At 42.8% G+C, this 71,529-nt stretch overlaps 3 protein-coding genes across 4 annotated transcripts in view; all 3 read right to left on the reverse strand.

The window, feature by feature from the left end:
* Window positions 1-24,063: 24,063 nt before the first annotated feature.
* On the reverse strand, window positions 24,064-28,696 carry LOC121546812 (aerolysin-like protein). Of its 2 annotated transcripts, none has more exons than XM_041858061.2 (4): window positions 28,538-28,696; window positions 26,948-26,978; window positions 25,535-26,046; window positions 24,064-25,161 (listed from the first exon to the last, which is right to left on the reverse strand). In XM_041858061.2, exons 3-4 carry the CDS (start codon window positions 26,015-26,017, stop codon window positions 24,712-24,714), a joined length of 933 nt encoding a protein of 310 aa, XP_041713995.2. In that variant the 5' UTR covers window positions 26,018-26,046; window positions 26,948-26,978; window positions 28,538-28,696; the 3' UTR covers window positions 24,064-24,711. The 2 variants fall into 2 exon arrangements, with proteins under 2 accessions (XP_041713995.2, XP_041713996.2); XM_041858062.2 differs by having other exon boundaries at window positions 28,534-28,696.
* Window positions 28,697-39,152: 10,456 nt separating this feature from the next.
* Window positions 39,153-40,945, reverse strand: LOC121546130 (aerolysin-like protein). Its single transcript, XM_041857168.2, has 2 exons — window positions 40,401-40,945; window positions 39,153-39,673 (listed from the first exon to the last, which is right to left on the reverse strand). Exons 1-2 carry the CDS (start codon window positions 40,881-40,883, stop codon window positions 39,224-39,226), a joined length of 933 nt encoding a protein of 310 aa, XP_041713102.2. The 5' UTR covers window positions 40,884-40,945; the 3' UTR covers window positions 39,153-39,223.
* Window positions 40,946-67,193: 26,248 nt separating this feature from the next.
* The window catches only part of LOC121546129 (aerolysin-like protein), a 6,050-nt gene continuing 1,714 nt past the window's right edge, over window positions 67,194-71,529 (reverse strand). The window contains 4 exon segments of the mRNA XM_045209329.1: window positions 67,194-67,983; window positions 68,341-68,480; window positions 68,483-68,851; window positions 71,308-71,338. Of these exon segments, the coding sequence (XP_045065264.1) occupies window positions 67,534-67,983; window positions 68,341-68,480; window positions 68,483-68,822 (930 nt within the window). The 5' untranslated portion in view covers window positions 68,823-68,851; window positions 71,308-71,338 and the 3' untranslated portion in view covers window positions 67,194-67,533.

A 71,529-nucleotide genomic window follows, 5' to 3' on the forward strand; every position in this document is an offset into this window, starting at 1 on the left:
TGTGCTATTTTGTTTTGCTGGACAGCGATATGGGTTAAATAAATAAGATTCTGTTTCGATTCAAAATATGTGTGGCTTTTCATACTTTTCAAAATATAATGTAAGCGCTGTCGCTTACTTGGTTGAAGTGCCTGTCTAGTAAACAGTCGCTCGTGAGTTTGAATCTCAGCAGTGCCTTTTAAAGCATTTCATTGTACTCATTGGTGGAGAAGGTCAGAAGGGCGGGACCTCTGGCTTTCTCGTCCAATGGGTTTTGAGAAGGAGGCGAGGAGGGCTCCTTTTTGAGTGAGCTAGCTAGCTAACAAGCGAACTTTGACATTTAGCCAGCGTGTTCCCGTATGGCTTGTCCACGTCGCTGTATGATTAGGTAGCCCAATATCTCCCCCCACTGCTGAAGCTCTGGTAGCTCGCCGTGATCGTATAGTGGTTAGTACTCTGCGTTGAGGCCGCAGCAACCCCGGTTCGAATCCTGGTCACAGCATTGCAATACACAATGTCACAGCAAAAGGGCTGTATTTCAACACAGTTGTGTCAAGTTGGCTGGATGTCCTTTGGGTGGTGGGCCATTCTTCATACACATGGGAAACTGTTGAGTGTGAAAAACCCAGCAGTGTTGCAGTTCTTGACACAAACCGGTGTGCCTACTACCAGTTCAAAGGTACTTACATCTTTTGTCTTGGCCATTCAACCTCTGAATGGCACACATACACAATCCATGTCTCGATTGTCTCAAGGCTTAAAAATCATTCTTTAACCTGTCTCCTCCCTTTCATCTACACTGATTTTAAGTGGATTTAACAAGTGACATCAATAAGGGATCATAGCTTTCACCCGGATTCACCTGGTCAGTCTATGTCATGGAAACAGCAGGGGTCATGGGTCATGGGTCTCCAACCTTTTCTAGGTACACATTTTTTTCTAGCATATTCTTCTCTTCTCCTCTCCCCTGCAACCCTTCCCCAGGTCCTTAGTGTACAAGAGGAAGTAGTGAAATATGTTTTCTGTCAATATACAGTCGTGGTCAAAAGTTTTGAGAATGACACAAGTATTGGTCTTCACAAAGTTCGCTGCTTCAGTGTTATGAGATATTTTTTGTCAGATGTTACTTTGGTATACTGAAGGATAATTACAAGCATCCCATAAGTGTCAAAGGCTTTTATTGACAATTACGTTTATGCAAAGAGTCAATATTTGCAGTGTTGACCCTTCTTTTTCAAGACCTCTGCAATCCGCCCTGGCATGCTGTCAATTAACTTTTGGGCCACATCCTGACTGATGGCAGCCCATTCTTGTATAATCAATGCTTGGAGTTTGTTAGAATTTGTGGGTTTTTGTTTGTCCACCCGCCTCTTGAGGATCGACCACAAGTTCTCAATGGGATTAAGGTCTGGGGAGTTTCCTGGCCATGGATCCAACATTTCAATGTTTTGTTCCCCGAGCCACTTAGTTATCACATTTGCCTTATGGCAAGGTGCTCCATCATGCTGGTAAAGGCATTGGTCGTCACCAAACTGTTCTTGGATGGTTGGGAGAAGTTGCTCTCGGAGGATGTGTTGGTACCATTCTTTATTCATGGCTGTGTTAGGCAAAATTGTGAGTGAGCCCACTCCCTTGGCTGAGAAGCAACCCCACACATGAATGATCTCAGGATGATTTACTGTTGGCATGACACAGGACTGATGGTAGCGCTCACCTTGTCTTCTCCGGACAAGGTGTTTTCCGGATGCCCCAAACAATCGGAAAGGAGATTCATCAGAGAAAATGACTTTACCTCAGTCCTCAGCAGTTCAATCCCTGTAACTTTTGCAGAATATCAGTCTGTCCCTGATGTTTTTCCTGGAGAGAAGTGGCTTCTTTGCTGCCCTTCTTGACACCAGGCCATCCTCCAAAAGTCTTTGCCTCACTGTGTGTGCAGATGCACTCACACCTGCCTGCTGCCATTCCTGAGCAAGTTCTGCACTGGTGGTGCCCCGATCCCACAGCTGAATCAACTTTAGGAGACGGTCCTGGCGCTTGCTGGACTTTCTTGGGCGCCCTGACGCCTTCTTCACAACAATTGAACCTCTCTCCTTGAAGCTCTTGATGATCCGATAAATGGTTGATTTAGGTGCAATCTTACTAGCAGCAATATCCTTGCCTGTGAAGCCCTTTTTGTGCAAAGCAATGATGACGGCACGTGTTTTCTTGCAGGTAACCATGGTTAACAGAGGAAGAACAATGATTTCAAGCACCACCCTCCTTTTAAAGCTTCCAGTCTGTTATTCTAACTCAATCAGCCTGACAGAGTGATCTCCAGCCTTGTCCTCGTCAACACTCCCACCTGTGTTAACGAGAGAATCACTGACATGATGGTAGCTGGTCCTTTTGTGGCAGGGCTGAAATGCAGTGGAAATGTTTTTGGGGGATTAAGTTCATTTTCATGACAAAGAGGGACTTTGCAATTAATTGCAATTCATCTGATCACTCTTCATGACATTCTGGAGTATATGCAAATTGCCATCATCAAAACTGAGGCAGCAGACTTTGTGAAAATTAGTATTTGTGTCATTCTAAAAACATTTGACCACGACTGTACCTGGTAAAATAAAGGTTAATAAAAAACTCTAAGGGGGGCCTTATAAAATCTCAGATTGCTTTTCTCCAACATTCTGTTTTATATGGCGGCAGATTGATGAGGGCGGCATTTTCTGAGCTAAACTAACCAAGACACACCTCCAACAACACAGAAAACCTCACATAATTCTGCCCAAAAACAATGACCATTTCTCTCAACCAGTGGCATAAGGGCTTTTTAGGTGAGCGTTGATGCCGCCCGGTGATAAGCAGTGCCCACTTTGTCAAAGGCAGGGGCGCAAAATATTTAGCTTGTCCGTTCCCAGCACACCTCTCCAGGGCGCTGTTGGAGAGACGCATCGCTGCGGCGCTCCACCAATGTTCTGTCAAAAAAAATATCTAACATAAATCATGTAGCAGATGTGTGTGGCCTTTTCTGTAGGCTACAGGCTGGAGATAAAATGTATGACAATGTATTGAGACGGACACTTTTTACATCATGCATGTTTCTCCAATCAAATACCCTAACCTAAAATGGCGCCCAATCAAATAAAAAATGCGCTGTCATGTTAACAAACAACATATTCTAAAAACAGGACCGGTCAAAGTAAAATGAATGATATGGAATGGACAATCACAACTGTTATCCAGGAGTTTCACCCCATTGTCATGATCAGTGGTTTTAGGTTTTGTATCCGTAAATTTTTTGACAAACCGAAAAATAAAATACTTCTGCATTTAACGCTGTGTAAAACACATTGCAAAATAGGCTCATGATAACTTCTAAAGTTGGGTAGCTGATATTCAGAGCTTAAATAGCCAAACTGATTAGTCACAGGACTCATGACTAATAAAGCCAATGCAACGGCCTGTTTTACAAACGGTGGGCCTACCACATGGATGGGCGTTCATAAAATTCCATTGCAGGCCAACATGGTAGGCTTCACCCCAGTGCGTGGACAGACGCCTTTTGGATGTCTTTTTTTTGGTGTAGTCTGGAACGGCCTTCATTTCCACATCCACGGACATTGGTTTTTGGCCCGGTCCGGACTAAATCAGATTTTGTCCTGTCTGGACCAGCCTTGATTTGGCCCAAACATAGATGTCTATAAATTATGTATTTTCAACTTTAATTCAGAACCAAAAATTAGCCTGATTTCAACATCGGGAAATACATATTTTCAACGTCTGGAAAATACACATTTTCAACATCCTGGAAAATATGTATTTTAAACGTACGGAAAATACGCCTTTTCACCTTTCATTCAGAACCTAAATTGAACCTAACTTCAACGTCTGGAAAATATGACTCATTCAAAACCTCCCGTGACCCAAATTTAGGTCGCGCACCCACCAGTTGAGAACCACTGCTTTTAAAGCGCTTCATTATACCGGGTCACAACATTGTGATACACAAGTAGAGAATCTCAATTGCTTACTCCTCAGGTCCTCTCGCCTCCTTCTCAAACCCCATTGGTGGAGAAGGTCAGAAGGGCGGGACCTCTGGCTTTCTCATCCAATGGGTTCTAGAAGGAGGCGAGGAGAGAGGACGCGAGGAGTATGCAATTGCGATTCTCCCAATGTCATGGCAAAATGGCTCCTTTTGAGTGAGCTAGCTAACAAGAAAACTTGTACATTTAGCCATTGTGTTCGCCTATGGCTTGTCCATGTCACTGTATGATTGAGGAACCCAATATCTCCCCACAATGCTGAAGCTCTGGTAACTCCCTGTGATTGTATAGTGGTTAGTACTCTGCGTTGTGGCAGCAGCAACCCAGGTTCGAATCCGGTTCATGGCATTGCAATACGCAACGTCCTGGCAAAAGGGTGCCTTTTGAAGGAGTTAAAACCTACTGTGTAATCTAAATTGTAAATCTAACTACAAAACTGTGGCATTAGCTGAACTGGTTAACAACTCAAGCGTTTAGCCGTCTTGTACACGTCACTGTCCCACCATGAGTAACCTCTACAATCAAGCTCTGGTAGCTCGCCGTGATAGTATAGTGGTTAGTACTCTGCGTAGGAGAACGCTACCTGCCCCAATGCATAGTGGCAACTCTAAAGTTTGGTGGAGGAGGAATAATGGTCTGGGGCTGTGGTTCGGGCTAGGCCCCTTAGTTCCAGTGAAAGGAAATATTTTAATGCTACAGCATACAATGAATGACATTCTAGACGATTCTATGCTTCCAACTTTGTGGCAACAGTTTGGGGAAGACCCTTTCCTGTTTCAGCATGACAATGCCCCCGTGCACAAAGCGAGATCCATACAGAAATAGTTTGTTGAGATCGGTGTGGAAAAACTTGACTGGCCTGCAAAGAGTCCTGACCTCAACCCCATCAAACACCTTTGGGATGAATTGGAACGCCGACTGAGAGCCTGGCCTAATCGCCCAACATCAGTAGTCGACATCACTAATGCTGTTGTGGCTGAATGGAAGTCTCCGCAAAAATGTTCCAACATCTAGTGGATAGCCTTCCCAGAAGAGTGGAGGCTGTTATAGCAGCAAAGAGGGAACCAACTCCATATTAATGCCCATGATTTTGGAATCAGATGTTCAATGAGCAGGTGTCCATATACTTCTGTCATGTAGTGTATATGCCTTTAAGCACTTCTCACAGTTTACTGTTGATTCAAATGTGTTACCTTTTCACAGTCACTGTTGATTTCAAAAGTATTATTACCATAGTATTGAAATATATGGAAAAATATATATTGAATAAAGTTTAAAATGTTGATGTTGACATTGAATTACTGTTCATGGCTCCTGTACAAATTTACTCAGTCAAATATTGTAGTTTCCAGTGCTGATGGAAAGTTTCATGCCCCCACCCCCGCTTCTCCTTCACACAAATTCAGACAGCTGATGTTCTGAATGAGCTGAAAAATCTGGACCCCTACAAATCAGCTGGGCTAGACAATCTGGACCCTTTCTTTCAAAAATTAGCTGCTGAAATTGTCGCAACCCCTATTACTAGCCTGTTCAACCTCTCTTTCGTAACGTCTGAGATCCTCTTCAAAGGGGGTGACACTCTAGATCCAAACTGTTATAGACCTATATCCATCCTGCCCTGCCTTTCGAAAGTATTTGAAAGCCAAGTTAACAAACAGATCACCGACCATTTTGAATCCCACCGTACCTTCTCCGCTATGCAATCCGGTTTCCGAGCTGGTCATGGGTGCACCTCAGCCACGCTCAAGGTCCTAAACGATATTATAAACGCGATCGATAAAAGACAGTACTGCGCAGCCGTCTTCATCGACCTGGCCAAGGCTTTCGACTCTGTCAACCGCCGCATTCTTATTGGCAGACTAAATAGCCTTGGTTTCTCTAATGACCGCCTCGCCTGGTTCACCAACTACTTCTCAGATAGAGTTCAATGTGTCAAATCGGAGGGCCTGTTGTCTGGACCTCTGATCGTCTCTTTGGGGGTGTCACAGGGTTCAACTCTATTCTCTGTGTATATCAATGATGTCGCTCTTGCTGCTGGTGACGCTCGGATCCACCTCTTTGCGGACGACACCATTTTGTATACATCTGGCCCTTCATTGGACACTGTGTTAACAAACCTCCAAACGAGCTTCAACGCCATACAACACTCCTTCCGTAGCCTCCAACTGCTCTTAAACACTAGTAAAACTAAATGCATGCTCTTCAACCGAACGCTGCTTGCACCCGCCCACCCGACTAGAATCACTCCTCTCGGCGGGTCTGACCTAGAGTATGTGGACAACTACAAATACCTAAGTGTCTGGTTAGACTGTAAACTCTCCTTCCAGACTCACATTAAGCATCTCCAATCAAAAGTTAGATCTAGAATCGGCTTCCTATTTCGCAAACAAAGCCTCCTTCACTCATGCTGCCAAACATGCCCTCTTAAAACTGACTATCCTACCGATCCTTGACTTCGGCGATGTAATTTACAAAATAGCCTCCAACACTCTACCCAGCAAATTGGATGTAGTCTATCACAGTGCCATCCGTTTTGTCACCAAAGCCCCATATACTACCCACCATTGATGGCTGGCCCTCACTACATATTCGTTGTCAAACCCACTGGCTCCAGGTCATCTATAAATCACTACTAGGCAAATCCCCGTCTTAACTTAGCTCACTGGTCACCATAGCAACACCAACCCGTAGTCTGCGCTCCAGCAGGTATATCTCACTGGTCATCCCCAAAGCCAACACCTCCTTTGGCTGCCATTCCTTCCAGTTCTCTGCTGCCAATGATTGGAACGAACTGCAAAAATCTCTGAAGCTGGAGACTCTTATCTCCCTCACTAACTTTAAGTGTCAGTTGTCAGAGCAGCTTACCGATCACTGCACCTGTACACAGCCTTTCTGAAATTAGCCCACCCAACTACCTCATCCCCATATTGTTATTCATTTTGCTAATTTGCACCCCAGTATCTCTATCACATCATCTCTTGCACATCTATCATTCCAGTATTATACGAAATTGTAATTATTTTGCACTATGGCCTATTTATTGCCTTACCACCATAACTTACTACATTTGCACACACTGTATATATATTTTCTATTGTATTTTTTGACTTTATGTTTTGTTTACCCCATATGTAACTCGGTGTTGTTGTTTTTATCGCACTGCTTTGCTTTATCTTGGCCAGGTCGCAGTTGTAAATGAGAACTTGTTCTCAACTGGCTTACCTGGTTAAATAAAGGTTAAATAATTTTTTTTTTTTAATTGCAACACTTGGCCAGAAGGAGTCAGTAGACTGCTGATAGATTGAATATGTTCTGGTGTTTATCCAATAGCTTGTAATTCCAACACTTGGCCAGAAGGAGTCAGTAGATTGCTGATAGATTGAATATGTTCTGGTGTTTACCCAATAGCTTGTAATTGCAACACTTGGCCAGAAGGAGTCAGTAGATTGCTGATAGATTGAATATGTTCTGGTGTTTACCCAGAAGCTTGTAATTCCAACACTTGGCCAGAAGGAGTCAGTAGATTGCTGATAGATTGAATATGTTCTGGTGTTTCCCCAGAAGCTTGTAATTCCAACACTTGGCCAGAAGGAGTCAGTAGATTGCTGATAGATTGAATATGTTCTGGTGTTTACCCAATAGCTTGTAATTCCAACACCTGGCCAAAAGTAGTCAGTAGATTGCTGATAGAGTGAATATGTTCTGGTGTTTACCCAATAGCTTGTAATTGCAACACTTGGCCAGAAGGAGTCAGTAGATTGCTGATAGATTGAATATGTTCTGGTGTTTCCCCAGAAGCTTGTAATTCCAGCACTTGGCCAGAAGGAGTCAGTAGATTGCTGATAGATTGAATATGTTCTGGTGTTTCCCCAGAAGCTTGTAATTCCAACACTTGGCCAGAAGGAGTCAGTAGACTGCTGATAGATTGAATATGTTCTGGTGATTCCCCAGAAGCTTGTAATTCCAACACTTGGCCAGAAGGAGTCAGTAGATTGCTGATAGAGTGAATATGTTCTGGTGTTTCCCCAATAGCTTGACATTCCAACACTTGGCCAGAAGGAGTCAGTAGACTGCTGATAGATTGAATATGTTCTGTTGTTTACCCAATAGCTTGTAATTCCAACACTTGTCCAGAAGGAGTCAGTAGATTGCTGATAGATTGAATATGTTCTGGTGTTTACCCAATAGCTTGTAATTGCAACACTTGGCCAGAAGGAGTCAGTAGATTGATGATAGATTGAATACGTTCTGGTGTTTCCCCAGAAGCTTGTAATTCCAACACTTGGCCAGAAGGAGTCAGTAGATTGCTGATAGATTGAATATGTTCTGGTGTTTCCCCAGAAGCTGGTAATTCCAACAATTGGCCAGAAGGAGTCAGTAGATTGCTGATAGATTGAATATGTTCTGGTGTTTCCCCAGAAGCTTGTAATTACAACACTTGGCCAGAAGGAGTCACTAGATTGCTGATAGATTGAATATGTTCTGGTGTTTCCCCAGAAGCTTGTAAATCCAACACTTGGCCAGAAGGAGTCAGTAGATTGCTGATAGAGTGAATATGTTCTGGTGTTTACCCAATAGCTTGTAATTCCAACACTTGGCCAGAAGGAGTCAGTAGATTGCTGATAGAGTGAATATGTTCTGGTGTTTCCCCAATAGCTTGAAATTCCAACACTTGGCCAGAAGGAGTCAGTAGACTGCTGATATATTGAATATGTTCTGGGTTTTACCCAATAGCTTGTAATTCCAACACTTGGCCAGAATTAGTCAGTACATTGCTGATTGAGTGAATATGTTCTGGTGTTTCCCCAATAGCTTGAAATTCCAACACTTGGCCAGAAGGAGTCAGTAAACTGCTGATAGATTGAATATGTTCTGTTGTTTACCCAATATCTTGTAATTCCAACCCTTGGCCAGAAGGAGTCAGTAGATTGCTGATAGAGTGAATATGTTCTGGTGTTTACCCAATAGCTTGTAATTCCAACACTTGGCCAGAAGGAGTCAGTAGATTGCTGATAGAGTGAATATGTTCTGGTGTTTCCCCAATAGCTTGAAATTCCAACACTTGGCCAGAAGGAGTCAGTAGACTGCTGATAGATTGAATATGTTCTGGTGTTTACCCAATAGCTTGTAATTCCAACACTTGGCCAGAAGGAGTCAGTAGATTGCTGATAGATTGAATATGTTCTGGTGTTTACCCAATAGCTTGTAATTGCAACACTTGGCCAGAAGGAGTCAGTAGTTTACTGATAGATTGAATATGTTCTGGTGTTTACCCAGAAGCTTGTAATTCCAACACTTGGCCAGAAGGAGTCAGTAGATTGCTGATAGAGTGAATATGTTCTGGTGTTTACCCAATAGCTTGTATTTCCAACACTTGGCCAGAAGGAGTCAGTAGATTGCTGATAGATTGAATATGTTCTGGTGTTTACCCAATAGCTTGTAATTGGAACACTTGGCCAGAAGGAGTCAGTAGATTGCTGATAGATTGAATATGTTCTGGTGTTTACCCAGAAGCTTGTAATTCCAACACTTGGCCAGAAGGAGTCAGTAGATTGCTGATAGATTGAATATGTTCTGGTGTTTCCCCAGAAGCTTGTAATTCCAACACTTGGCCAGAAGGAGTCAGTAGACTGCTATTAGATTGAATATGTTCTGGTGTTTCCCCAGAAGCTTGTAATTCCAACACTTGGCCAGAAGGAGTCAGTAGATTGGTGATAGAGTGAATATGTTCTGGTGTTTACCCAATAGCTTGTAATTCCAACACTTGGCCAGAAGGAGTCAGTAGATTGCTGATAGATTGAATATGTTCTGGTGTTTACCCAATAGCTTGTAATTGCAACACATGGCCAGAAGGAGTCAGTAGTTTGCTGATAGATTGAATATGTTCTGGTGTTTCCCCAGAAGCTTGTAATTCCAACACTTGGCCAGAAGGAGTCAGTAGATTGCTGATAGAGTGAATATGTTCTGGTGTTTACCCAATAGCTTGTATTTCCAACACTTGGCCAGAAGGAGTCAGTAGATTGCTGATAGATTGAATATGTTCTGGTGTTTACCCAATAGCTTGTAATTCCAACACTTGGCCAGAAGGAGTCAGTAGATTGCTGATAGATTGAATATGTTCTGGTGTTTACCCAATAGCTTGTAATTGCAACACTTGGCCAGAAGGAGTCAGTAGATTGCTGATAGATTGAATATGTTCTGGTGTTACCCCAGAAGCTTGTAATTCCAACCCTTGGCCAGAAGGAGTCAGTAGATTGCTGATAAAGTGAATATGTTCTGGTGTTTACCCAATAGCTTGTATTTCCAACACTTGGCCAGAAGGAGTCAGTAGACTGCTGATAGATTGAATATGTTCTGGTGTTTACCCAATAGCTTGTATTTCCAACACTTGGCCAGAAGGAGTCAGTAGATTGCTGATAGATTGAATATGTTCCGGTGTTTCCCCAGAAGCTTGTAATTCCAACACTTGGCCAGAAGGAGTCAGCAGATTGCTGATAGATTGAATATGTTCTGGTGTTTACCCAATAGCTTGTATTTGCAACACTTGGCCAGAAGGAGTCAGTAGATTGCTGATAGATTGAATACGTTCTGGTGTTTCCCCAGAAGCTTGTAATTCCAAAACTTGGCCAGAAGGAGTCAGTAGATTGCTGATAGATTGAATATGTTCTTGTGTTTCCCCAGAAGCTTGTATTTCCAACACTTGGCCAGAAGGAGTCAGTAGATTGCTGATAGATTGAATATGTTCTGGTGTTTTCCCAATAGCTTGTATTTGCAACACTTGGCCAGAAGGAGTCAGCAGATTGCTGATAGATTGAATATGTTCTGGTGTTTACCCAATAGCTTGTATTTGCAACACTTGGCCAGAAGGAGTCAGTAGATTGCTGATAGATTGTATACGTTCTGGTGTTTCCCCAGAAGCTTGTAATTCCAAAACTTGGCCAGAAGGAGTCAGTAGATTGCTGATAGATTGAATATGTTCTTGTGTTTCCCCAGAAGCTTGTAATTCCAACACTTGGCCAGAAGGAGTCAGTAGATTGCTGATAGAGTGAATATGTTCTGGTGTTTACCCAATAGCTTGAAATTCCAACACTTGGCCAGAAGGAGTCAGTAGACTGCTGATAGATTGAATATGTTCTGGTGTTTACCCAATAGCTTGTAATTCCAACACTTGGCCAGAAGGAGTCAGTAGATTGCTGATAGATTGAATATGTTCTGGTGTTTACCCAATAGCTTGTAATTGCAACACTTGGCCAGAAGGAGTCAGTAGATTGCTGATAGATTGAATATGTTCTGGTGTTACCCCAGAAGCTTGTAATTCCAACACTTGGCCAGAAGGAGTCAGTAGATTGCTGATAAAGTGAATATGTTCTGGTGTTTACCCAATAGCTTGTATTTCCAACACTTGGCCAGAAGGAGTCAGTAGATTGCTGATAGATTGAATATGTTCTGGTGTTTCCCCAGAAGCTTCTAATTACAACACTTGGCCAGAAGGAGTCACTAGATTGCTGATAGATTGAATATGTTCTGGTGTTTCCCCAGAAGCTCGTAATTCCAACACTTGGCCAGAAGGAGTCAGTAGATTGCTGATAGAGTGAATATGTTCTGGTGTTTACCCAATAGCTTGTAATTCCAACACTTGGCCAGAAGGAGTCAGTAGATTGCTGATAGAGTGAATATGTTCTGGTATTTCCCAATAGCTTGAAATTCCAACACTTGGCCAGAAGGAGTCAGTAGACTGCTGATATATTGAATATGTTCTGGATTTTACCCAATAGCTTGTAATTCCAACACTTGGCCAGAAGGAGTCAGTAGATTGCTGATAGATTGAATGTGTTCTGGTGTTTACCCAATAGCTTGTAATTGCAACACTTGGCCAGAAGGAGTCAGTAGATTGCTGATAGATTGAATATGTTCTGGTGTTTCCCCAGAAGCTTGTAATTCCAACACTTGGCCAGAAGGAGTCAGTAGATTGCTGATAGAGTGAATATGTTCTGGTGTTTACCCAATAGCTTGTAATTCCAACACTTGGCCAGAAGGAGTTGTAGATTGCTGATAGATTGAATATGTTCTGGTGTTTCCCCAGGAGCTTGTAATTCCAACACTTGGCCAGAATTAGTCAGTACATTGCTGATTGAGTGAATATGTTCTGGTGTTTCCCCAATAGCTTGAAATTCCAACACTTGGCCAGAAGGAGTCAGTAGACTGCTGATAGATTGAATATGTTCTGTTGTTTACCCAATATCTTGTAATTCCAACCCTTGGCCAGAAGGAGTCAGTAGATTGCTGATAAATTGAATATGTTCTGGTGTTTACCCAATAGCTTGTAATTCCAACACTTGGCCAGAAGGAGTCAGTAGATTGCTGATAGAGTGAATATGTTCTGTGTTTACCCAATAGCTTGTAATTCCAACACTTGGCCAGAAGGAGTCAGTAGATTGCTGATTGATTGAATATGTTCTGGTGTTTCCCCAGGAGCTTGTAATTCCAACACTTGGCCAGAAGGAGTCAGTAGATTGCTGATAGAGTGAATATGTTCTGGTGTTTCTCCAGAAGCTTGTAATTGCAACACTTGGCCAGAAGGAGTCAGTAGATTGCTGATAGAGTGAATATGTTCTGGTGTTTCCCCAGAAGCTTGTAAATGCAACACTTGGCCAGAAGGAGTCAGTAGATTATTGATAAATAGCTTGTAATTCCAACACTTGGCCAGAAGGAGTCAGTAGATTGCTGATAGATTGAATATGTTCTGGTGTTTACCCTATAGCTTGTAATTGCAACACTTGGCCAGAAGGAGTCAGTAGATTGCTGATAGATTGAATATGTTCTGGTGTTTACCCAATAGCTTGTATTTCCAACACTTGGCCAGAAGGAGTCAGTAGACTGCTGATAGTTTGAATATGTTCTGTTGTTTACCCAATAGCTTGTAATTCCAACACTTGGCCAGAAGGAGTCAGTAGATTGCTGATAGAGTGAATATGTTCTGGTGTTTACCCAATAGCTTGTAATTCCAACACTTGGCCAGAAGGAGTCAGTAGATTGCTGATAGATTGAATATGTTCTGGTGTTTACCCAATAGCTTGTAATTCCAACACTTGGCCAGAAGGAGTCAGTAGATTGCTGATAGAGTGAATATGTTCTGGTGTTTCCCCAATAGCTTGAAATTCCAACACTTGACCAGAAGGAGTCAGTAGACTAGTAGTAGTTTTAACTGTAGTGTATACTGTAGTGGGGCACATGGTGTTTAATGTAGTAGGGTGCGTAGTGTTTACTCTATTGGGGCATGTAGTGTTTACTGTGGTGTTTACTGTAGTGTTTACTGCAGTGGGGCACGTAGTATTTACTGTAGTGTTTACTGTAGTGTTTACTGTAGTGGGGCACATAGTGTTTACTGTAGTAGGGCGCGTAGTGTTTACTGTAGTAGGGCGCGTAGTGTTTACTGTAGTAGGGCGCGTAGTGTTTACTGTAGTGGGGCATGTAGTGTTTACTGTAGTGTTTACTGTGGTGTTTACTGTGGTGTTTACTGTGGTGTTTACTGTAGTGTTTACTGTAGTGTTTACTGTAGTGTTTTCTGTAGTGGTTACTGTAGTGGGGCATTTAGTGTTTACTGTAGTGTTTACTGTAGTGGGGCATGTAGTGTTTACTGTAGTGTTTACTGTAGTGGGGCATTTAGTGTTTACTGTGGTGTTTACTGTAGTGATTACTGTAGTGGGGCATGTTGTGTTTACTGTAGTGTTTCCTGTAATGGGGCATGTAGTGTTTACTGTAGTGTTTATTGTAGTGGGGCACATAGTGTTTACTGTATCAGGGCACGTAGTGTTTACTGTAGTGGGGCATGTAGTGTTTACTGTAGTGTTTACTGTAGTGGGGCACGTAGTGTTTACTGTAGTGGGGCAAGTAGGGTTTACTGTAGTGGGGCATGTAGTGTTCACTGTGGTGTTTACTGTGGTGTTTACTGTGGATTTTACTGTAGTGGAGCAAGTAGTGTTTACTGTGGTGTTTACTGTAGTAGGGCACATAGTGTTTACTGTAGTGGGGCACGTAGTGTTTACTGTAATGTTTACTGTAGTGGGGCACATAGTGTTTACTGTAGTAGGGCAAGTAGTGTTTAATGTAGTGGGGCATGTAGTGTTTACTGTGGTGTTTACTGTGGTGTTTACTGTAGTGTTTACTGTAGTGGGGCACATAGTATTTACTGTGGTGTTTACTGTAGTGTTTACTGTAGTGGGGCACGTAGTGTTTACTGTAGTGTTTACAGTAGTGTTTACTGTGGTGTTTACAGTGGTGTTTACTGTAGTGGGGCACATAGTGTTTACTGTAATAGGGCACATAGTGTTTACTGTAGTGGGGCACGTAGTGTTTACTGTAGTGGGGCACATAGTGTTTACTGTAGTAGGGCACGTAGTGCTTACTGTGGTGTTTACTGTAGTGGGGCACATAGTGTTTACTGTAGTGGGGCACGTAGTGTTTACTGTAGTGGGCCATGTAGTGTTTACTGTAGTGTTTACTGTAGTGGGGCACATAGTGTTTACTGTAGTAAGGCACATAGTGTATACTGTGGTGTTGACTGTAGTGGGGCACGTAGTGGTTATTGTAGCAGGGCACGTAGTGTTTACTGTAGTGGGGCACGTAGTGTTTACTGTAGTGTTTACTGTAGTGTTTACTGTGGTGTTTACTGTGGTGTTTACTGTAGTAGGGCATGTAGTCTTTACTGTAGTGGGGCATGTAGTGTTTACTGTGGTGTTTACTGTAGTGTCGCATGTAGTGTTTACTGTGGTGTTTACTGTAGTGTTTACTATATTGTTTACTGTAGTGGGGCACGTAGTGTTTACTGTAGTGTTTACTGTAGTGGGGCACATAGTGTTTACTGTAGTAGGGCACGTGGTGTTTACTGTGGTGTTTACTGTAGTGGGGCACATAGTGTTTACTGTAGTAGGGCACGTAGTGTTTACTGTGGTGTTTACTGTGCTGTTAACTGTAGTGTTAACTGTAGTGTTTACTGCAGTGGGGCACGTAGTTTTTACTGTATTGTTTAATGTAGTGTTTCCTGTAGTGTTTACTGTAGTGGTGCACATAGTGTTTACTGTAGTAGGGCGCGTAGTGTTTACTGTAGTGGGGCATGTAGTGTTGACTGTGGTGTTTACTGTAGTGTTTACTGCAGTGGGGCATGTAATGTTAACTGTGGTGTTTACTGTAGTGTTTACTGTATTGTTTACTGTAGCAGGGCACGTAGTGTTTACTGTAGTGGGGCATGTAGTGTTTACTGTAGTGTTTCCTGTAGTGTTTACTGTAGTGGTGCATGTAGTGTTTACTGTAGTGTTTATTGTAGTGGGGCACATAGTGTTTACTGTAGCAGGGCACGTAGTGTTTACTGTAGTGGGGCACGTAGTGTTTACTGTAGTGTTTACTGTAGTGGGGAACATAGTGTTTACTGTAGTAGAGCACGTAGTGTTTACTGTAGTGGGGCATGTAGTGTTTACTGTGGTGTTTACTTTGGTGTTTACTGTGGTGTTTACTGTAGTGGGTTATGTAGTGTTTACTGTGGTGTTTACAGTAGTGGGGCACTTAGTGTTTATTGCAGTAGGGCACGTAGTGTTTACTGTAGTAGGGCACGTAGTGTTTACTGTAGTGGGGCACGTAGTATTTACTGTAGTGTTTACTGTAGTGTTTACTGTGGTGTTTACTGTAGTGTTTACTGTAGTGGTGCACGTAGTGTTTACTGTAGTGTTTATTGTAGTGGGGCACATAGTGTTTACTGTAGCAGGGCACGTAGTGTTTACTGTAGTGGGGCATGTAGTGTTTACTGTAGTGTTTACTGTAGTGTTTACTGTAGTGTTTACTGTAGTGGTGCACGTAGTGTTTACTGTAGTGTTTACTGTAGTGGGGCACGTAGTGTTTACTGTAGTGGGGCACGTAGTGTTTACTGTATTGTTTACTGTAGTGTGGCATGTAGTGTTTACTGTGGTGTTTACAGTAGTGGGGCACATAGTGTTTACTGTAGTAGGGCACGTAGTGTTTACGGTAGTAGGTTATGTAGTGTTTACTGTAGTGGGGCACGTAGTATTTACTGTAGTGTTTACTGTAGTGTTTACTGTGGTGTTTACTGTAGTGGGGCATGTAGTGTTTACTGTATTGTTTACAGTAGTGGGGCACATAGTGTTTACTGTAGTGTTTACTGTAGTGGGGCATGTAGTGTTTACTGTGGTGTTTACAGTAATGGGGCACATAGCGTTTACTGTGGTAGGGCACGTAGTGTTTACTGTAGGAGGGCACGTAGTGTTTACTGTAGTGTTTACAGTGGGGAAAAAAAGTATTTAGTCAGCCACCAATTGTGCAAGTTCTCCCACTTAAAAAGATGAGAGAAGCCTGTAATTTTCATCAGAGGTACACGTCAACTATGACAGACAAAATGAGAAAAATCTAGAAAATCACATTGTAGGATTTTTAATGAATTTATTTGCAAATTATGGTGGAAAATAAGTATTTGGTCAATAACAAAAGTTACTCAATACTTTGTTATATACCCTTTGTTGGCAATGACACAGGTCAAACGTTTTCTGTAAGACTTCACAAGGTTTTCACACACTGTTGCTGGTATTTTGGCCCATTCCTCCATGCAGATCTCCTCTAGAGCAGTGATGTTTTGGGGCTGTCACTAGGCAACACGGACTTTCAACTCCCTCCAAAGATTTTCTATGGGGTTGAGATCTGGAGACTGGCTAGGCCACTCCAGGACCTTGAAATGCTTCTTACGAAGCCACTCCTTCGTTGCCCGGGCGGTGTGTTTGGGATCATTGTCATGCTGAAAGACCCAGCCACGTTTCATCTTCAATGCCCTTGCTGATGGAAGGAGGTTTTCACTCAAAATCTCACGACACATGGCCCCATTCATTCTTTCCTTTACACGGATCAGTCGTCCTGGTCCCTTTGCAGAAAAACATCCCCAAAGCATGATGTTTCCACCCCCATGCTTCACAGTAGGTGTGGTGTTCTTTGGATGCAACTCAGCATTCGTTGTCCTCCAAACACGACGAGTTGAGTCTTTACCAAAAAGTTATATTTTGGTTTCATCTGACCATATGACATTCTCCCAATCCTCTTCTGGATCATCCAAATGCACTCTAGCAATCTTCAGACGGGCCTGGACATGTACTGGCTTAAGCAGGGGGACACGTCTTGCACTGCAGGATTTGAGTCCCCTGGCGGCGTAGTGTGTTACTGATGGTAGGCTTTGTTACTTTGGTCCCAGCTCTCTGCAGGTCATTCACTAGGTCCCCCGTGTGGTTCTGGGATTTTTGCTCACCGTTCTTGTGATCATTTTGATCCCACGGGGTGAGATCTTGCGTGGAGCCCCAGATCGAGGGAGATTATCAGTGGTCTTGTATGTCTTCCATTTCCTAATAATTGCTCCCACAGTTGATTTCTTCAAACCAAGCTGCTTACCTATTGCAGATTCAGTCTTCCCAGCCTGGTGCAGGTCTACAATTTTGTTTCTGGTGTCCTTTGACAGCTCTTTGGTCTTGGCCATAGTGGAGTTTGGAGTGTGACTGTTTGAGGTTGTGGACAGGTGTCTTTTATACTGATAACAAGTTCAAACAGGTGCCATTAATACAGGTAACGAGTGGAGGACAGAGGAGCCTCTTAAAGAAGAAGTTACAGGTCTGTGAGAGCCAGAACTCTTGCTTGTTTGTAGGTGACCAAATACTTATTTTCCACCATAATTTGCAAACAAATTCATTAAAAATCCTACAATGTGATTTTCTGGAATTTTCTTTCTCAATTTGTCTGTCATAGTTGATGTGTACCTATGATGAAAATTACAGGCCTCTCTCATCTTTTTAAGTGGGAGAACTTGCACAATTGGTGGCTGACTAAATACTTTTTTTCCCCACTGTATTTTGGTGTTTACTGTAATGGGGCACATAGTGTTTACTGTAGTGTTTACTGTAGTGGGGCACATAGTGTTTACTGTGGTGTTTACTGTAGTGTTTACTGTAGTGTTTACTGTAGTGTTTACTGTAGTTGGGCACATAGTGTTTACTGTAGTAGGGCACGTAGTGTTTACTGTAGTGGGGCATGTAGTGTTTACTATGGTGTTTACTGTGGTGTTTACTGTAGTGTGTATTGTAGTGGGGCACGTAGTGTTTACTGTAGTGTTTACTGTAGTAGGGCACGTAGTGTTTACTGTGGTTTTTACTGTAGTGGGGCACATAGTGTTTACTTTAGTAGGGCACATAGTGTTTACTTTAGTAGGGCACGTAGTGTTTTCTGTAGTGGGGCACATAGTGTTTACTGTAGTGTTTACTGTAGTAGGGCACGTAGTGTTTACTGTAGTTTTTACTGTAGTGGGGCACATAGTGTTTACTTTAGTAGGGCACATAGTGTTTACTTTAGTAGGGCATGTAGTGTTTAATGTAGTGGGGCACATAGTGTTTACTGTAGTTGGGCACGTAGTGTTTACTGTGGTGTTTACTGTAGTGGGGCACGTAGTGTTTACTGTGGTGTTTACTGTAGTGTTTACTGTAGTGGGGCACATAGTGTTTACTGTAGTAGGGCACATAGTGTTTACTGTAGTGGGGCACATAGTGTTTACTGTAGTGGGGCACATAGTGTTTACTGTAGTAGGGCACATAGTGTTTACTGTAGTAGGGCACGTAGTGTTTACTGTGGTGTTTAATGTAGTGTTTAATGTGGTGTTTACTGTGGTGTTTACTGTAGTGTTTACTGTAGTGTTTACTGTAGTGGGGCACGTAGTGTTTACTGTAGTGTTTACTGTAGTGGGGCACGTAGTGTTTACTGTGGTGTTTACTGTAGTGTTTACTGTAGTGGGGCACATAGTGTTTACTGTAGTTGGGCACGTAGTGTTTACTGTAGTGGGGCACGTAGTGTTTACTGTAGTGTTTACTGTAGTGTTTACTGTAGTGTTTACTGTAGTAGGGCACGTAGTGTTTACTGTAGTGGGGCACGTAGTGTTTACTGTAGTGTTTACTGTAGTGGGGCACATAGTGTTTACTGTAGTATTTACTGTAGTGGGGCATGTAGTGTTTACTGTAGTGTTTACTGTATACTGAAACTTTACTAGTATTGTGTATACCACAATTTGACAAAATGTTCAACATGAGATTTTCGTAACCCTTTATCAGGTTCAGCAAGGTTGGAGCAGGTTTCAGTGACTGCACCCTGTGTTCTGTCTAAAACGTGCGTCCTTGAGTGGGTTTGTGTGCATTGTGGTGGATATTATCAAATAAGCATTTGCTGGAGTCCAAGTCAAACTAAGATTCTTTATTTCTGAGCTCAGAGGAAACAGAGTCACACAGCGCAGTGTAGACAGTCTGAATTCAGAAGCATTGGGTGACGAGCACATATCTTTATAGTTCCCTGTTCTTGGGTCGGGACTTTATTTATTCAAGGACGCATTTGCAAGCTGGTTTGCAACACAGAATGATACTCCCAAGAACAGGAGATCATTATAGGACAGTTTCACACAGTTTCACAAGGTTAGTCACATGCTCAATTATGTGGACACATACAATTAAAATGTTGGCAGGAACTGGAACACGCTGTTGTACACGTTGATCCAGAGCATCTCAAACATGCTCAATGGTGACATGTCTGATGAGTATGCAGGCCATGGATAAACTGGGACATTTTCAGCTTCCAGGAATTTTGTACAGATCCTTGCGACATGGGGCCGTGCATTATCAGGCTGAAACATGAGTTGATGGCGGCGGATGAATGGCACGACGATGGGCCTCAGCATCTCATCACGGTATCTCTGTGCATTAAAATTGCCATTGATAAAATGCAATTGTGTTTGTTGTCTGTAGCTTATGCCTGCCCATACCATAACCCCACCACCATGGGGCACTCTGTTTACAATGTTAACATCAGCAAACCACTCACCCATACGAAGCCATACATGCGGTCTGCGGTTGTGAGGCCGGTTGGAGGTACTGCCAAATTCTCTAAAACCACGTTGGAGGCGGCTTATAGTAAAGAAATTAACATTCAATTCTCTGGCAATTGCTCTGGTGGACATTCCTGCAGTCAGCATGCCAATTGCACTCTCCTTCAAAACTTGAGACATCTGTGGTGTTTTGTTGTGTGTCAAAACTGCACATTTTAGTGGCCTTTTATTGTCCCCAGCACAAGGTGCACCTGTGTAATGATCATGCTGTTTAATCAGCTTCTTGATATGCCACACCTGTCAGGTGGATGGATTATCTTGGAAAAGGAGAAATGCTCATTAACAGCGATGTAAACAAATTTGTGCACAACATTTTAGAGAAATAAGCTTTTTGTGCATATGGAACATTTCTGGGATCTTTTATTTCAGCTCATGAAACATGGGACCAACACTTTACATGTTGCGTTTATATTTTGGTTCAGTATATTCCCCCAGGTGCTCCACTGTCAAAAGGTAATTTCAGTCATCCCAACAGTTGCACATTTGGATGTGTTGAGTGATTATTGCATATTAATTTAACCAGTCTTTCACTTCATTTAGATAGTCCCAATGCAGATCTACAGAGGGTTACTAGTGTTAGTACTGTAAATGCACTGAACATGCTCATCAGTTGATACATAGTTGAATGTGAAGTAGATAGTCTGTAGATGTCAACTAAGCTCAACTTGTGTTTCCCTTTATTTGGATAGTCCCAAAGCATATCTACAGATAGTTACTAGAATTACAACAAATATGCTGTTAAATTGTAACTGATATGCAGTTGAGATGCTGCTGATAGACTCCACAATTTATAGTCCAATATTTACACGTCTTTTGGGGAAGTGGGGATTGTTTAAATTGTGCAGTATTTAGCAATCACAATAAGAGTATGTTAGCAGCAGTTGTGATGTTTGTGTCATGAATGTGTATTAATGTGTGTGTGTGCTTACAAACACATTTGTCACGATCGTCTAAAGGAGGAGACCAATGCGCAGCGTTGCGAGTGAACATGATGACTTTATTAAATAAAGCAACCACGAAAAAACAACAAATGACGATAGTGAAGTCCTCTGTAACACTGACAGAAACATGGAACAAAAACCCACAACCAAACAGTGAAACACAACAGTTTAAATATGGCTCCCAATCAGAGATAACGAGCCGACAGCTGACACTCGATACCTCCGATTGGGAGTCACACGACACCAATCAACGACCTAGAAATAGACACCCAGAACTCCCAACCTAGAAATAAACGTGACAGACATGCAAACATAAACAATCACCCAAAACCCAACAAAACAACATACACCCTGGCTCAAATACACAAGTCCTGGAGCCAGAGTGTGACAGTACCCCCCCCTAAAGGTGCGAACTCCGGGCGCACCAGCATACAGTCTAGGGGAGGGTCTGGGTGGGCGTCTGTCCACGGTGGCGGTTCTGCCCCTGGTCGTGGTCCCCATCCCACCTTAGTCACCACCCGCTTCCCTAGCCTCCTCCACATGACCACCCCCCAACTAAACCCCACTGGGTTAAGGGGCAGCACCGGACTAAGGGGCAGCACCGGACTAAGGGGCAGTACCAGGCTGAATGGCGGATACTGGCTGGACGGCTCTGGTGGCTCCTGGCTGGTCGGCTCTGGCGGATCCCGGCTGGACGGCTCTGGCGGATCCCGGCTGGACGGCTCTGGCGGATCCCGGCTGGACGGCTCTGGCGGATCCCGGCTGGACGGCTCTGGCGGATCCCGGCTGGACGGCTCTGGCGGATCCCGGCTGGACGGCACTGGCGGATCCCGGCTGGACGGCTCTGGCGGGTCCTGGCTGGACGACTCTGGCGGATCCTGGCTGGACGGCTCTGGCGGATCCTGGCTGGACGGCTCTGGCGGATCCTGGCTGGACGGCTCTGGCGGATCCTGGCTGGCTGGCGGATCCTGGCTGGACAGCTCTGGCGGATCCTGGCTGGACGGCTCTGGCGGATCCTGGCTGGACGGCTCTGGTGGCTCCTGGCTGGTCGGCTCTGGCGGATCCCGGCTGGACGGCTCTGGCGGATCCCGGCTGGACGGCTCTGGCGGATCCTGGCTGGCTGGCGGATCCTGGCTGGACAGCTCTGGCAGATCCTGGCTGGACGGCTCTAGCGGATCCTGGCTGGACGGCTCTGGCGGATCCTTGCTGGACGGCTCTGGCGGATCCTGGCTGGACGGCTCTGGCAGATCCTGGCTGGACGGCTCTGGCGGATCCTGGCTAGACGGCTCTGGCGGATCCTGGCTGGCTGACGGGTCTGGCTGCTCATGGCTGGCTGACGGATCTGGCTGCTCATGGCTGGCTGACGGATCTGGCTGCTCATGGCTAGCTGACGGATCTGGCTGCTCGGCTGGCTGACGGATCTGGCTGCTCATGGCTGGCTGACGGGTCTGGTTGCTCATGGCTGGCTGACGGGTCTGGCTGCTCATGGCTGGCTGACGGATCTGGCTGCTCATGGCTGGCTGACGGATCTGGCTGCTCATGGCTGGCTGACGGATCTGGCTGCTCATGGCTAGCTGACGGATCTGGCTGCTCATGGCTGGCTGACGGATCTGGCTGCTCATGGCTGGCTGACGGATCTGGCTGCTCGCGGCTGGCTGACGGGTCTGGCTGCTCGCATGGCTGGCTGACGGATCTGGCTGCTCATGGCTGGTTGACAGATCTGGCTGCTCATGGCTGGCTGACAGATCTGGCTGCTCATGGCTGGCTGACGGATCTGGCTGCTCATGGCTGGCTGACGGATCTGGCTGCTCATGGCTAGCTGACAGATCTGGCTGCTCATGGCTGGCTGACGGATCTGGCTGCTCATGGCTAGCGGTGGAGGCGGACCCCAGCCTCGGATTGCAGTCATCACCTCCAGCAGGACGGCTCCCATCCGCATGAGCCGCTCCTGCCGGTCACGAACCCGAGCCTCCAGTCCAGCATAGGCTGCGTCGGCTCCTGCTGATTCCATAGCAGGTGTATGATTCTGTCTGGCGGAAGGCTCTAGCGGCTCCGGTCTGGCGGACGGCTCTGAAGGAACAGGCCGGGCTGGGCTGGTGACGCACCCCGTAGGATACGTGCGTGGAGCAGGAACAGGCCGGTCCGTACCGGGAACACACACCACTGGCCTTAACTGGGGATCAGGAACGGGCCGGACCGGACTGGTAACACACTTCAGTCTCTCATGCCGTGCGACAACAACTTCCCTCCCTCTACTCGCCAATGGCTCCCGTAATCCGATAGCCTTCTCTCCACATCTCCCTGTGGCAGCCTCCTGCTGCCCAGGCGCCCAAGCCATGTGCCCCCAAAAAATTTTTTTGGGTAGTACTCCCGGCTTCCAGTCTTGCCTCCGTGCTGCCTCCTCATATCGCCTCCTCTCGGCTTTAGCTGCCTCCAGCTCTTCACGAGGGAGGCGATATTCTCCCCGGTTGTGCCCAAGGACCCTTACCATCCAGTATCTCCTCCCATGTCCATGAATCCTTTATGGGTGGATATAAATCCTGTGTAGGTGGATCCTGTTGCCGCTTGACACGCTGCTTGGTCCTTTTATGGTGGGTTTTTTCTGTCACGATCGTCTAAAGGAGGAGACCAATGCGCAGCGTTGCGAGTGAACATGATGACTTTATTAAATAAAGCAACCACGAAAAAACAACAAATGACGATAGTGAAGTCCTCTGTAACACTGACAGAAACATGGAACAAAAACCCACAACCAAACAGTGAAACACAACAGTTTAAATATGGCTCCCAATCAGAGATAACGAGCCGACAGCTGACACTCGTTACCTCCGATTGGGAGTCACACGACACCAATCAACGACCTAGAAATAGACACCCAGAACTCCCAACCTAGAAATAAACGTGACAGACATGCAAACATAAACAATCACCCAAAACCCAACAAAACAACATACACCCTGGCTCAAATACACAAGTCCTGGAGCCAGAGTGTGACAACATTGGTTGATTCATATATTAAATAATAAATTAATCATGATAAACAATTTGTTAGAAAGAGAACAACTCAATGTAATGATAATTAAAATATTTGAAGATTTGTGCATTTTATGAAAGTATATCCAATGGAAGTTCAATAAACTTAACTGGGGACATGGCGAAAGCTTACTGACACACAAGACAAATGGTTTATTATTCATGAAATGAAGTTATAGTTACATAACATTGTTTCTTATGGTAAATGGGGGACTAACCATATAATAAACATTTTTGTAATGAATTTGGTTCAATAATTCATACAAAATATGTGTTAACATGTCATGGGACACAAAAGGCACCGGATTGTAGGAATGACCCACCCGTTGTTATACCCTCTGCTGAGAAAGAAAGAAAGCGCTGAGTCAACTGGGTTCAATCAGAATCACTCAAAGATGATCATAATAACAGAAAGAGCTGAGTCAACTGGGTTCAATCAGAATCACTCAAAGATGATCATAATAACAGAAAGAGCTGAGTCAACTGGGTTCAATCAGAATCACTCAAAGATGATCATAATAACAGAAAGAGCTGAGTCAACTGGGTTCAATCAGAATCACTCAAAGATTATCATAATAACAGAAAGAGCTGAGTCAACTGGGTTCAATCAGAATCACTCAAAGATGATTATAATAACAGAAAGAGCTGAGTCAACTGGGTTCAATCAGAATCACTCAAAGATGATCATAATAACAGAAAGAGCACACAAAGAATCAGCAATGGTGTCAAATTCTATCACTGTGCTTATTATTCATGATGTCATACACTTGACTCATCTCTCCTTTATGGATACCTTCGCTGAAGTGTAAGTCACACCATTGTAGGTGCCGTTGGATGGGAAGACCAGCTGGCTGCCATTCATGCAGGTGACTTTCACTGTGGCCCTGTAGTCGAGGTCGATATTTGCTCTCCCCACTGTGACTTCAACATCCAAGGTCTTCCATGGCGGGACCTTCAGTTGGATGGTATCCGCTTCTGTTATGGTCTCTGTCTTCACCAGACTGGTGGAATGCTCCACTCCCACGGTCAAGCTGAACCCTGATGACACCTCGACCAGATCCGGGATCCCCGCTTTGACCGACACGTTCAAGGTGGACTCTATCTTGTTGCTGACCGACCAGGAGGAAGTCTTAGTCACGGTCTTGCTGTATGCAATGGACTCTTCTTGAACCAAGGACGTGTCGTTTTGGTGAGACACGGACCTCACATATTCTGGGGTCACCTAAAATCAACACACACACACACACACACACACACACAAAGATAGAAATTGTTCAAACAAGACAAAGACAATTTAAGAACTAATCATCAGTGAGGAACTGATCAATTGATTTTTAGAAGGCCAATAATAATAACTAACATGTGTGTGTGCCGTCTTGGCCTGATTTTAAAAATGCATATGTTATAAAAAACATTTGGGTGTTGAGGCTATTTTAAACAAAAGACATGACTGTCCTAGAACTGAGATGCCTGATGCACCAAAGAATGTCGACCCCCGTATTGGATTAAATTTTTTAAAGTGGACAGCCCCCTTAAAGTTTGAGCATTGGTAGAGTTTTCCTTAGCCATCTACACACGTCTATAGCAGAGCTCACCTGGGGTTTGAGGAGGGACAGGGTGGGATACTCCATGTCGGTCAGCACGGACGACTTGATGGGGTTGATGAAGAGGAAGCCTATGCAGTCGATATCCGAGCCAGAACTCCCCTCCAGCCCCAGGCAGATTCCGGACCCCACATCTATGGTGTACTCAGTCTTCAGGGGCCAGCTAGTCATTTTTTCAAAGAACTGCCGGTTCTTACTCGTCGTGAACTTGATGGCACCCAGACGTGTGCCGGCGCCGTTACCCCACAGTGACAGCTTGGTGATGTGCTCGCCGAGGTCGAACTCAAACTCATTGAAAGTGTGCGCATTTCCAAAGGTTGCCACGCGCCCGTCGGTCAGCTCCGCACGCACAGCTTTGACGTGCCAGCCTTTCACCGCCACACCGATCTTCTTGAGGGTGGCACCGTTGTTCCTGCCATGGAATTCAAATGGTGCGCCTCCTCCACCACCGATAATGTACAGTCTGGTTGCCATGTGGAGTGTGTGTGCGTGCGTCCCGTAACCAAAAATAGAAATTTGCACAGATAAATGTATGCAGCCTCCAACTCAAAGGAGAACTGATTCAGACATTCAAAGAACCAAAAGGAAATCAAGGAACAAGATTAAAGGAGAAAACAATAACCAAGGGATATATTTTATCATGGTAAGAACTAGAGGTCGAGCAACACATCAGTCAAGGGTAGGGCTCTCCAACCCTGTTCCTGGAGAGCTACCATCCTGTAGGTTTTCACACCCACCCCAGTTGTAAATAACCTGATTCAGCTTATTAAGCAGTTCATTATTAGAATTAGGTGGACTAGATTGGGATTGGAGCGAAAACCTACAGGACGGTAGCTTTGGTCTAGGGTGACGAAATCGCACCACAATCCTCAGGTCACTAAGAAATGACACATTCATAAATTGCTCCTTAAACTCCTCCTCATCCTCCACCCTCCTCTGATCTCTATTCATCTGGAATCTATCACACACACTCAGCTAGGAACCTCAGAGTCACCATGGAGTCCCTCTCCTACTCCCAGCACATCCCCACTGTAACTCCTGCTGCTTCTTCCTGATCAACATGGTGACCTATGTGTAATGATGTCTATAAACATATTGTTGTGTAAGTGAGCACGTCTCTATGCACTTCTAAAATGTATTCTGATGTTGCTACAATGACGAATAATCATGAATAATGATGAGTATGAAAGTTATAGATACCATGTCAGAATATGATAATCTGCCCTATAATGATGAGTATGAAAGTTATAGATACCATGTCAGAATATGATAATCTGCCCTATAATGATGAGTATGAAAGTTATAGATACCATGTCAGAATATGATAATCTGCCCTATAATGATGAGTATGAAAGTTATAGATACCATGTCAGAATATGAGGTGTTTATGGTGCTGAAACTCACTTCTCCAAACAAAGGTGTTGCTTTGAAATATCTGAAAGAATAAAGATTGAATTGAATTAATATATAACAATATTCTTTAAGACAGGCTGCAGTATACACAGGTATGCATTCATAAATTATAATATAGAACATTATTCTTTAAGACAAGCTGCAGTTTTCACAGTTATGTATTAATATATTATAATATAGGACAATATTCTTTAAGACTGTCACGTCTCCTCCCATTGCTCCCCTCCAGCGCTCTGATTCGCCGGTCTACTGAGCCACCGGTCTGAGCGCACAACCTCGGCAACACCGGAATGGAAACCCAACGCACCCTGATCACCTCCAGCGCACCTGCACCTCATCATCTCATCACCACCCCTATTTAGCCCTGGACTGTTCATCTCATCACCACCCCTATTTAGCCCTGGACTGTTCATCTCATCACCACCCCTATATAGCCCTGGACTGTTCAGTGTTGTGTTGTGTGTGATTGTTAGTGTCGTGTCCTCCCTCTTTGTTGTTCTCTTGCTCAGTGTTTAGTAAACATTTACATTGTTGATTCCTGCGTCTTCGTATCCTCAGTACTCGTCACAAAGACAGAGACTGCAGTATTCACAAGTATGTATTAATATATCATAATATAGAACAATATTATTTAAGACAGGCTGCAGTATTCACAGGTATGCATTAATATATTATGACGTGAGCGAGTTGAGTCCCTCGCCTCCTGCTCAGCTGGAGCAGAAGTTGGAGCCAGATACATGTTTTTTTTTGCCAAAATAGCACCAGTCACCTATGTTGACAATCGCCAACTTTCCAGCTAACTTTTTTGCACGATTGCTAGCAAAGTCTGCTTTCTACAGACTTACCTACTGCAGCTTTAACGGAACAAAATGGCTGGCATGAAGAACTTCCTGTCTCAGTTCACCTTTGCTGCAGTTCAAGAATTTGGAACCTGACATTTCAGTACCCAACACTAGATGTGTCAATCAGTGTAATCAAGATGAAGACACAGCTTGATGTAAAGCACTAGACTCAACAGTCTACTCACATTAAACATCATACTGACATAATACTTTTGCATTCAAACCGAACAATAGGAGGCCAAAGTCAACCATGTGAAAACAAGGCAACAGTAAACATGTCGTCCCCCATGAATGATGCAGCACCCCGCCTTGGGCCAATTGAGATGTCGCGTGTGACTAACCAATTGCAGTTAATTACCATAGCTCCCACCTTAGGCCAATCAGTGTAATTTTTATAAATGCCGGAACTCTACGGCAAGATGAATCATTCAGCAAGTTTTGTCAAAATCATCCTGTCTGAGACATTGTGTGTGACTAACATACAAACAAATGTATGAACGAATGGACTGACAGAGACAGATCTGTAGTCCCCTCCCCAATTTCATTGTGTGGGACAAAAAACCCATACCATGCTTGTTCAGCTAGACTATAACTGATTTTAAGCAACTGTTTCAGAATATAGGAAGCATTTGTTCCCTGAAATGTTTTGTTCATTAATTGGTCAAAATAAAAATGTAGCTCTCAAATATTTCCTCATATAGCAAGATTAGTTATTTAGGAACATCTTGTACTTACATACAATTCTGTGCAGGCCTCAGTGTTAAGGATGACTATAGAAGATCTTGATTGAAGTAAACTGATAGGTCTGATTTCGATATGCAATAAACTTGTTTACCAGAAAAGAGTCAAGACTCAGTTCATTTGTTTAACACCAAAGACGCAACAGCGGAATGCGTGTCTCTGGAGTGGAGCAGCACTCTCTTATAAAGCAGCAAAACTCCCCCCACGCCCATACAATGATATGTCATAAGTAGTTTGCTATTAAATTGAAACAGACCGTTACACCCTGATAAAGACATTGTATTGGGCTGATCATGACATGTTTCAACCCCTCTTAGTCTCCACTTCCTCTTCTTGCTGTTGAGCCAGAGAGCATATCTGGCGTTTCCAGTCACTTCACAAACATGCTCACTAATATGCAACAACACCTTTCACCACTCTTAGGGACAAAAAGGTGCTATCTAGAACCTAAAATGGTTATTTGGCTTTCCCCATAGGATAACCCTTTGAAGAACCATTTTTCGTTCCAGGTAGAACCCTTTTGGTTCCAGGTAGAACCCGTTTGAGTTCCATGAAGAAACGTCTACACAGAGGGTTCTATATGAAATCCAAAAGGGTTCTACTTGGAACCATAAAGGTTTCTCCTATGGGGACAGACGAAGAACACTTTTGGAATCCTTTTTTCTAAGAGTGTGGTTTTGTACATCAAAACATCCCATAAGATTAAAGCCTAACTCCACATATCCTATCACACTAAAGCAATTAATTTACAATCTTTCAAAACTTTTATGACAAGTTAAGAAAATGGCTGACATGGAGACCTTCCTTTCTCTTATTTCCTGTGAACACTCTGGCTGTGTTTGAATAGTTTCATGAACTGAAGGAACCTTCCTTCCTTGCTAGTTGACCCGGAAGATTCTGAGCAGCAGCGAGAAAAGGACCATTCAAATTGTGAAAGGCATTAAGGAACGGAGCTTCAGTCATCCTTTCCTTCCACCTTTTACCGAGGCTACATGGATGTAACCTTTTGCGGAAGCGTTTAGGGAAATGTTCCATCACAATGAATTACAGCCAATATCCGATAATTATCGAAGTTTGCCGAAACAGTCCAGAAGGAAAGTTAATTCAGAAGATGACCAGAGATGCTGAAGGAAGGAACCTTGTTGTATCATGGCTGATAATCACATGCATGTAAAGTGGATCACGGCTTTGCCTAATAGTCAGAATAAGCTGTGATAGTGTAATCATAAATCAATATAATTTACATATTTTGCTCCAATTTATTTCAAACACTTAGGCCTATGGCTGTAACTCATACTGTTCACGTCTGTGTATTACATGGATATGCAAGCTAAAAATCCATCATAAAATCTAATGTGTAGGCTAATGTTAAGAGGAGACCCACGCCCTAATCACGTTGAGATGGAGGGACATTTCACGGGGAAGAGAAATGCTGTCAAATTGGGCTGGGAGTGAGTAAAACGTTCCATACACAATACTAATAAATACTCATACACACTCATACTCCATACTGTCATAAATTACTATAGCCTACTCCACCTGTTGGATCAATGTGGGGGAGAGCCGGGCCAAAAGTAACACGAGGCGAAAGTAACACTCCATTTTCTCAGATAACACAGAATCTAGAATGACTTAAGAGAGTATACAGTAGATTGCAGGGGCAAAATAGGATGATTGATGCATTTGATGGATGATTGATGCATTTGATGGATGATTTGATGCGTTTGATGGATGATTGATGTGTTTGATGGATGATTGCTGAGCTCTTCCTTTTTGCTGACCTCTTAATGACCTTAAAATATGGTGGGTGATATTCAAGTAAAGGTCACAGAGATGAAGAGGAAGGGGGAGTTACTTACCTTCCAACTAAGACAAGTGGATGAACATGTTTTTCTTGTTGCAGGACAACAGTATCTTGTTACATTCAATAGTAATGGTAAAAAAAACATATATATATATATATATATATATATATATATATATTGACCATTTGTGTGTGGAGGAGGCAAACACATTTTCAGGGGCACGTAGTGTTTACTGTGGTGTTTAATGTAGTGTTTACTGTGGTGTTTACTGTAGTGTTTACTGTAGTGTTTACTGTGGTGTTTACTGTGGAGTTTACTGTGGTGTTTACTGTAGTGTTTACTGTATTGTTTACTGTAGTGTTTAATGTAGTGTTTACTGTGGTGTTTACTGTTGTGTTTACTGTGGTGTTTACTGTAGTAGGGCAAGTAGTGTTTACTGTAGTGTTTACTGTAGTAGGGCACGTAGTGTTTACTGTGGTGTTTACTGTAGTGGGGCATGTAGTGTTTACTGTAGTGTTTACTGGAGTGGGGCACATAGTGTTTACTGTAGTAGGGCACGTAGTGTTTACTGTGGTGTTTACTGTAGTGGGGCACATAGTGTTTACTGTAGTAGGGCACGTAGTGTTTACTGTGGGGTTTACTGTGCTGTTAACTGTAGTTTTAACTGTAGTGTATACTGTAGTGGGGCATGTAGTGTTTACTGTAGTGTTTACTGCAGTGGGGCACGTAGTATTTACTATAGTGTTTACTGTAGTGTTTACTGTAGTGGGGCACATAGTGTTTACTGTAGTAGGGCGCGTAGTGTTTACTGTAGTGGGGCATGTAGTGTTTACTGTGGTGTTTCCTGTAGTGTTTACTGCAGTGGGGCACGTAGTATTTACTGTGGTGTTTACAGTAGTGGGGCACATAGTGTTTACTGTAGTAGGGCACGTAGTGTTTACTGTAGTGGGGCACGTAGTATTTACTGTAGTGTTTACTGTAGTGTTTACTGTGGTGTTTACTGTAGTGGGGCATGTAGTGTTTACTGTAGTGTTTACAGTAGTGGGGCACATAGTGTTTACTGTAGTGTTTACTGTAGTGGGGCATGTAGTGTTTACTGTAGTAGGACACGTAGTGTTTACTGTAGTAGGGCACGTAGTGTTTACTGTAGTGGGGCACGTAGTATTTACTGTAGTGTTTACTGTAGTGTTTACTGTGGTGTTTACTGTAGTGGGGCACATAGTGTTTACTGTAGAGTTTACTGTAGTGGGGCACGTAGTGTTTACTGTAGTGTTTACTGCAGTGGGGCACGTAGTATTTACTGTGTGTTTACTGTAGTGTTTACTGTAGTGGGGCACATAGTGTTTACTGTAGTGGGGCAATTAGTGTTTACTGTAGTGTTTACTGTAGTGGGGCACATAGTGTTTACTGTAGTGGGGCACATAGTGTTTACTGTAGAGTTTACTGTAGTGGGGCACGTAGTGTTTACTGTAGTGTTTACTGCAGTGGGGCACGTAGTATTTACTGTAGTGTTTACTGTAGTGTTTACTGTAGTGGGGCACATAGTGTTTACTGTAGTGGGGCACGTAGTGTTTACTGTAGTGTTTACTGTAGTGGGGCACATAGTGTTTACTGTAGTAGGGCACGTAGTGTTTACTGTAGTAGGACACGTAGTGTTTACTGTAGTAGGGCACGTAGTGTTTACTGTAGTGGGGCACGTAATATTTACTGTAGTGTTCACTGTAGTGTTAACTGTGGTGTTTACTGTAGTGGGGCATGTAGTGTTTACTGTAGTGTTTACAGTAGTGGGGTACATAGTGTTTACTGTAGTGTTTACTGTAGTGGGGCATGTAGTGTTTACTGTGGTGTTTACAGTAGTGGGGCACATAGTGTTTACTGTAGTAGGGCACGTAGTGTTTACTGTAGTAGGGCACGTAGTGTTTACTGTAGTGGGGCACGTAGTATTTACTGTAGTGTTTACTGTAGTGTTTACTGTGGTGTTTACTGTAGTGTTTACTGGAGTGGGGCACATAGTGTTTACTGTAGTAGGGCACGTAGTGTTTACTGTGGTGTTTACTGTAGTGGGGCACATAGTGTTTACTGTAGTAGGGCACGTAGTGTTTACTGTGGGGTTTACTGTGCTGTTAACTGTAGTTTTAACTGTAGTGTATACTGTAGTGGGGCATGTAGTGTTTACTGTAGTGTTTACTGCAGTGGGGCACGTAGTATTTACTATAGTATTTACTGTAGTGTTTACTGTAGTGGGGCACATAGTGTTTACTGTAGTAGGGCGCGTAGTGTTTACTGTAGTGGGGCATGTAGTGTTTACTGTGGTGTTTCCTGTAGTGTTTACTGCAGTGGGGCACGTAGTATTTACTGTGGTGTTTACAGTAGTGGGGCACATAGTGTTTACTGTAGTAGGGCATGTAGTGTTTACTGTAGTGGGGCACGTAGTATTTACTGTAGTGTTTACTGTAGTGTTTACTGTGGTGTTTACTGTAGTGGGGCATGTAGTGTTTACTGTAGTGTTTACTGTAGTGGGGCATGTAGTGTTTACTGTAGTAGGGCACGTAGTGTTTACTGTAGTAGGGCACGTAGTGTTTACTGTAGTGGGGCACGTAGTATTTACTGTAGTGTTTACTGTAGTGTTTACTGTGGTGTTTACTGTAGTGGGGCACATAGTGTTTACTGTAGAGTTTACTGTAGTGGGGCACGTAGTGTTTACTGTAGTGTTTACTGCAGTGGGGCACGTAGTATTTACTGTAGTGTTTACTGTAGTGTTTACTGTAGTGGGGCACATAGTGTTTACTGTAGTGGGGCAAGTAGTGTTTACTGTAGTGTTTACTGTAGTGGGGCACATAGTGTTTACTGTAGTAGGGCACGTAGTGTTTACTGTAGTGGGGCATGTAGTGTTTACTATGGTGTTTACTGTAGTGTTTACTGTAGTAGGGCACGTAGTGTTTACTGTAGTGGGGCACGTAGTGTTTACTGTAGTGTTTACTGTAGTGGGGCACGTGGTGTTTACTGTAGTGTTTACTGTAGTGGGGCATGTAGTGTTTACTGTAGTAGGACACGTAGTGTTTACTGTAGTAGGGCACGTAGTGTTTACTGTAGTGGAGCACGTAGTATTTACTGTAGTGTTTACTGTAGTGTTTACTGTGGTGTTTACTGTAGGGGGCACATAGTGTTTACTGTAGAGTTTACTGTAGTGGGGCACTTAGTGTTTACTGTAGTGTTTACTGCAGTGGGGCACGTAGTATTTACTGTAGTGTTTACTGTAGTGTTTACTGTAGTGGGGCACATAGTGTTTACTGTAGTGGGGCAAGTAGTGTTTACTGTAGTGTTTACTGTAGTGGGGCACATAGTGTTTACTGTAGTGGGGCACATAGTGTTTACTGTAGAGTTTACTGTAGTGGGGCACGTAGTGTTTACTGTAGTGTTTACTGCAGTAGGGCACGTAGTATTTACTGTAGTGTTTACTGTAGTGTTTACTGTAGTGGGGCACATAGTGTTTACTGTAGTGGGGCACGTAGTGTTTACTGTAGTATTTACTGTAGTGGGGCACATAGTGTTTACTGTAGTAGGGCACGTAGTGTTTACTGTAGTGGGGAACGTAGTGTTTACTGTAGTGTTCACTGTAGTGTTTACTGTGGTGTTTACTGTAGTGGGGCATGTAGTGTTTACTGTAGTGTTTACAGTAGTGGGGCACACAGTGTTTACTGTAGTGTTTACTGTAGTGGGGCATGTAGTGTTTACTGTGGTGTTTACAGTAGTGGGGCACATAGTGTTTACTGTAGTAGGGCACGTAGTGTTTACTGTAGTAGGGCACGTAGTGTTTACTGTAGTGGGGCACGTAGTATTTACTGTAGTGTTTACTGTAGTGTTTACTCTGGTGTTTACTGTAGTGGGGCACATAGTGTTTACTGTAGAGTTTACTGTAGTGGGGCACGTAGTGTTTACTGTAGTGTTTACTGCAGTGGGGCACGTAGTATTTACTGTAGTGTTTACTGTAGTGGGGCACATAGTGTTTACTGTAGTGGGGCACGTAGTGTTTACTGTAGTGTTTACTGTAGTGGGGCACATAGTGTTTACTGTAGTAGGACACGTAGTGATTACTGTAGTGGGGCATGTAGTGTTTACTATGGTGTTTACTGTAGTGTTTACTGTAGTAGGGCACGTAGTGTTTACTGTAGTGGGGCACGTAGTGTTTACTGTATTGTTTACTGTAGTGGGGCACGTGGTGTTTACTGTAGTGTTTACTGTAGTGTTTACAGTAGTGGGGCACACAGTGTTTACTGTAGTGTTTACTGTAGTGGGGCATGTAGTGTTTACTGTGGTGTTTACAGTAGTGGGGCACATAGTGTTTACTGTAGTAGGGCACGTAGTGTTTACTGTAGTAGGGCACGTAGTGTTTACTGTAGTGGGGCACGTAGTATTTACTGTAGTGTTTACTGTAGTGTTTACTGTGGTGTTTACTGTCGTGGGGCACATAGTGTTTACTGTAGTGTTTACTGTAGTGAGGCACGTAGTGTTTAATGTAGTGGGGCACATAGTGTTTACTGTAGTGTTTACTGTAGTGTTTACTGTAGTGTTTACTGCAGTGTGGCACGTAGTATTTATTGTAGTGTTTACTGTAGTGTTTACTGTAGTGGGGCACATAGTGTTTACTGTAGTGGGGCACGTAGTGTTTACTGTAGTGTTTACTGTAGTGGGGCACATAGTGTTTACTGTAGTAGGGCACGTAGTGTTTACTGTAGTGGGGCATGTAGTGTTTACTATGGTGTTTACTGTAGTGTTTACTGTAGTGGGGCACGTAGTGTTTACTGTAGTGTTTACTGTAGTGGGGCACGTAGTGTTTACTGTAGTGTTTACTGTAGTGGGGCACGTAGTGTTTACTGTAGTGTTTACTGTAGTAGGGCACGTAGTGTTTACTGTAGTGGGGCACGTAGTGTTTACTGTAGTGTTTACTGTAGTGGGGCACGTAGTGTTTACTGTAGTGTTTACTGTAGTGGGGCACATAGTGTTTAATATAGTAGGGCACGTAGTGTTTACTGTGGTGTTACCTGTGGTGTTTACTGTAGTGTTTACTGTAGTGGGGCACGTAGTGTTTACTGTGGTGTTTACTGTAGTGTTTACTGTAGTGTTTACTGTAGTGTTTACTGTAGTAGGGCACGTAGTGTTTACTGTAGTGGGGCACGTAGTGTTTACTGTAGTGTTTACTGTAGTAGGGCACGTAGTGTTTACTGTAGTGGGGCACGTAGTGTTTACTGTAGTGGGGCACGTAGTGTTTACTGTAGTGGGGCACATAGTGTTTACTGTAGTGTTTACTGTATACTGAAACTTTGCTAGTATTGTGATACCACAATTTGACAAAATGTTCAACATGAGATTTTCGTAACCCTTTATCAGGTTCAGCAAGGTTGGAGCAGGTTTCAGTGACTACACCCTGTGTTCTGTCTAAAACGTGCGTCCTTGTGTGTGTTTGTGTGCATTGTGGTGGATATTATCTAATAAGCATTTGCTGGAGTCCAAGTCAAACTAAGATTCTTTATTTCTGAGCTCAGAGGAAACAGAGTCACACAGCGCAGTGTAGACAGTCTGAATTCCGAAGCATTGGGTGATGAGCACATATCTTTATAGTTTCCTGTTCTTGGGTCGGGACTTTATTTATTCAAGGACGCATTTGCAAGCTGGTTTGCAACACAGAATGATACTCCCAAGAACAGGACATCATTATAGGACAGTTTCACAAGGTTAGTCACATGCTCAATTATGTGGACACATACAATTAAAATGTCCCATTACAGCATGTGCCAATTATGGTACTGTGATACTATAGAAGTTTGGGTATAACATGCACGTGGTGGAGGCACACACACCTATCAGGGTCACGCTTACAATGGATACAACAACTTTGTGTTGGTTGAATTAAACTACAGTACATTGGTGCTGCAATCTCTCTCTCTCTCTCTCTCTCTCTCTCTCTCTCTCTCTCTCACTCTCTCCCTCTCTCGCTCACTCACTCACTCACTCTCTCTCTCTCTCTCTCTCTCTCTCTCTCACTCTCTCCTCTCTCTCTCTCTCTCTCTCTCTCTCTCTCTCTGTCTCTCTCTCTCTCTCTGTCTCTCTCTCTCTCTCTCACTCACTCACTCACTCACTCACCCACTCACTCACTCACTCACTCACTCACTCTCTCTCTCTCTCTCTCTCTCTCTCTCTCTCTCTCTCTCTCTCTCTCTCTCTCTCTCTCTCTCTCTCTCTCTCTCTCTCTCTCTCTCTCTCTCTCTCTCTCTCTCTCTCATACATTTTACTAATTTAGCAGACGCTCTTATCCGAGAGAGCGACTTACAGTTAGTGAGTGCATACATTTTCATACTGGTCCCCCTCTCTCTCTCTCACTCATTCACTCACTTAGTCACTCACTCAGTCACTCACTCACTCTCTCTCACCCCGATTTGCACTGGCAGCCTGTAGCCATTAGGCCAAAAATCTTGACAGACAAAGTTGTGATTTTTGTTAATGAAAAGATTTTAACATTATGCCTCTGATTCGTTTCTTCATCAGCAACAGCAAAGGCATTTGAAATAAATTCATTAGACCCTAATTTATGGATTTCACATGACTGGGAATACAGATATGCATCTGTTGGTCACATATACCTTAAAAAAAGGTAGGGTCATGGATCAGATAACCAGTCAGTATCTGGTGTGACCACCATTTGCTTCATGCAGCACAACACATTTCCTTCGTATAGAGTTGATCAGGCTGTTGATTGTGGCCTGTGGAATGTTGTCCCACTCCTCTTCAATGGCTGTGCAAGGTTGTTGGATATTACATTTTTGGTCATTTAGCAGACGCTCTTATCCAGAGCGACTTACAGTTAGAGAGTGCATACATTATAATTTTTTTCATACTGGCCCCCCGTGGGAATCGAACCCACAATCCTGGCGTTGCAAACGCCATGCTCTACCAACTGAGCTGCATCCCTGCCGGCCATTCCCTCCCCTACCCTGGACCAATTGTGCGCTGCCCCATGGGTCTCCCGGTCACGGCCGGCTACGCCAAAGCCTGGATTCGAACCAGGATCTCTAGTGGCACAGCTAGCAACTGCGATGCAGTGCCTTAGACCACTACACCACTCGGGAGATGATATTGGCGGGAACTGGAACACGCTGTTGTACACGTTGATCCAAAGCATCTCAAACAGGCTCAATGGTGACATGTCTGGTGAGTATGCAGGCCATGGATAAACTGGGACATTTTCAGCTTCCAGGAATTTTGTACAGATCCTTGCGACATGGGGCCGTGCATTATCAGGCTGAAACATGAGTTGATGGCGGCGGATGAATGGCACGACGATGGGCCTCAGCATCTCATCACGGTATCTCTGTGCATTCAAATTGCCATTGATAAAATGCAATTGTGTTCGTTGTCTGTAGCTTATGCCTGCCCATACCATAACCCCACCACCATGGGGCACTCTGTTTACAATGTTAACATCAGCAAACCACTCACCCATACGAAGCCATACATGCGGTCTGCGGTTGTGAGGCCGGTTGGAGGTACTGCCAAATTCTCTAAAACCACGTTGGAGGCGGCTTATAGTAAAGAAATGAACATTCAATTCTCTGGCAATTGCTCTGGTGGACATTCCTGCAGTCAGCATGCCAATTGCACTCTCCTTCAAAACTTGAGACATCTGTGGTGTTTTGTTGTGTGTCAAAACTGCACATTTTAGTGGCCTTTTATTGTCCCCAGCACAAGGTGCACCTGTGTAATGATCATGCTGTTTAATCAGCTTCTTGATATGCCACACCTGTCAGGTGGATGGATTATCTTGGAAAAGGAGAAATGCTCATTAACAGCGATGTAAACAAATTTGTGCACAACATTTTAGAGAAATAAGCTTTTTGTGCATATGGAACATTTCTGGGATATTTTATTTCAGCTCATGAAACATGGGACCAACACTTTACATGTTGCGTTTGTATTTTGGTTCAGTATATTCCCCCAGGTGCTCCACTGTCAAAAGGTAATTTCAGTCATCCCAACAGTTGCACATTTGGATGTGTTGAGTGATTATTGCATATTAATTTAACCAGTCTTTCACTTCATTTAGATAGTCCCAATGCAGATCTACAGAGGGTTACTAGTGTTAGTACTGTAAATGCACTGAACATGCTCATCAGTTGATACATAGTTGAATGTGAAGTAGATAGTCTGTAGATGTCAACTAAGCTCAACTTGTGTTTCCCTTTATTTGGATAGTCCCAAAGCATATCTACAGATAGTTACTAGAATTACAACAAATATGCTGTTAAATTGTAACTGATATGCAGCTGAGATGTTGCTGATAGACTCCACAATTTATAGTCCAATATTTACACGTTTTTTGGGGAAGTGGGGATTGTTTAAATTGTCCAATATTTAGTTATCTCAATAAGAGTACGCTAGCAGCAGTTGTGATGTGTGTAGCATGAATGTGTATTAATGTGTTTGTGTGCTAACAAACACATTGGATGATTCATATATAAAATAATACATTAATCATGATGAACAACTCAATGTAATGATAATTAAAATATTTGAAGATTTGTGCATTTTATGAAAGTATATCCAATGGAAGTTCAATAAACTTTAACTGGGGACATGGCGAAAGCTTACTGACACACAAGACAAATGGTTTATTATTCATGAAATGAAGTTATAGTTACATAACATTGTTTCTTATGGTAAATGGGGGACTAACCATATAATAAACATTTTTGTAATGAATGTTGTTCAATAATTCATACAAAATATGTGTTAACATGTCATGGGACACAAAAGGCACACAAAGAATCAGCAATGGTGTCACATTCTATCACTGTGCTTATTATTCATGATGTCATACACTTGACTCATCTCTCCTTTATGGATACCTTCGCTGAAGTGTAAGTCACACCATTGTAGGTGCCGTTGGATGGGAAGACCAGCTGGCTGTCATTCATGCAGGTGACTTTCACTTTCGCCCTGTAGTCGAGGTCGATATTTGCTCTCCCCACTGTGACTTCAACATCCAAGGTCTTCCATGGCGGGACCTTCAGTTGGATGGTATCCGCTTCTGTTATGGTCTCTGTCTTCTGCAGACTGGTGGAATGCTCCACTCCCACGGTCAAGCTGAACCCTGATGACACCTCGACCAGATCCGGGATCCCCGCTTTGACCGACACGTTCAAGGTGGACTCTATCTTGTTGCTGACCGACCAGGAGGAAGTCTTAGTCAGGGTCTTGCTGTATGTAATGGACTCTTCTTGAACCAAGGACGTGTCGTTGTGGTGAGTCACGGACTTCACATATTCTGGGGTCACCTAAAATCAACACACACACAAAGATAGAAATTGTTCAAACAAGACAAAGACAATTTAAGAACTAATCATCAGTGAGGAACTGATCAATTGATTTTTAGAAGGCCAATAATAATAACTAATATGTGTGTGTGTGTGCCCTCTAGGCCTGATTTAAAAAATGCATATGGTTTAAAAAACATTTGGGTGTTGAGGCTATTTTAAACAAAAGACATGACTGTCCTAGAAATGAGATGCCTGAGGCACCAAAGATTGTCGACCCCCGTATTGGATTACATGTTTTAAAGTGGACAGCCCCCTTAAAGTTTGAGCATTGGTAGAGTTTTCCTTAGCCATTGTAGTGTATGGAGAATTATGACTTTGCTAATGTTTTTAAGTGGAACCTGAGAGGATGTTTATTCAGTTTCAGAGGGAGACGTTTTAGAGTGACACCCCATAGAACAGAGGAAGTCTGTTTGTTGGAGACAGGTGATTGGTCAGTATGGGGAACCACCCATATTTTGGGAAAGATTATAAGTACTGGGTTTGAACAAAGAAGATCAGAGCAGACATATTCTTTTGGGACACTGTTCTCCGGATGCTATAGACATCTGTAAACTTATGCTGAAATCTTGTGATATAAATAAAACCTATGATCAAAGCTCGGTATAAGCGCACTCCTTTGTTACAGCATAATTAGCCACATTAACTCGACAATACACCATCTACACACGTCTATAGCAGAGCTCACCTGGGGTTTGAGGAGGGACAGGGTGGGATACTCCATGTCGGTCAGCACGGACGACTTGATGGGGTTGATGAAGAGGAAGCCCATGGAGTCGATATCCGAGCCAGACCTCCCCTCCAGCCCCAGGCAGATTCCGGACCCCACATCTATGGTGTACTCAGTCTTCAGGGGCCAGCTAGTCATTTTTTCAAAGAACTGCCGGTTCTTACTCGTCGTGAACTTGATGGCACCCAGACGTGTGCCGGCGCCGTTACCCCACAGTGACAGCTTGGTGATGTGCTCGCCGAGGTCGAACTCAAACTCATTGAAAGTGTGCGCATTTCCAAAGGTTGCCACGCGCCCGTCGGTCAGCTCCGCACGCACAGCTTTGACCTGCCAGCCTTTCACCGCCACACCGATCTTCCTGAGGGTGGCACCGTTGTTCATGCCGTGGAATTCAAATGGTGCGCCTCCTCCACCACCGATAATGTACAGTCTGGTTGCCATGTGGAGTGTGTGTGCGTAAGTCCCGTAACCAAAAATTGAAATTTGCACAGAAAAATGTATGCAGCCTCCAACTCAAAGGAGAACTGATTCAGACATTCAAAGAACCAAAAGGAAATCAAGGAACAAGATTAAAGGAGAAAACAATAACCAAGGGATATATTTTATCATGGTAAGAACTAGAGGTCGAGCAACACATCAGTCAAGGGTAGGGCTCTCCAACCCTGTTCCTGGAGAGCTACACTCCTGTAGGTTTTCACACCAACCCCAGTTGTAACTAACATGATTCAGCTTATCAACCAGTTCATTATTAGAATTAGGTGGACTAGATTGGGATTGGAGCGAAAACCTACAGGACGGTAGCTCTGGTCTAGGGTGACGAAACCGCACCACAATCCTCAGGTCACTAAGAAATGACACATTCATAAATTGCTCCTTAAACTCCTCCTCATCCTCCACCCTCCTCTGATCTCTATTCATCTGGAATCTATCACAAACACTCAGCTAGGAACCTCAGAGTCACCATGGAGTCCCTCTCCTACTCCCAGCACATCCCCACTGTAACTCCTGCTGCTTCTTCCTGATCAACATGGTGACTTATCTGTAATGATGTCTATAAATATATTGTTGTGTAAGTGAGCACGTCTCTATGCACTTCTAAAATGTATTCTGATGTTGCTACAATGACGAATAATCATGAATAATGATGAGTATGAAAGTTATAGATACCATGTCAGAATATGATAATCTGCCCTATAATGATGAGTATGAAAGTTATAGATACCATGTCAGAATATGATAATCTGCCCTATAATGATGAGTATGAAAGTTATAGATACCATGTCAGATATGATAATCTGCCCTATAATGATGAGTATGAAAGTTATAGATACCATGTCAGAATATGAGGTGTTTATGGTGCTGAAACTCACTTCTCCAAACAAAGGTGTTGCTTTGAAATATCTGAAAGAATAAAGATTGAATTGAATTAATATATAACAATATTCTTTAAGACAGGCTGCAGTATACACAGGTATGCATTAATAAATTATAATATAGAACATTATTCTTTAAGACAAGCTGCAGTATTCACAGTTATGTATTAATATATTATCATATAGGACAATATTCTTTAAGACTGTCACGTCTCCTCCCATTGCTCCCCTCCAGCGCTCTGATTCGCCGGTCTACTGAGCCACCGGTCTGAGCGCACAACCTCGGCAACACCGGAATGGAAACCCAACGCACCCTGATCACCTCCAGCGCACCTGCACCTCATCATCTCATCACCACCCCTATTTAGCCCTGGACTGTTCATCTCATCACCACCCCTATTTAGCCCTGGACTGTTTCATCACCACCCCTATATAGCCCTGGACTGTTCAGTGTTGTGTTGTGTGTGATTGTTAGTGTCGTGTCCTCCCTCTTTGTTGTTCTCTTGCTCAGTGTTTAGTAAACCTTTACATTGTTGATTCCTGCGTCTTCGTATCCTCAGTACTCATCACAAAGACTGCAGTATTCACAAGTATGTATTAATATATCATAATATAGAACAATATTATTTAAGACAGGCTGCAGTATTCACAGGTATGCATTAATATATTATGACGTGAGAGAGTTGAGTCCCTCGCCTCCTTCTCAGCTCGCGAGGGACTCAACTCAAACGAGCAGAAGTTGGAGCCAGATGCATGTTTTTTTTGCCAAGATAGCACCAGTCACCTATGTTGACAATCGCCAACTTTCCAGCTAACTTTTTTGCACGATTGCTAGCAAAGTCAGCTTTCTACAGACTTACGTACTGCAGCTTTAACGGAACAAAATGGCTGGCATGAAGAACTTCCTGTCTCAGTTCACCTTTGCTGCAGTTCAAGAATTTGGAACCTGACATTTCAGTACCCAACACTAGATGTGTAATCAAGATGAAGACACAGCTTGATGTAAAGCACTAGACTCAACAGTCTACTCACATTAAACATCATACTGACATAATACTTTTGCATTCAAACCGAACAATAGGAGGCCAAAGTCAACCATGTGAAAACAAGGCAACAGTAAACATGTCGTCCCCCACGAATGATGCAGCACCCCGCCTTGGGCCAATTGAGATATCGCGTGTGACTAACCAATTGCAGTTAATTACCATAGCTCCCACCTTAGGCCAATCAGTGTAATTTTTATAAATGCCGGAACTCTACGGCAAGATGAATCATTCAGCAAGTTTTGTCAAAATCATCCTGTCTGAGACATTGTGTGTGACTAACGTACAAACAAATGTATGAACGAACGGACTGACAGAGACAGATCCGTAGTCCCCTCCCCAATTTCATTGTGTGTGACAACAAACCCATACCATGCTTGTTCAGCTAGACTATAACTGATTTTAAGCAACTGTTTCAGAATATAGGAAGCATTTGTTCCCTGAAATGTTTTGTTCATTAATTGGTCAAAATAAAAATGTAGCTCTCAAATATTTCCTCATATAGCAAGATTAGTTATTTAGGAACATCTTGTACTTACATACAATTCTGTGCAGGCCTCAGTGTTAAGGATGACTATAGAAGATCTTGATTGAAGTAAACTGATAGGTCTGATTTCAATATGCAATAAACTTGTTTACCAGAAAAGAGTCAAGACTCAGTTAATTTCTTTAACGCAAAAGACGCAACAGCGGAATGCGTGTCTCTGGAGTGGAGCAGCACTCTCTTATAAAGCAGCAAAACTCCCCCCACGCCCATAGAATGATATGTCATAAGTAGTTTGCTATTAAATTGAAACAGACCGTTACACCCTGATAAAGACATTGTATTGTGCTGATCATGACATGTTTCAACAACTCTTTGTCTCCATTTCCTCTTCTTGCTGTTGAGCCAGAGAGCATATCTGGTGTTTCCAGTCACTTCACAAACATGCTCACTAATATGCTACAACACATTTCACCACTCTTAGGGGAAAAAAAGGTTATTTAGCTTTCCCCATAGGATAACCCTTTGAAGAACCATTTTTCGTTCCAGGTAGAACCCTTTTGGTTCCAGGTAGAACCCGTTTGAGTTCCATGAAGAAACGTCTACACAGAGGGTTCTATATGAAATCCAAAAGGGTTCTACTTGGAACCATAAAGGTTTCTCCTATGGGGACAGACGAAGAACCCTTTTGGAGTCCTTTTTTCTAAGAGTGTGGTTTTGTACATCAAAACATCCCATAAGATTAAAGCCTAACTCCACATATCCTATCACACTAAAGCAATTAATTTACAATCTTTCAAAACTTTTATGACAAGTTAAGAAAATGGCTGACATGGAGACCTTCCTTTCTCTTATTTCCTGTGAACACTCTGGCTGTGTTTGAATAGTCTCGTGAACTGAAGGAACCTTCCTTCCTTGCTAGTTGACCCAGAAGATTCTAAGCAGCAGCGAGGAAAGGACCATTCAAATTGTAAAAGGCATTAAGGAACGGAGCTTCAGTCATCCTTTCCTACCACCTTTTACCGAGGCTACATGGATGTATCCTTTTGCGGAAGCGTTTAGAGAAATGTTCCATCACAATGAATTACAGCCAATATCCGATAATTATCGAAGTTTGCCGAAACAGTCCAGAAGGAAAGTTAATTCAGAAGATGACCAGAGATGCTGAAGGAAGGACCCTTGTTGTATCATGGCTGATAATCACATGTAAAGTGGATCACGGCTTTGCCTAATAGTCAGAATAAGCTGTGATAGTGTAATCATAAATCAATATAATTTACATATTTTGCTCCAATTTATTTCAAACACTTAGGCCTATGGCTGTAACTCATACTGTTCACGTCTGTGTATTACATGGATATGCAAGCTGAAAATCCATCATAAAATCTAATGTGTAGGCTAATGTTAAGAGGAGACCCATGCCCTAATCACGTTGAGATGGAGGGACATTTTCACGGGGAAGAGAAATGCTGTCAAATTGGGCTGGGAGTGAGTAAAACATTCCATACTCATAGTACTCATACACACTCATACTCCATACTGTCATAAATTACTATAGCCTACTCCACCTGTTGGATCAATGTGGGGGAGAGCCAGGCCAAAAGTAACACGGGGAGAAAGTAACACTCCATTTTCTCAGATAACACAGAATCTAGAATGACTTAAGAGAGTATACAGTAGATTGCAGGGGCAAAATAGGATGATTGATGCGTTTGATGGATGATTGATGCGTTTGATGGATGATTGATGCGTTTGATGGATGATTGATGTGTTTGATGGATGATTGCTGAGCTCTTCCTTTTTGCTGACCTCTTAATGACCTCTTAATGACCTCCTGCCTTCAGAAAGTATGCTTACTGCTCAGTTTGACCAGGCGGCCAGCTATAGGAAGAGTCTTGGTTGTTCCAAACGTACACATACACAATCGCTCTCTGGGTCACCGTGATCACACTGTTCTTCAACTGGTCGTTCAGTACTGTTTCCTTTGAATTAAACGTTGCACACCATTCTGTCAAACTGAACTCATCCCTGGCAACAGAAAAGATGGTGGGTGATATTCAAGTAAAGGTCACAGAGATGAAGAGGAAGGGGGAGTTACTTACCTTCCAACTAAGACAAGTGGATGAACATGTTTTTCTTGTTGCAGGACAACAGTACCTTGTTACATTCGATAGTAATGGTAAAAAAATATATATATATATTGAACATTTGTTTGTGGTGGAGGCAAACACACTTTCAGGGGCACATAGTGTTTACTGTAGTGTTTACTGTGGTGTTTACTGTGGTGTTTACTGTGGTGTTTACTGTAGTGAGGCACGTAGTGTTTAATGTAGTGTTTACTGTGGTGTTTACTGTAGTGTTTACTGTGCTGTTTACTGTGGTGTTTACTGTGGTGTTTACTGTAGTAGGGCACGTAGTGTTTACTGTGGTGTTTACTGTGGTGTTTACTGTAGTGTTTACTGTATTGTTTACTGTAGTGGGGCATGTAGTGTTTACTGTAGTAGGGCACGTAGTGTTTACTGTGGTGTTTACTGTAGTGGGGCACATAGTGTTTACTGTAGTAGGGCACGTAGAGTTTACTGTGGGGTTTACTGTGCTGTTAACTGTAGTTTTAACTGTAGTGTATACTGTAGTGGGGCATGTAGTGTTTACTGTAGTGTTTACTGTGGTGGGGCATGTAGTGTTTACTGTAGTAGGGCACGTAGTGTTTACTGTGGTGTTTACTGTAGTGGGGCACATAGTGTTTACTGTAGTAGGGCACGTAGTGTTTACTGTGGGGTTTACTGTGCTGTTAACTGTAGTTTTAACTGTAGTGTATACTGTAGTGGGGCATGTAGTGTTTACTGTAGTGTTTACTGTGGTGTTTACTGTAGTGTTTACTGCAGTGGGGCACGTAGTGTTTACTGTAGTGTTTACTGTAGTGGGGCACATAGTGTTTACTGTAGTAGGGCGCGTAGTGTTTACTGTAGTGGGGCATGTAGTGTTTACTGTGGTGTTTACTGTGGTGTTTAGTGTGGTGTTTACTGTGGTGTTTACTGTAGTGTTTACTGAAGTGGGGCATGTAGTGTTTACTGTAGTAGGGCAAGTAGTGTTTACTGTGGTGTTTACTGTAGTGGGTCACATAGTGTTTACTGTAGTAGGGCACGTAGTGTTTACTGTGGGGTTTACTGTGCTGTTAACTGTAGTTTTAACTGTAGTGTATACTGTAGTGGGGCATGTAGTGTTTACTGTGGTGTTTACTGTAGTGTTTACTGCAGTGGGGGACATAGTGTTTACTGTAGTAGGGCGCGAAGTGTTTACTGTAGTGGGGCATGTAGTGTTTACTGTGGTGTTTACTGTGGTGTTTACTGTAGTGGGGCACGTAGTGTTTACTGTAGTGTTTTCTGTAGTGTTTACTGTAGTGTTTACTGTAGTGGTTACTGTAGTGGGGCATTTAGTGTTTACTGTAGTGTTTACTGTAGTGGGGCATGTAATGTTTACTGTAGTGGGGCATGTAGTGTTTACTGTGGTGTTTACTGTAGTGTTTACTGTAGTGGGGCATGTTGTGTTTACTGTAGTGTTTACTGTAGTGGGGCATGTAGTGATTACTGTGGTGTTTACTGTAGTGTTTACTGTAGTGTTGCATGTAGTGTTTACTGTAGTGTTTACTGTAGTGGGGCATGTAGTGTTTACTGTAGTGTTTACTGTAGTGGGGCACATAGTGTTTACTGTAGCAGGGCACGTAGTGTTTAATGTAGTGTTTAATGTAGTGTTTACTGTGGTGTTTACTGTAGTGTTTACTGTAGTGTTTACTATAGTGTTTACTGTGGTGTTTACTGTGGTGTTTACTGTAGTGGGGAATGTAGTGTTTACTGTGGTGTTTACTGTAGTGTTTACTGTGGTGTTTACTGTGGTGTTTACTGTAGTGTTTACTGTAGTGTTTACTGTATTGTTTACTGTAGTGGGGCACGTAGTGTTTACTGTAGTGTTTAATGTAGTGTTTAATGTAGTGTTTACTGTAGTTTTTACTGTGGTGATTACTGTAGTAGGGCAAGTAGTGTTTACTGTAGTGGGGCATGTAGTGTTTACTGTGGTGTTTACTGTAGTGGGGAATGTAGTGTTTACTGTAGTGGGGCACATAGTGCTTACTGTAGTAGGGCACGTAGTGTTTACTGTGGTGTTTACTGTAGTGGGGCACATAGTGTTTACTGTAGTAGGGCACGTAGTGTTTACTGTGGGGTTTACTGTGCTGTTAACTGTAGTTTTAACTGTAGTGTATACTGTAGTGGGGCATGTAGTGTTTACTGTAGTGTTTACTGTGGTGTTTACTGTAGTGTTTACTGCAGTGGGGCACGTAGTGTTTACTGTAGTGTTTACTGTAGTGGGGCACATAGTGTTTACTGTAGTAGGGCGCGTAGTGTTTACTGTAGTGGGGCATGTAGTGTTTACTGTGGTGTTTACTGTGGTGTTTAGTGTGGTGTTTACTGTGGTGTTTACTGTAGTGTTTACTGAAGTGGGGCATGTAGTGTTTACTGTAGTAGGGCACGTAGTGTTTACTGTGGTGTTTACTGTAGTGGGGCACATAGTGTTTACTGTAGTAGGGCACGTAGTGTTTACTGTGGGGTTTACTGTGCTGTTAACTGTAGTTTTAACTGTAGTGTATACTGTAGTGGGGCATGTAGTGTTTACTGTGGTGTTTACTGTAGTGTTTACTGCAGTGGGGCACATAGTGTTTACTGTAGTAGGGCGCGAAGTGTTTACTGTAGTGGGGCATGTAGTGTTTACTGTGGTGTTTACTGTGGTGTTCACTGTGGTGTTTACTGTAGTGTTTACTGTAGTGTTTACTGTAGTGGGGCACGTAGTGTTTACTGTAGTGTTTTCTGTAGTGTTTACTGTAGTGTTTACTGTAGTGGTTACTGTAGTGGGGCATTTAGTGTTTACTGTAGTGTTTACTGTAGTGGGGCATGTAATGTTTACTGTAGTGGGGCATTTAGTGTTTACTGTGGTGTTTACTGTGGTGATTACTGTAGTGGGGCAAGTTGTGTTTACTGTAGTGTTTACTGTAGTGGGGCATGTAGTGTTTACTGTGGTGTTTACTGTAGTGTTTACTGTAGTGGGGCATTTAGAGTTTACTGTAGTGTTTACTGTAGTGGGGCATGTAGTGTTTACTGTAGTGTTTATTGTAGTGGGGCACATAGTGTTTACTGTATCAGGGCACGTAGTGTTTAATGTAGTGTTTAATGTAGTGTTTACTGTGGTGTTTACTGTAGTGTTTACTGTAGTGTTTACTATAGTGTTTACTGTGGTGTTTACTGTGGTGTTTACTGTAGTGGGGGAATGTAGTGTTTACTGTGGTGTTTACTGTAGTGTTTACTGTGGTGTTTACTGTGGTGTTTACTGTAGTGTTTACTGTAGTGTTTACTGTATTGTTTACTGTAGTGGGGCACGTAGTGTTTACTGTAGTGTTTAATGTAGTGTTTAATGTAGTGTTTACTGTAGTTTTTACTGTGGTGATTACTGTAGTAGGGCAAGTAGTGTTTACTGTAGTGGGGCATGTAGTGTTTACTGTGGTGTTTACTGTAGTGGGGAATGTAGTGTTTACTGTAGTGGGGCACATAGTGCTTACTGTAGTAGGGCACGTAGTGTTTACTGTGGTGTTTACTGTAGTTGGGCACATAGTGTTTACTGTAGTAGGGCACATAGTGTTTACTCTGGGGTTTACTGTGCTGTTAACTGTAGTTTTAACTGTATGTACACTGTAGTGGGGCATGTAGTGTTTACTGTAGTGTTTACTGTAGTGGGGCACATAGTGTTTACTGTAGTAGGGCGCGTAGTGTTTACTGTAGTGGGGCATGTAGTGTTTACTGTAGTGTTTACTGTGGTGTTTCCTGTAGTGTTTACTGCAGTGGGGCATGTAGTATTTACTGTAGTGTTTACTGTAGTGGGGCACATAGTGTTTACTGTAGTAGGGCGCGTAGTGTTTACTGTAGTGGGGCATGTAGTGTTTCCTGTGTTGTTTACTGTGGTGTTTACTGTAGTGGGGCATGTTGTGTTTACTGTAGTGTTTACTGTAGTGGGGCACGTAGTGTTTACTGTAGTGTTTTCTGTAGTGGTTACTGTAGTAAGGCATTTAGTGTTTACTGTAGTGTTTACTGTAGTGGGGCATGTGGTGTTTACTGTAGTGTTTACTGTAGTGGGGCATTTAGTGTTTACTGTGGTGTTTACTGTGGTGATTACTGTAGTGGGGCATGTTGTGTTTACTGTAGTGTTTACTGTAGTGGGGCATGTAGTGTTTACTGTGGTGTTTACTGTAGTGTTTACTGTAGTGGGGCATTTAGAGTTTCCTGTAGTGTTTAATGTAGTGGGGCACATAGTGTTTACTGTGGTGTTTACTGTAGTGGGGCACATAGTGTTTACTGTAGTAGGGCAAGTAGTGTTTACTGTGGGGTTTACTGTGCTGTTAACTGTAGTTTTAACTGTAGTGTATACTGTAGTGGGGCATGTAGTGTTTACTGTGGTGTTTACTGTAGTGTTTACTGCAGTGGAGCACGTAGTGTTTACTGTAGTGTTTACTGTAGTGGGGCGCGTAGTGTTTACTGTAGTGGGGCATGTAGTGTTTACTGTGGTGTTTACTGTGGTGTTTACTGTGGTGTTTACTGTGGTGTTTACTGTAGTGTTTACTGTAGTGGGGCACGTAGTGTTTACTGTAGTGTTTTCTGTAGTGTTTACTGTAGTGGGGCATTTAGTGTTTACTGTAGTGTTTACTGTAGTGGGGCATGTAGTGTTTACTGTAGTGTTTACTGTAGTGGGGCATTTAGTGTTTACTGTGGTGTTTACTGTGGTGATTACTGTAGTGGGGCAAGTTGTGTTTACTGTAGTGTTTACTGTAGTGGGGAATGTAGTGTTTACTGTGGTGTTTACTGTGGTGTTTACTGTAGTGTTTACTGTAGTGGGGCATGTAGTGTTTACTGTACTGTTTATTGTAGTGGGGCACATAGTGTTTACTGTATCAGGGCACGTAGTGTTTAATGTAGTGTTTACTGTGGTGTTTACTGTGGTGTTTACTGTGGTGTTTACTGTGGTGTTTACTGTAGTGTTTACTGTAGTGGGGCATGTAGTGTTTACTGTAGTAGGGCACGTAGTGTTTACTGTGGTGTTTACTGTAGTGGGGCACATAGTGTTTACTGTAGTAGGGCACGTAGTGTTTACTGTGGGGTTTACTGTGCTGTTAACTGTAGTTTTAACTGTAGTGTATACTGTAGTGGGGCATGTAGTGTTTACTGTAGTGTTTACTGTGGTGTTTACTGTAGTGTTTACTGCAGTGGGGCACGTAGTGTTTACTGTAGTGTTTACTGTAGTGGGGCACATAGTGTTTACTGTAGTAGGGCGCGTAGTGTTTACTGTAGTGGGGCATGTAGTGTTTACTGTGGTGTTTACTGTGGTGTTTAGTGTGGTGTTTACTGTGGTGTTTACTGTAGTGTTTACTGAAGTGGGGCATGTAGTGTTTACTGTAGTAGGGCACGTAGTGTTTACTGTGGTGTTTACTGTAGTGGGGCACATAGTGTTTACTGTAGTAGGGCACGTAGTGTTTACTGTGGGGTTTATTGTGCTGTTAACTGTAGTTTTAACTGTAGTGTATAGTGTAGTGGGGCATGTAGTGTTTACTGTGGTGTTTACTGTAGTGTTTACTGCAGTGGGGCACATAGTGTTTACTGTAGTAGGGCGCGAAGTGTTTACTGTAGTGGGGCATGTAGTGTTTACTGTGGTGTTTACTGTGGTGTTCACTGTGGTGTTTACTGTAGTGTTTACTGTAGTGTTTACTGTAGTGGGGCACGTAGTGTTTACTGTAGTGTTTTCTGTAGTGTTTACTGTAGTGTTTACTGTAGTGGTTACTGTAGTGGGGCATTTAGTGTTTACTGTAGTGTTTTCTGTAGTGGTTACTGTAGTAAGGCATTTAGTGTTTACTGTAGTGTTTACTGTAGTGGGGCATGTGGTGTTTACTGTAGTGTTTACTGTAGTGGGGCATGTAGTGTTTACTGTGGTGTTTACTGTAGTGTTTACTGTAGTGGGGCATTTAGAGTTTCCTGTAGTGTTTACTGTAGTGGGGCACATAATGTTTACTGTGGTGTTTACTGTAGTGGGGCACATAGTGTTTACTGTAGTAGGGCAAGTAGTGTTTACTGTGGGGTTTACTGTGCTGTTAACTGTAGTTTTAACTGTAGTGTATACTGTAGTGGGGCATGTAGTGTTTACTGTGGTGTTTACTGTAGTGTTTACTGCAGTGGGGCACGTAGTGTTTATTGTAGTGTTTACTGTAGTGGGGCGCGTAGTGTTTACTGTAGTGGGGCATGTAGTGTTTACTGTGGTGTTTACTGTGGTGTTTACTGTGGTGTTTACTGTGTGCAGTGTTTACTGTAGTGGGACACGTAGTGTTTACTGTAGTGTTTTCTGTAGTGTTTACTGTAGTGGGGCATTTAGTGTTTACTGTAGTGTTTACTGTAGTGGGGCATGTAGTGTTTACTGTAGTGTTTACTGTAGTGGGGCATTTAGTGTTTACTGTGGTGTTTACTGTGGTGATTACTGTAGTGGGGCAAGTTGTGTTTACTGTAGTGTTTACTGTAGTGGGGAATGTAGTGTTTACTGTGGTGTTTACTGTGGTGTTTACTGTAGTGTTTACTGTAGTGGGGCATGTAGTGTTTACTGTACTGTTTATTGTAGTGGGGCACATAGTGTTTACTGTATCAGGGCACGTAGTGTTTAATGTAGTGTTTACTGTGGTGTTTACTGTGGTGTTTACTGTGGTGTTTACTGTAGTGTTTACTGTAGTGTGTACTTTAGTGTTTACTGTGGTGTTTACTGTGTTGTTTACTGTAGTAGGACATGTAGTGTTTACTGTAGTGGGGCATGTAGTGTTTACTGTACTGTTTACTGTGGTGTTTACTGTGGTGTTTACTGTAGTGTTTACTGTATTGTTTACTGTAGTGGGGCACGTAGTGTTTACTGTAGTGTTTAATGTAGTGTTTAATGTAGTGTTTACTGTAGTTTTTACTTTTGTGTTTACTGTGGTGTTTACTGTAGTAGGGCAAGTAGTGTTTACTGTAGTGGGGCATGTATTGTTTACTGTGGTGTTTACTTTAGTGGGGCATGTAGTGTTAAATGTAGTATTTACTGTAGTGGGGCACATAGTGTTTACTGTAGTAGGGCACGTAGTGTTTACTGTGGTGTTTACTGTAGTGGGGCACATAGTGTTTACTGTAGTAGGGCACGTAGTGTTTACTGTGGGGTTTACTCTGCTGTTAACTGTAGTTTTAACTGTAGTATATGCTGTAGTGGGGCATGTAGTGTTTACTGTAGTGTTTACTGCAGTGGGGCACGTAGTATTTACTGTACTGTTTACTGTAGTGTTTACTGTAGTGGGGCACATAGTGTTTACTGTAGTAGGGCGCATAGTGTTTACTGTAGTGGGGCATGTAGTGTTTACTGTGGTGTTTACTGTGGTGCTTACTGTGGTGTTTACTGTAGTGTTTACTGCAGTGGGGCACGTAGTATTTCCTGTAGTGTTTACTGTAGTGTTTACTGCATTGGGGCACGTAGTATTTACTGTAGTGTTTACTGTAGTGTTTACTGTAGTGTTTTCTGTAGTGGTTACTGTAGTAAGGCATTTAGTGTTTACTGTAGTGTTTACTGTAGTGGGGCATGTAGTGTTTACTGTAGTGTTTACTGTATTGGGGCATGTAGTGTTTACTGTAGTGTTTACTGTAGTGTTTACTGTAGTGTTTACTGTGGTGTTTACTGTAGTGTTTACTGTAGTGGGGCATTTAGTGTTTACTGTAGTGGGGCACATATTGTTTACTGTGGTGTTTACTGTAGTGGGGCACATAGTGTTTACTCTAGTAGGGCACGTAGTGTTTACTGTGGGGTTTACTGTGCTGTTAACTGTAGTTTTAACTGTAGTGTTTACTGTAGTGGGGCATGTAGTGTTTACTGTGGTGTTTACTGTGGTGTTTACTGTAGTGTTTACTGTAGTGGGGCATGTAGTGTTTACTGTAGTGTTTACTGTAGTGGGGCATTTAGTGTTTACTGTAGTGTTTACTGTAGTGGGGCATGTAGTGTTTACTGTAGTGTGTATTGTAGTGGGGCACATAGTGTTTACTGTATCAGGGCACGTAGTGTTTAATGAAGTGTTTACTGTGGTTTTTACTGTGGTGTTTACTGTGGTGTTTACTTTAGTGTTTAATGTACTGTGTACTGTAGTGTTTACTGTGGTGTTTACTGTGGTGTTTACTGTAGTAGGGCACGTAGTGTTTACTGTAGTGTTTACTGTAGTGGGGCTTTTAGTGTTTACTGTGGTGTTTACTGTGGTGATTACTGTAGTGGGGCATGTTGTGTTTACTGTAGTGTTTACTGTGGTGTTTACTGTGGTGATTACTGTAGTGGGGCAAGTTGTGTTTACTTTAGTGTTTACTGTGGTGTTTACTGTGGTGTTTACTGTAGTGTTTACTGTAGTGGGTCATTTAGTGTTTCCTGTAGTGTTTACTGTAGTGGGGCACGTAGTGTTTACTGTGGTGTTTACTGTAGTGGGGCACATAGTGTTTACTGTAGTGGGGCATGTAGTGTTTACTGTAGTGTTTACTGTATTGGGGCATTTAGTGTTTCCTGTAGTGTTTACTGTAGTGGGGCACGTAGTTTTAACTGTAGTGTATACTGTAGTGGGGCATGTAGTGTTTACTGTGGTGTTTACTGTAGTGTTTACTGTAGTGTTTACTGCAGTGGGGCACATAGTATTTACTGTAGTGTTTACTATAGTGTTTACTGTAGTGGGGCACATAGTGTTTACTGTAGTGGGGCGCGTAGTGTTTACTGTAGTAGGGCACATAGTGTTTACTCTGGGGTTTACTGTGCTGTTAACTGTAGTTTTAACTGTATGTACACTGTAGAGGGGCATGTAGTGTTTACTGTAGTGTTTACTGTAGTGGGGCACATAGTGTTTACTGTAGTAGGGCGCGTAGTGTTTACTGTAGTGGGGCATGTAGTGTTTACTGTAGTGTTTACTGTGGTGTTTCCTGTAGTGTTTACTGCAGTGGGGCACGTAGTATTTACTGTAGTGTTTACTGTAGTGGGGCACATAGTGTTTACTGTAGTAGGGCGCGTAGTGTTTACTGTGGTGTTTACTGTAGTGGTTACTGTAGTGGGGCATTTAGTGTTTACTGTAGTGTTTACTGTAGTGGGGCATGTAATGTTTACTGTAGTGGGGCATTTAGTGTTTACTGTGGTGTTTACTGTGGTGGGGCACATAGTGTTTACTGTAGTAGGGCGCGTAGTGTTTACTGTGGTGTTTACTGTAGTGGTTACTGTAGTGGGGCATGTTGTGTTTACTGTAGTGTTTACTGTAGTGGGGCACGTAGTGTTTACTGTAGTGTTTTCTGTAGTGGTTACTGTAGTAAGGCATTTAGTGTTTACTGTAATGTTTACTGTAGTGGGGCATGTGGTGTTTACTGTAGTGTTTACTGTAGTGGGGCATTTAGTGTTTACTGTGGTGTTTACTGTGGTGATTACTGTAGTGGGGCATGTTGTGTTTACTGTAGTGTTTACTGTAGTGGGGCATGTAGTGTTTACTGTGGTGTTTACTGTAGTGTTTACTGTAGTGGGGCATTTAGAGTTTCCTGTAGTGTTTACTGTAGTGGGGCACATAGTGTTTACTGTGGTGTTTACTGTGGTGTTTACTGTAGTGGGGCACGTAGTGTTTACTGTAGTGTTTTCTGTAGTGTTTACTGTAGTGGGGCATGTAGTGTTTACTGTAGTGTTTACTGTAGTGGGGCATGTAGTGTTTACTGTAGTGTTTACTGTAGTGGGGCATGTAGTGTTTACTGTGGTGTTTACTGTGGTGATTACTGTAGTGGGGCAAGTTGTGTTTACTGTAGTGTTTACTGTAGTGGGGAATGTAGTGTTTACTGTGGTGTTTACTGTGGTGTTTACTGTAGTGTTTACTGTAGTGGGGCATGTAGTGTTTACTGTACTGTTTATTGTAGTGGGGCACATAGTGTTTACTGTATCAGGGCACGTAGTGTTTAATGTAGTGTTTACTGTGGTGTTTACTGTGGTGTTTACTGTGGTGTTTACTGTAGTGTTTACTGTAGTGTGTACTTTAGTGTTTACTGTGGTGTTTACTGTTATGTTTACTGTAGTAGTACATGTAGTGTTTACTGTAGTGGGGCATGTAGTGTTTACTGTACTGTTTACTGTAGTGTTTACTGTATTGTTTACTGTAGTGGGGCACGTAGTGTTTACTGTAGTGTTTAATGTAGTGTTTAATGTAGTGTTTACTGTAGTTTTTACTTTTGTGTTTACTGTGGTGTTTACTGTAGTAGGGCAAGTAGTGTTTACTGTGGGGTTTACTGTGCTGTTAACTGTAGTTTTAACTGTAGTGTATACTGTAGTGGGGCACGTAGTATTTACTGTAGTGTTTACTGTAGTGTTTACTGTGGTGTTTACTGTAGTGGGGCATGTAGTGTTTACTGTATTGTTTACAGTAGTGGGGCACATAGTGTTTACTGTAGTGTTTACTGTAGTGGGGCATGTAGTGTTTACTGTGGTGTTTACAGTAGTGGGGCACATAGTGTTTACTGTAGTAGGGCACATAGTGTTTCACTGTAGTAGGGCACGTAGTGTTTACTGTAGTGGGCACGTAGTATTTACTGTAGTGTTTACTGTAGTGTTTACTGTGGTGTTTACTGTGGTGTTTACTGTAGTGGGGCACATAGTGTTTACTGTAGTGTTTACTGTAGTGGGGCACATAGTGTTTACTGTAGTAGGGCACGTACTGTTTATTTGTAGTGGGGCACATAGTGTTTGACTTTAGTGGGGCACATAGTGTTTCACTGTAGTAGGGCACGTAGTGTTTACTGTAGTGGGGCATGTAGTGTTTACTATGGTGTTTACTGTGGTATTTACTGTAGTGTGTGCTGTAGTGGGGCACGTAGTGTTTACTGTAGTGTTTACTGTAGTAGGGCACGTAGTGTTTACTGTGGTTTTTACTGTAGTGGGGCACATAGTGTTTACTTTAGTAGGGCACATAGTGTTTACTTTAGTAGGGCACGTAGTGTTTACTGTAGTGGGGCATGTAGTGTTTATTGTAGTGGGGCACATAGTGTTTACTGTAGTTGGGCACGTAGTGTTTACTGTGGTGTTTACTGTAGTGTTTACTGTAGTGGGGCACATAGTGTTTACTGTGGTAGGGCACATAGTGTTTACTGTAGTAGGGCACGTAGTGTTTACTGTGGTGTTTACTGTAGTGGGGCACATAGTGTTTACTGTAGTATGGCACGTAGTGTTTACTGTGGTGTTTACTGTGCTGTTAACTGTAGTGTTAACTGTAGTGTTTACTGCAGTGGGGCACGTAGTTTTTACTGTAGTGTTTACTGTAGTGTTTCCTGTAGTGTTTACTGTAGTGGGGCACATAGTGTTTACTGTAGTAGGGCGCGTAGTGTTTACTGTAGTGGGGCATGTTTTGTTTACTGTGGAGTTTACTGTGGTGTTTACTGTGGTGTTTACTGTAGTGGGGCATGTAGTGTTTACTGTGGTGTTTACTGTACTGGGGCATGTAGTGTTAACTGTGGTGTTTACTGTATTGTTTACTGTATTGTTTACTGTAGCAGGGCACGTAGTGTTTACTGTAGTGGGGCATGTAGTGTTTACTGTAGTGTTTACTGTAGTGTTTACTGTGGTGGTGCACATAGTGTTTACTGTAGTGTTTATTGTAGTGGGGCACATAGTGTTTACTGTAGCAGGGCACGTAGTGTTTACTGTATTGGGGCATGTAGTATTTACTGTAGTGTTTACTGTAGTGTTTACTGCAGTGGGGCACGTAGTATTTACTGTAGTGTTTACTGTAGTGTTTACTGTAGTGTTTTCTGTAGTGGTTACTGTAGTAAGGCATTTAGTGTTTACTGTAGTGTTTACTGTAGTGGGGCATGTAGTGTTTACTGTAGTGTTTACTGTATTGGGGCATGTAGTGTTTACTGTAGTGTTTACTGTAGTGTTTACTGTAGTGTTTACTGTGGTGTTTACTGTAGTGTTTACTGTAGTGGGGCATTTAGTGTTTACTGTAGTGGGGCACATATTGTTTACTGTGGTGTTTACTGTAGTGGGGCACATAGTGTTTACTCTAGTAGGGCACGTAGTGTTTACTGTGGGGTTTACTGTGCTGTTAACTGTAGTTTTAACTGTAGTGTTTACTGTAGTGGGGCATGTAGTGTTTACTGTGGTGTTTACTGTAGTGTTTACTGTAGTGTTTACTGTAGTGGGGCATGTTGTGTTTACTGTAGTGTTTACTGTAGTGGGGCATGTAGTGTTTACTGTGGTGTTTACTGTAGTGTTTACTGTAGTGGGGCATTTAGAGTTTCCTGTAGTGTTTACTGTAGTGGGGCACATAGTGTTTACTGTGGTGTTTAGTGTAGTGGGGCACATAGTGTTTACTGTAGTAGGGCAAGTAGTGTTTACTGTGGGGTTTACTGTGCTGTTAACTGTAGTTTTAACTGTAGTGTATACTGTAGTGGGGCACGTAGTATTTACTGTAGTGTTTACTGTAGTGTTTACTGTGGTGTTTACTGTAGTGGGGCATGTAGTGTTTACTGTATTGTTTACAGTAGTGGGGCACCTAGTGTTTACTGTAGTGTTTACTGTAGTGGGGCATGTAGTGTTTACTGTGGTGTTTACAGTAGTGGGGCACATAGTGTTTACTGTAGTAGGGCACATAGTGTTTACTGTAGTAGGGCACGTAGTGTTTACTGTAGTGGGGCACGTAGTATTTACTGTAGTGTTTACTGTAGTGTTTACTGTGGTGTTTACTGTGGTGTTTACTGTAGTGGGGCACATAGTGTTTACTGTAGTGTTTACTGTAGTGGGGCACATAGTGTTTACTGTAGTAGGGCACGTACTGTTTATTGTAGTGGGGCACATAGTGTTTACTTTAGTGGGGCACATAGTGTTTACTGTAGTAGGGCACGTAGTGTTTACTGTAGTGGGGCATGTAGTGTTTACTATGGTGTTTACTGTGGTATTTACTGTAGTGTGTACTGTAGTGTGGCACGTAGTGTTTACTGTAGTGTTTACTGTAGTAGGGCACGTAGTGTTTACTGTGGTTTTTACTGTAGTGGGGCACATAGTGTTTACTTTAGTAGGGCACATAGTGTTTACTTTAGTAGGGCACGTAGTGTTTACTGTAGTGGGGCATGTAGTGTTTACTGTAGTGGGGCACGTAGTGTTTACTGCGGTGTTTACTGCGGTGTTTACTGTAGTGTTTACTGTAGTGGGGCACGTAGTGTTTACTGTAGTGGGGCACATAGTGTTTACTGTAGTAGGGCATGTAGTGTTTACTGTAGTGTTTACTGTAGTGGGGCACATAGTGTTTACTGTAGTATGGCACGTAGTGTTTACTGTGGTGTTTACTGTGCTGTTAACTGTAGTGTTAACTGTAGTGTTTACTGCAGTGGGGCACGTAGTTTTTACTGTAGTGTTTACTGTAGTGTTTCCTGTAGTGTTTACTGTAGTGGGGCACATAGTGTTTACTGTAGTTGGGCGCGTAGTGTTTACTGTAGTGGGGCATGTTTTGTTTACTGTGGAGTTTACTGTGGTGTTTACTGTGGTGTTTACTGTAGTGGGGCATGTAGTGTTTACTGTGGTGTTTACTGTACTGGGGCATGTAGTGTTAACTGTGGTGTTTACTGTATTGTTTACTGTATTGTTTACTGTAGCAGGGCACGTAGTGTTTACTGTAGTGGGGCATGTAGTGTTTACTGTAGTGTTTACTGTAGTGTTTACTGTGGTGGTGCACATAGTGTTTACTGTAGTGTTTATTGTAGTGGGGCACATAGTGTTTACTGTAGCAGGGCACGTAGTGTTTACTGTATTGGGGCATGTAGTGTTTACTGTGGTGTTTACTTTGGTGTTTGCTGTGGTATTTACTGTAGTGGGTCATGTAGTGTTTACTGTGGTGTTTACAGTAGAGGGGCACATAGTGTTTACTGTAGTAGGGCACGTAGTGTTTACTGTAGTGTTTAATGTAGTGGGGCACATAGTGTTTACTGTAGCAGGGCACGTAGTGTTTACTGTAGTGGGGCATATAGTGTTTACTATAGTGGTGCACGTAGTGTTTACTGTAGTGTTTATTGTAGTGGGGCCACATAGTGTTTACTGTAGCAGGGCACGTAGTGTTTCACTGTAGTGGGGCACGTAGTGTTTACTGTAGTGTTTACTGTAGTGGGGAACATAGTGTTTACTGTAGTGTGGCATGTAGTGTTTACTGTGGTGTTTACAGTAGTGGGGCACATAGTGTTTACTGTAGTAGGGCACGTAGTGTTTACTGTAGTAGGGCACGTAGTGTTTACTGTAGTAGGGCACGTAGTGTTTACTGTAGTGGGCACGTAGTATTTACTGTAGTGTTTACTGTAATGTTTACTGTGGTGTTTACTGTAGTGGGGCATGTAGTGTTTACTGTATTGTTTACAGTAGTGGGGCACATAGTGTTTACTGTAGTGTTTACTGTAGTGGGGCATGTAGTGTTTACTGTGGTGTTTACAGTAGTGGGGCACATAGTGTTTACTGTAGTAGGGCACATAGTGTTTACTGTAGTAGGGCACGTAGTGTTTACTGTAGTGGGGCACGTAGTATTTACTGTAGTGTTTACTGTAGTGTTTACTGTGGTGTTTACTGTGGTGTTTACTGTAGTGGGGCACATAGTGTTTACTGTAGTGTTTACTGTAGTGGGGCACATAGTGTTTACTGTAGTAGGGCACGTACTGTTTATTGTAGTGGGGCACATAGTGTTTACTGTAGTGGGGAACATAGTGTTTACTGTAGTAGGGCACGTAGTGTTTACTGTAGTGGGGCATGTAGTGTTTACTATGGTGTTTACTGTGGTATTTACTGTAGTGTGTACTGTAGTGGGGCACGTAGTGTTTACTGTAGTGTTTACTGTAGTAGGGCACGTAGTGTTTACTGTGGTTTTTACTGTAGTGGGGCACATAGTGTTTACTTTAGTAGGGCACATAGTGTTTACTTTAGTAGGGCACGTAGTGTTTACTGTAGTGGGGCATGTAGTGTTTATTGTAGTGGGGCACATAGTGTTTACTGTAGTTGGGCACGTAGTGTTTACTGTGGTGTTTACTGTAGTGTTTACTGTAGTGGGGCACATAGTGTTTACTGTGGTAGGGCACGTAGTGTTTACTGTAGTAGGGCACGTAGAGTTTACTGTGGTGTTTAATGTAGTGTTTACTGTGGAGTTTACTGTAGTGTTTACTATAGTGTTTACTGTGGTGTTTACTGTAATGTTTACTGTAGTGTTTCACTGTAGTAGGGCTACGTAGTGTTTACTGTAGTGGGGCACGTAGTGTTTACTGTAGTGTTTACTGTAGTGGGCACGTAGTGTTTACTGTAGTGTTTACTGTAGTAGGGCACATAGTGTTTATTATAGTAGGGCACGTAGTGTTTACTGTAGTGTTTACTGTAGTGTTTACTGTGGTGTTTACTGTGGTGTTTACTGTAGTGTTTACTGTAGTGGGGCACGTAGTGTTAACTGTGGTGTTTAATGTAGTGTTTACTGTGGTGTTTACTGTAGTGTTTACTGTAATGTTTACTGTAGTGTTTACTGTAGTGGGGCATTTAGTGTTTACTGTAGTGTTTACTGTAGTGGGGCATGTAATGTTTACTGTAGTGGGGCATTTAGTGTTTACTGTGGTGTTTACTGTGGTGATTACTGTAGTGGGGCATGTAATGTTTACTGTAGTGGGGCATTTAGTGTTTACTGTGGTGTTTACTGTGGTGATTACTGCAGTGGGGCATGTTGTGTTTACTGTAGTGTTTACTGTAGTGGGGCACGTAGTGTTTACTGTAGTGTTTTCTGTAGTGGTTACTGTAGTAAGGCATTTAGTGTTTACTGTAGTGTTTACTGTAGTGGGGCATGTGGTGTTTACTGTAGTGTTTACTGTAGTGGGGCATTTAGTGTTTACTGTGGTGTTTACTGTGGTGATTACTGTAGTGGGGCATGTTGTGTTTACTGTAGTGTTTACTGTAGTGGGGCATGTAGTGTTTACTGTGGTGTTTACTGTAGTGTTTACTGTAGTGGGGCATTTAGAGTTTCCTGTAGTGTTTACTGTAGTGGGGCACATAGTGTTTACTGTGGTGTTTAGTGTAGTGGGGCACATAGTGTTTACTGTAGTAGGGCAAGTAGTGTTTACTGTGGGGTTTACTGTGCTGTTAACTGTAGTTTTAACTGTAGTGTATACTGTAGTGGGGCACGTAGTATTTACTGTAGTGTTTACTGTAGTGTTTACTGTGGTGTTTACTGTAGTGGGGCATGTAGTGTTTACTGTATTGTTTACAGTAGTGGGGCACATAGTGTTTACTGTAATGTTTACTGTAGTGGGGCATGTAGTGTTTACTGTAGTGTTTACTGTAGTGTTTACTGTAATGTTTACTGTAGTGTTTACTGTAGTAGGGCACGTAGTGTTTACTGTAGTGGGGCACGTAGTGTTTACTGTAGTGTTTACTGTAGTGGGGCACGTAGTGTTTACTGTAGTGTTTACTGTAGTAGGGCACGTAGTGTTTACTGTGGTTTTTACTGTAGTGGGGCACATAGTGTTTACTTTAGTAGGGCACATAGTGTTTACTTTAGTAGGGCACGTAGTGTTTACTGTAGTGGGGCATGTAGTGTTTATTGTAGTGGGGCACATAGTGTTTACTGTAGTTGGGCACGTAGTGTTTACTGTGGTGTTTACTGTAGTGTTTACTGTAGTGGGGCACATAGTGTTTACTGTGGTAGGGCACATAGTGTTTACTGTAGTAGGGCACGTAGTGTTTACTGTGGTGTTTACTGTAGTGGGGCACATAGTGTTTACTGTAGTATGGCACGTAGTGTTTACTGTGGTGTTTACTGTGCTGTTAACTGTAGTGTTAACTGTAGTGTTTACTGCAGTGGGGCACGTAGTTTTTACTGTAGTGTTTACTGTAGTGTTTCCTGTAGTGTTTACTGTAGTGGGGCACATAGTGTTTACTGTAGTAGGGCGCGTAGTGTTTACTGTAGTGGGGCATGTTTTGTTTACTGTGAGTTTACTGTGGTGTTTACTGTGGTGTTTACTGTAGTGGGGCATGTAGTGTTTACTGTGGTGTTTACTGTACTGGGGCATGTAGTGTTAACTGTGGTGTTTACTGTATTGTTTACTGTATTGTTTACTGTAGCAGGGCACGTAGTGTTTACTGTAGTGGGGCATGTAGTGTTTACTGTAGTGTTTACTATAGTGTTTACTGTAGTGTTTATTGTAGTGGGGCACATAGTGTTTACTGTAGCAGGGCACGTAGTGTTTACTGTAATGGGGCATGTAGTGTTTACTGTGGTGTTTACTTTGGTGTTTGCTGTGGTATTTACTGTAGTGGGTCATGTAGTTTTTACTGTGGTGTTTACAGTAGAGGGGCACATAGTGTTTACTGTAGTAGGGCACGTAGTGTTTACTGTAGTGTTTAATGTAGTGGGGCACATAGTGTTTACTGTAGCAGGGCACGTAGTGTTTACTGTAGTGGGGCATGTAGTGTTTACTATAGTGGTGCACGTAGTGTTTACTGTAGTGTTTATTGTAGTGGGGCACATAGTGTTTACTGTAGCAGGGCACGTAGTGTTTACTGTAGTGGGGCACGTAGTGTTTACTGTAGTGTTTACTGTAGTGGGGAACATAGTGTTTACTGTAGTGTGGCATGTAGTGTTTACTGTGGTGTTTACAGTAGTGGGGCACATAGTGTTTACTGTAGTAGGGCACGTAGTGTTTACTGTAGTAGGGCACGTAGTGTTTACTGTAGTAGGGCACGTAGTGTTTACTGTAGTGGGGCACGTAGTATTTACTGTAGTGTTTACTGTAATGTTTACTGTGGTGTTTACTGTAGTGGGGCATGTAGTGTTTACTGTATTGTTTACAGTAGTGGGGCACATAGTGTTTACTGTAGTGTTTACTGTAGTGGGGCATGTAGTGTTTACTGTGGTGTTTACAGTAGTGGGGCACATAGTGTTTACTGTAGTAGGGCACATAGTGTTTACTGTAGTAGGGCACGTAGTGTTTACTGTAGTGGGGCACGTAGTATTTACTGTAGTGTTTACTGTAGTGTTTACTGTGGTGTTTACTGTGGTGTTTACTGTAGTGGGGCACATAGTGTTTACTGTAGTGTTTACTGTAGTGGGGCACATAGTGTTTACTGTAGTAGGGCACGTACTGTTTATTGTAGTGGGGCACATAGTGTTTACTGTAGTGGGGAACATAGTGTTTACTGTAGTAGGGCACGTAGTGTTTACTGTAGTGGGGCATGTAGTGTTTACTATGGTGTTTACTGTGGTATTTACTGTAGTGTGTACTGTAGTGGGGCACGTAGTGTTTACTGTAGTGTTTACTGTAGTAGGGCACGTAGTGTTTACTGTGGTTTTTACTGTAGTGGGGCACATAGTGTTTACTTTAGTAGGGCACATAGTGTTTACTGTAGTGGGGCATGTAGTGTTTATTGTAGTGGGGCACATAGTGTTTACTGTAGTTGGGCACGTAGTGTTTACTGTGGTGTTTACTGTAGTGTTTACTGTAGTGGGGCACATAGTGTTTACTGTGGTAGGGCACGTAGTGTTTACTGTAGTAGGGCACGTAGAGTTTACTGTGGTGTTTAATGTAGTGTTTACTGTGGTGTTTACTGTAGTGTTTACTGTAGTGTTTACTGTAGTGTTTACTGTAATGTTTACTGTAGTGTTTACTGTAGTAGGGCACGTAGTGTTTACTGTAGTGGGGCACGTAGTGTTTACTGTAGTGTTTACTGTAGTGGGGCACGTAGTGTTTACTGTAGTGTTTACTGTAGTAGGGCACATAGTGTTTATTATAGTAGGGCACGTAGTGTTTACTGTAGTGTTTACTGTAGTGTTTACTGTGGTGTTTACTGTGGTGTTTACTGTAGTGTTTACTGTAGTGGGGCACGTAGTGTTAACTGTGGTGTTTAATGTAGTGTTTACTGTGGTGTTTACTGTAGTGTTTACTGTAATGTTTACTGTAGTGTTTACTGTAGTGGGGCATTTAGTGTTTACTGTAGTGTTTACTGTAGTGGGGCATGTAATGTTTACTGTAGTGGGGCATTTAGTGTTTACTGTGGTGTTTACTGTGGTGATTACTGTAGTGGGGCATGTAATGTTTACTGTAGTGGGGCATTTAGTGTTTACTGTGGTGTTTACTGTGGTGATTACTGTAGTGGGGCATGTTGTGTTTACTGTAGTGTTTACTGTAGTGGGGCACGTAGTGTTTACTGTAGTGTTTTCTGTAGTGGTTACTGTAGTAAGGCATTTAGTGTTTACTGTAGTGTTTACTGTAGTGGGGCATGTGGTGTTTACTGTAGTGTTTACTGTAGTGGGGCATTTAGTGTTTACTGTGGTGTTTACTGTGGTGATTACTGTAGTGGGGCATGTTGTGTTTACTGTAGTGTTTACTGTAGTGGGGCATGTAGTGTTTACTGTGGTGTTTACTGTAGTGTTTACTGTAGTGGGGCATTTAGAGTTTCCTGTAGTGTTTACTGTAGTGGGGCACATAGTGTTTACTGTGGTGTTTAGTGTAGTGGGGCACATAGTGTTTACTGTAGTAGGGCAAGTAGTGTTTACTGTGGGGTTTACTGTGCTGTTAACTGTAGTTTTAACTGTAGTGTATACTGTAGTGGGGCACGTAGTATTTACTGTAGTGTTTACTGTAGTGTTTACTGTGGTGTTTACTGTAGTGGGGCATGTAGTGTTTACTGTATTGTTTACAGTAGTGGGGCACATAGTGTTTACTGTAATGTTTACTGTAGTGGGGCATGTAGTGTTTACTGTAGTGTTTACTGTAGTGTTTACTGTAATGTTTACTGTAGTGTTTACTGTAGTAGGGCACGTAGTGTTTACTGTAGTGGGGCACGTAGTGTTTACTGTAGTGTTTACTGTAGTGGGGCACGTAGTGTTTACTGTAGTGTTTACTGTAGTAGGGCACATAGTGTTTATTATAGTAGGGCACGTAGTGTTTACTGTAGTGTTTACTGTAGTGTTTACTGTGGTGTTTACTGTGGTGTTTACTGTAGTGTTTACTGTAGTGGGGCACGTAGTGTTAACTGTGGTGTTTAATGTAGTGTTTACTGTGGTGTTTACTGTAGTGTTTACTGTAATGTTTACTGTAGTGTTTACTGTAGTGGGGCATTTAGTGTTTACTGTAGTGTTTACTGTAGTGGGGCATGTAATGTTTACTGTAGTGGGGCATTTAGTGTTTACTGTGGTGTTTACTGTGGTGATTACTGTAGTGGGGCATGTAATGTTTACTGTAGTGGGGCATTTAGTGTTTACTGTGGTGTTTACTGTGGTGATTACTGTAGTGGGGCATGTTGTGTTTACTGTAGTGTTTACTGTAGTGGGGCACGTAGTGTTTACTGTAGTGTTTACTGTAGTGGGGCACGTAGTGTTTACTGTAGTGTTTACTGTAGTAGGGCACGTAGTGTTTACTGTAGTGTTTACTGTAGTGGGGCACGTAGTGTTTACTGTAGTGTTTACTGTAGTGGGGCACATAGTGTTTATTATAGTAGGGCACGTAGTATTTACTGGGGTGTTTACTGTAGTGTTTACTGTAGTGGGGCACGTAGTGTTTACTGTAGTGTTTACTGTAGTGGGGCATGTAGTGTTTACTGTAGTGTTTACTGTAGTGTTTACTGTATACTGAAACTTTACTAGTATTGTGTATACCACAATTTGACAAAATGTTCAACATGAGATTTTCGTAACCCTTTATCAGGTTCATCAAGGTTGGAGCAGGTTTCAGTGACTGCACCCTGTGTTCTGTCTAAAACGTGCGTCCTTGTGTGTGTTTGTGTGCATTGTGGTAGATATTATCAAATAAGCATTTGCTGGAGTCCAAGTCAAACTAAGATTCTTTATTTCTGAGCTCAGAGGAAACAGAGTCACACAGCGCAGTGTAGACAGTCTGAATTCCGAAGCATTGGGTGATGAGCACATATCTTTATAGTTTCCTGTTCTTGGGTCGGGACTTTATTTATTCAAGGATGCATGTGCAAGCTGGTTTGCAACACAGAATGATACTCCCAAGAACAGGAGATCATTATAGGACAGTTTCACACAGTTTCACAAGGTTAGTCACATGCTCAATTATGTGGACACATACAGTTAAAATATCCCATTACAGCGTCTCGTGTGCCAATTATGGTACTGTGATACTATAGAAGTTTGGGTATAAGATGCACGTGGTGGAGGCACACACACTGGTCAGGGTCACGTTTGCAATGTATACAACAACTTTGTGTTGGTTGAATTAAACTACAGTACATTAGGGCTGCAATCTCTCTCTCTCTCTCTCACTCTCTCCCTCTCTCTCTCGCTCGCTCACTCTCTCCCTCTCTCTCTCGCTCACTGACTCTCACTCTCTCTCACCCCGATTTGCACTGGCAGCCTGTAGCCATTAGGCCAAAAATCTTGACAGACAAAGTTGTGATTTTTGTCAATTAAAAGATTTTAACATTATGCCTCTGATTCGTTTCTTCATCACCAACAGCAAAGACAATTGAAATAAATTAATTAGGCCCTAATTTATGGATTTCACATGACTGGGAATACAGATATGCATCTGTTGGTCACAGATACCTTAAAAAAAAGGTAGGGTCGTGGATCAGAAAACCAGTCAGTATCTGGTGTGACCACCATTTGCTTCATGCAGCGCGACACATTTCCTTCGTATAGAGTTGATCAGGCTGTTGATTGTGGCCTGTGGAATGTTGTCCCACTCCTCTTCAATGGCTGTGCAAGGTTGTTGGATATTACATTTTTGGTCATTTAGCAGACGCTCTTATCCAGAGCGACTTACAGTTAGAGAGTGCATACATTATAATTTTTTTCATACTGGCCCCCCGTATGAGTTGATCATAATAACAGAAAGAGCTGAGTCAACTGGGTTCAATCAGAATCACTCAAAGATGATCATAATAACAGAAAGAGCTGAGTCAACTGGGTTCAATCAGAATCACTCAAAGAAGATTATGATAACAGAAAGAGCTGAGTCAACTGGGTTCAATCAGAATCACTCAAAGATGAGCATAATAACAGAAAGAGCACACAAAGAATCAGCAATGGTGTCACATTCTATCACTTTGCTTATTATTCATGATGTCATACACTTGACTCATCTCTCCTTTATGGATACCTTCGCTGAAGTGTAAGTCACACCATTGTAGGTGCCGTTGGATGGGAAGACCAGCTGGCTGCCATTCTTGCAGGTGACTTTCACTGTGGCCCTGTAGTCGAGGTCGATATTTGCTCTCCCCACTGTGACTTCAACATCCAAGGTCTTCCATGGCGGGACCTTCAGTTGGATTGTATCCGCTTCTGTTATGGTCTCTGTCTTCACCAGACTGGTGGAATGCTCCACTCCCACGGTCAAGCTGAACCCTGATGACACCTCGACCAGCTCCGGGATCCCCGCTTTGACCGACACGTTCAAGGTGGTCTCTATCTTGTTGCTGACCGACCAGGAGGAAGTCTTAGTCAGGGTCTTGCTGTATTCAATGGACTCTTCTTGAACCAAGGACGTGTCGTTTTTGTGAGACACGGACTTCACATATTCTGGGGTCACCTAAAATCAACACACACACAAAGATAGAAATTGTTCAAACAAGACAAAGACAATTTAAGAACTAATCATCAGTGAGGAACTGATCAATTGATTTTCAGAAGGCCAATGATAAGAACTAATATGTGTGTGTGAGCCGTCTTGGCCTGATTTAAAAAATTCATATGGTTTAAAAAACATTTGGGTGTTGAGGCTATTTTAAACAAAATACATGTCTGTCCTAGAAATGAGATGCCTGATGCACCAAAGAATGTCGACCCCCGTATTGGATTACATGTTTTAAAGTGGACAGCCCCCTTAAAGTTTGAGCATCGGTAGAGTTTTCCTTAGCCGTCTACACACGTCTATAGCAGAGCTCACCTGGGGTTTGAGGAGGGACAGGGTGGGATACTCCATGTCGGTCAGCATGGACGACTTGATGGGGTTGATGAAGAGGAAGCCCATGCAGTCGATATCCGAGCCAGACCTCCCCTCCAGCCCCAGGCAGATTCCGGACCCACATCTATGGTGTACTCAGTCTTCAGGGACCAGCTAGTCATTTTTTCAAAGAACTGCCGGTTCTTACTCGTCGTGAACTTGATGGCACCCAGATGTGTGCCAGCACCGTTACCCCACAGTGACAGCTTGGTGATGTGCTCGCCGAGGTCGAACTCAAACTCATTGAAAGTGTGCGCTTTTCCAAAGGTTTTCACGCGCCCGTCGGTCAGCTCTGCCCGCACCGCTTTGATCTGCCAGCCTTCCACCGCCACTCCGATCTTCTTGAGGGTGGCACCGTTGTTCATGCCGTGGAATTCAAATGGTGCGCCTCCTCCACCACCGATAATGTACAGTCTGGTTGCCATGTGGAGTGTGTGTGCGTGCGTCCCGTAACCTCAAATAGAAATTTGCACAGATAAATGTATGCAGACTCCAACTCAAAGGAGAACTGATTCAGACATTCAAAGAACCAAAAGGAAATCAAGGAACAAGATTAAAGGAGAAATCGATAACCAAGGGATATACACTGCTCAAAATACACTTAAACAACACAATGTAACTCCAAGTCAATCACACTTCTGTGAAATCAAACTGTCCACTTAGGAAGCAACACTGATTGACAATAAATGTCACATGCTGTTGTGCAAATGGAATAGACAACAGGTGGAAATTATAGGCAATTAGCAAGATACCCCCAATAAAGGACTGGTTTTGCAGGTGGTGACCACAGACCACTTCTCAGTTCCTAGCTTCCTGGTTGATGTTTTGGTCACTTTTGAATGCTGGCGGTGCTTTCACTCTAGTGGTAGCATGAGACGGAGTCTACAACCCACACAAGTGGCTCAGGTAGTGCAGCTCATCCAGGATGGCACATCAATGCGAGCTGTGGCAAGAAGGTATGCTGTGTGTGTCAGCATAGTGTCCAGAGCATGGAGGCGCTACCAGGAGACAGGCCAGTACATCAGGAGACGTGGAGGAGGCCGTAGTAGGGCAACAACCCAGCAGCAGGACCGCTACCTCCGCCTTTGTGCAAGGAGGAGCAGGAGGAGCACTGCCAGAGCCCTGCAAAATGACCTCCAGCAGGCCACAAATGTGTCTGCTCAAATGGTCAGAAACAGACTCCATGAGGGTGGTATGAGGGCCCGACGTCCACAGGTGGGGGTTGTGCTTACAGCCCAATACCGTGCAGGACGTTTGGCATTTGCCAGAGAACACCAAGATTGGCAAATTCGCCACTGGCGCCCTGTGCTCTTCACAGATGAAAGCAGGTTCACACTGAGCACGTGACAGACGTGACAGAGTCTGGAGACGCTGTGGAGAACGTTCTACTGCCTGCAACATCCTCCAGCATGACCGGTTTGGCGGTGGGTCAGTCATGGTGTGGGGTGGCATTTCTTTGGGGGGCTGCACAGCCCTCCATGTGCTTGCCAGAGGTAGCCTGACTGCCATTAGGTACCGAGATGAGATCCTCAGACCCCTTGTGAGACCATATGCTGGTGCGGTTGGCCCTGGGTTCCTCCTAATGCAAGACAATTCTAGACCTCATGTGGCTGGAGTGTGTCAGCAGTTCCTGTAAGAGGAAGGCATCGATGCTATGGACTGGCCTGCCCGTTCCCCAGACCTGAATCCAATTGAGCACATCTGGGACATCATGTCTCGCTCCATCCACCAACAGACTGTCCAGGAGTTGGCGGATGCTTTAGTCCAGGTCTGGGAGGAGATCCCTAAGGAGACCATCCGCCACCTCATCAGGAGCATGCCCAGGCGTTGTAGGGAGGTCATACAGGCACGTGGAGGCCACACACACTACTAAGCATCATTTTGACTTGTTTTAAGGACATTACATCAAAGTTGGATCAGTCTGGAGTGTGGTTTTCCACTTTAATTTTGAGGGTGACTCCAAATCCAGACCTCCATGGGTTGATACATTTGATTTCCATTGATAATTTTTGTGTGATTGTGTTGTCAGCACATTCAACTATGTAAAGAAAAAAGTATTTAATAAGATTATATAATTCATTCAGATCTAGGATGTGTTGTTTAAGTGTTCCCTTTATTTTTTTGAGCAGTGTATTTTATCATGGTAAGAACTAGAGGTCGAGCAACACATCAGTCAAGGGTAGGGCTCTCCAACCCTGTTCCTGGAGAGCTACACTCCTGTAGGTTTTCACACCAACCCCAGTTGTAACTAACCTGATTCAGTTTATCAAGCAGTTCATTATTATAATTAGGTGGACTAGATTGGGATTGGAGAGAAAACCTACAGGACGGTAGCTCTGGTCTAGGGTGACGATCACACCACAATCCTCAGGTCACTAAGAAATGACACATTCATAAATCGCTCCTTAAATTCCTCCTCATCCTCCACCCTCCTCTGATCTTTCCATCTCTATTCATCTGGAATCTATCACACCCACTCAGCTAGGAACCTCAGAGTCACCATGGAGTCCCTCTCCTACTCCCAGCACATCCCCACTGTAACTCCTGCTGCTTCTTCCTGATCAACATGGTGACTTATGTGTAATGATGTCTATAAACATATTGTTGTGTAAGTGAGCACGTCTCTATGCACTTCTAAAATGTATTCTGATGTTGCTACAATGACGAATAATCATGAATAATGATGAGTACAAATGTTACAGATGCCACATCAGAATATGATAATCTGCCCTATAATGATGAGTATGAAAGTTTTAGATACCATGTCAGAATATGATAACATGCCCTATAATGATGAGTATGAAAGTTATAGATACCATGTCAGAATATGATAACCTGCACTATAATGATGAGTATGAAAGTTATAGATACCATGTCAGAATATGAGGTGTTTATGGTGCTGAAACTCACTTCTCCAAACAAAGGTGTTGCTTTGAAATATCTGAAAGAATAAAGATTGAATTGAATTAATATATAACAATATTCTTTAAGACAGGCTGCAGTATACACAGGTATGCATTAATACATTATAATATAGAATATTATTCTTTAAGACAAGCTGCAGTATTCACAGTTATGTATTCATATATTATAATATAGGACAATATTCTTTAAGACTGTCACGTCTCCTCC

Source organism: Coregonus clupeaformis, chromosome 30 (genome assembly GCF_020615455.1).
Source record: "Coregonus clupeaformis isolate EN_2021a chromosome 30, ASM2061545v1, whole genome shotgun sequence".
Lineage (NCBI taxonomy): Eukaryota > Metazoa > Chordata > Actinopteri > Salmoniformes > Salmonidae > Coregonus > Coregonus clupeaformis.

Excerpts from the sequence above, each read along its gene's own strand:
- LOC121546812 (XM_041858061.2), bottom strand. The coding sequence starts at position 26,017 with ATGGCAACCAGACTGTACATTATCGGTGGTGGAGGAGGCGCACCATTT. Across the intron at positions 25,162-25,534 it reads TGTCCCTCCTCAAACCCCAG|GTGACCCCAGAATATGTGAG; the intron begins GTGAGCTCTGCT and ends TGTTGATTTTAG.
- LOC121546130 (XM_041857168.2), bottom strand. The coding sequence starts at position 40,883 with ATGGCAACCAGACTGTACATTATCGGTGGTGGAGGAGGCGCACCATTT. Across the intron at positions 39,674-40,400 it reads TGTCCCTCCTCAAACCCCAG|GTGACCCCAGAATATGTGAA; the intron begins GTGAGCTCTGCT and ends TGTTGATTTTAG.